Genomic DNA, 53,359 nt, shown 5'->3' on the forward strand with positions numbered 1-53,359 from the left:
TTCCACTGCTCCTTCCAAACAGACCCTGAGCCTTTAGGGGTTGAGATTCCATTTAGTACTGAGTGCTCCACAGTTTCTCTCTTTGTACCCTTTCCAGTTATGGGTCTCCATATTAATTTCTATCGACTACAAGAAAAGCTTCTCTGAGGCGGGTTGATCCAGACACTGATCTATGTATAGGAATAGCAATTTGTTATTAGAATTTTTTTAGGTTTTGTGAGACAAGGTTTCTCTGTGTAGTCCTGGCTGTCCTAGAACTGGCTCTGTAGGCCAAGCTGGCCTCACACTCAGAGGTCCGCCTGCCTCTGACTCCTGTGGGCTGCGATTAAAGATGTGTAACACTGTCCAACTTGGGGGCTCATTTTATTGCTATATTCCTTTAGTAAAATAATAGTGGTCGGTTTGCCCCTAAGCCCATGGCCTATTTAGTCTTAGGTTCTTGGCCACTTTAACAGGATCAGGAATGAGTTCCACCTTATAGAGTGAACCTTAAATCCAATCAGAAAGTGCCTGGCTACTCCATAACATTTGTGCCAATGTAACACCAATATATCCGCAGGCAGGTCACTATTGAAGGTCACAGGGTTAGTAGCTGGTTGATACTGTGATGGCCTTTCTCCCCCAGTAGCATGCAGAGTATATACTAGTATTATGCATGAAAGTCAATAGAGGTACAGCTTCTACCTGGCCATTCAATCGACTTCTCCATGTTTAATGCCAGAACTAAGTGTTGTCTTCAGTTAGAGAGCCTTACCATCAAGTTGTAGAGAACAACCAATAGATTTGGCAATAGGCTGTGATGTTTGGGGGTGTCTCAATTAGGGTTTCCGTGACCTCTGTTCTCTTGCATTGGCCTAACTCTCCTATTGTGATATTCCAGCTGTGGTCTTATTTGTTGTTTGTTTGTTTTCCAAGACATGAATTTTCTATGTAGCCCTAGCTGTGCTAGAACTTGCTCTGTATACCAGGCTGCCCTCAAACTCAGAGATCCCCCTGCCTCTGCCTTCTGAGTGCTGGGCATGGGACAAAAAATATGCTGTCTTTTGCATTTCTTTTTAAGATTATTTATTTGTTATATATGAGTACACTGTCTTCACACACACCAGAAGAGGGCATCAGATCTCATTACAGATGGTTGTAAGCCATCAATGTGGTTGTTGGGATTTGAACTCAGTACCTCTGGAAGAGCAGCCAGTGCTCTCAACCGCTGAGCCATCTCTCCAGCCCTGTCTTTTGCATTTCTTTTTTTTTTTATTTTATTTATTTATTATATATTATGATTACACTGTCGCTATCTTCAGACACACCAGAAGAGGGCATCAGACTCGTTTCAGATGGTTGTGAGCCACCATGTGGTTGCTGGGATTTGAACTCAGGACCTTGGGAAGAGCAGTCGGTGCTCTTAACCACTGAGCCATCTCTCCAGCCCTGTCTTTTGCATTTCTAAGCCACGTTAAATATAATGATGTGGGTCATAGAATCTGGTTTCCTGGGTAGATGCCAAAAAATGCAGAAGATGTCAGCTGCCCAGTGTACCCTGCCTCTGGCTCGAAAGTTCTATCTCTTACAAGCCCCACAGCCTCCCAAGATAGCAACTACCTGCTTGGAAGCACACAATGGACAAAGCTGTGAGATAGTTCGGAATGGACCACAACCGCCAATCCTGCCATTTCTAGCAGTGACATGTATACTTAGCGAATCCCCTAAGGTTGCTTAGTGTTGCCCTAATTTGAATCCTTCATCTGCTCAAAGACGGACACCAGACCCCTCCTCTCTAACTGAGGGTCCCATGGGTCCCACATAACTAACACAGCCCCCCAGCAGCTGGAGCAATGGCCCCATGAGCAAGGTTCCTGCTACACAGCATGTGGGCCTGAGTTGGGAGCCTCGGGATGCACATACAAACTGGGCACACATCTGCAAGCCTGGTGCCGGATTCACAGGAGATAGGTGACTCCCAGAGGGTTAACTGTCCTGCCAGTCTAGCTGAAATTATGAGCTCAAGTCTTAATGAAACACCCTGCCTCAAAAAAATAAGATGGAGAATGGTCAGGGAAGCCACTGGCCTCAACCTCTAGCTTCCTTGTTACATACGTAGGCGAGCGTGCCTGCGGTATAACACATATGTTGAACAAGCACAGACACATATACATATATACACAAAAGTTCTTCCAGAGGTCTAACCCACATCCTTCCTGTTGCAGCTCTGCCCCATTCTCCTCATGTATCTCCTCAAAGCAAAATTCTGAGTATGAATCTCTGAGAAGCCTTATAACGCTTTTAGAGAGGGGACAAAGGTCAGATAGCAAGAACATCTCATACCTAACCCACCCCTACCCAGGGGCCTGCCTTCCAGAAACAAGACGGTAGCCCGACTGCACTTTCCATGACGTGGGTCCTTTCAGAGACAAAGGCAGTGGGTAAAGTGACATTTCCTGCCCCTGGGGGAAAAAGTGGGAGGAGAGATGAGCTGCTGCCGAGTGTGCACCTCTTTTGAGAGCACACACACCTGCTTCTATGGAGTTCTGCTTGGCCCAGACATGTCCCCAAGGTACGTGGAAAGTTCTATCCCTCCTGCCTCCCTGAGCCTGAGCTCCCACTTCTCGGTTAAGCAATTGACCCAAGCCAGAGCTGCCATGGTGCCCACAGCTTTCGGTCCATCTCCGGGGCTCTGCATCTCTGCATCCCTGAGGGCAGAGGATGGGATCCCAAGAGGTTGTTAAGGGACTGGAACAAGAGGGTGGAAGGAGATGGCAGGTGGAAGAGTCTCAATCAAGGGAAGGCCTGGCCTAAGGGACCTACCTCTCTACAGGCCTCCAGGGCTCAGAGATCTAGCCTAATCCCCAGGGTTCTTGTTTTACTGATGACCCTTCTGTTGTCACAGCCCCTTTGAAATGCCTTGACTCCTTTTTCCTATTCCTGGGGTCCCTACCCACTACCCCCTGGTACACACTTGCACTTCTGTCCTCATGGCAGTCCCTGTCGGGAAAGCCATTTGGAGCTGTTTAAGAGCCTGAAATCTAGAAGGGAGGGAGAGGTGGTCTGCCTCGGGGAAACCTCAGCAATCTCCCTTGTGCCAACAGGGAATCATGAAGCCACCTCCCCAACCTTCAGCACCTTCCAGCCCATGAACCTGACCCAGGGGAGATGCCAGGACTTGGGTTGTGGGGGCAAGCCCAGCATGCAGGCTCTGAGGGAACAGGAGGTTCAGCTCAGCCCCAGGGTCACCCACACGGTGGTGAGTAGAAACTTGGGTGGGTACAGCTGCCTCCTCCACTGACATCCTCTCAAGGATGAGGGCATTCACCGGAGCCCATGTCAATATGAGAGCCCACAGGAATAAATGGTTAGCTGAGGACCGGAAGCAGGAAGTGGGGAGTGCCTTCCTCCCATGCATAGCAACCCACTTGCCCTCAGTTTCCTTGGCCCTGAAAATCTCAGACCCAGTCATCAGGGGACCAGGACACAGCACACTGGCACCAAATGCAGTTGTCTGCATACTGTGTCAGCACCTCCATTTGCCCGGAGCATTCCAGATCTTTTTTTTTTCAGTTCCTTTTCCTCTCACCAACCAGCTCAGTTTCCTTTACTAGAGAGGAAGCCACCCTCCCTCCCCTGGCCTGAGGTGACTGCCTGTACCATCTCCTGCCCTCTAGGGCCACTATGGAAGATACAGAAGGAATTTAAGTCAGTGGCCTTGGAAAGGACTTTCTGGGCAATCTCACCCTAAAATAGATTAGGGGAGGAGCTAGAATGAGGATAAAAAGGAGGCAGCATGGGGTCAGAAGAAGTCCTATAATCATGGCTGCTTCTGTCCCTGACTTCTCATGCCCAGGCCTCTGCCTCAGCCCCAGGAGCTGCCTGGGTCCTAGAGAGTGTCAACAGGGAGGAAGAGGAACCTGGGAAAGGTGAACTGTCATTGCAAGCTGAGACCAGAGCATGGGTTCAGAAGACCCAGGCCCACTGGCTCTTGCTCAGGACTGCCCCGCTTTGGTTCCATGGCTTCATTACCAGAAGGTGAGTCACAGAGGAAGAAACCTCCACAGGGTCCTGAGTCAGTCAGGGAAATCCTGACATCTAGGGCTCTAACTTCCAGGTCTCCGTCTCTCTCGGCTCTCTTCTCTCCTCCCGTTTCTCGATCTTTTTCACACCAGAAGAGGGCATCAGATCCCATTACAGATGGTTGTGAGCCACCATGTGGTTGCTGGGAATTGAACTCAGGACCTCTGGAAGAGCAGTCAGTGCTCTTAACCGCTGAGCCATCTCTCCAGCCAGATCCCCCATTTCCCAATCCTACTTCTCTTTCATTATCTCCAGCTTTCGACTTCTAAACTTTATTACTGTAACTACCATGTCTGTTGCTGCTGCAGCTCCCGCTCCCTGCTGCTGCAGCTCCCGCTCCCTGCTGCTGCAGCTCCCGCTCCCTGCTACCCTGCAGATGGAGCAGGAACTCAGTCCCCTCTCCCTCTCATCTCCACTTAGTCTTGGTATGCTTGTTTGGGGTGGAGGTGAGAGGTCTCTTAAGGGAGGAGACAGAAATGAGGTCGCAAGTCAAGAACTGACTCCACACTTCTCTCCAGGGAAGCTGAGAGGCTACTGCAGTCCCAACCTCTAGGATGCTATCTGGTGCGCTTCAGCGAGAGCGCTGTGACCTTCGTGCTGTCCTACAGGTGAGGGGCGGTCCTCATGGACCAGCTGGAGGCGGGGCTTCGTGCTAACTAAGGGGCAAGCCCCTGTGCTGACCGCTCTCTCCAAAGAGAGCTCAAGATGCTTCCCTCAGCCTGGTGGGGGAAGAAATGCCAAGTCTGACTCAAAGTAACTCTCCAGGAGCCGAACCTGCTGCCGTCACTTCCTCCTTGCTCAGCTAGGGGATGGGCGCCACGTGGTGCTGGGTGAAGACAGTGCCCACTCGCAGCTTCAGGACCTGCTTCAACACTACACAGAGTGCCCCCTCAGCCCCTACGGGGAGATGCTCACCCAACCCCTTGCTCGCCAGGTGAGCCTTTACCCAAATTCCATAACTGAATGTCATCGTCGCCGCCACCCCTACCAAGTCCAGGTTACTGACCTCTCTGTCTTTCTCATCCCAATCCACGATCGGCCACACTGACTTACCCACACCTCTTCCAGAAAGGTGTCCTTTCACGACCAGACCAGCCACAAAGAACAGGGTACGGAGAGGCAGAGAGGCAGTCAAGTTAAATTAAGCAAAGTTTACTTAGTCTCCAGAGCAGGGCTGAGAGGGAGAGATTCTGTCAATAAACCTGTGGCCAAGACAGATGGGCATCTCGCTCACAAACCTTACTACAGTAGCAACGACAGACAGTGGCTACGATAGACCCTACTTAGCTTGACAGACGTCAGGGACCTTCAAAAAGTGCAGGCGCTTCAGACCACTGTGTATTGAGAGAAATAGGTTAAACACGGAGGAAATAAACAGTCGCGATTTATATCTATCTCCTGGCCTTCACAAGGCATCTATTCTAAGATAAGGCAGATGCCGTAAGTGACACAGAGAACACGTTGATAACAGGAAGGGTGAGTGCTAGGAAGAAAGCCAAGCAGAGATGGAGAACAACAGGATAGGAGAACAACAGACACAGCAGAGAAGCTAAGGGACATCTGAGCAGAGCCCTGAATGGTGTCAGAGGGAGCTGTGCAGACAGCTGGAGAAAAAGCACTTGGCGTGGAAGTGACAGCAGGGGCAAAGGCCCTGATGGGGGAGGATGTCTGAGGTGTCTGAGGACTGAGCAGTGAGGAAGCAGCCTCACTGTGAGCAGAAGTGAGGATCAGGATGATGGATGGACAGAGAGGTTGGAAGTGAGGTCAGAAGGGAGACGTAAGGGGGCCCTGTGGCTCTTACAAGGCTCTAAGGTTTTATTCTGAATAAGATTTAATTACATCGATGAGTTAGAAGCAAGGGCCTCACCTGACAAGGTCATGAGGGTCCAACAAGGCTGCAGGAGGTGAAGACTACAATGTTTCAGAGAGCCTCCGCTCTCTGGGGTGTGGGGAGTGGGGTAATGGGGTGTGAAGGGGCGTTAGGGCCAAACAAGGCCACCCGAGATGGAAACTGCGGTTGCGTCAGGGTTTCAGAAGTTGATGGGCCTGGCTAGCACAGGGGAAGTCGAAGGAGTAAGAGAGGGCCTGTGGGCTGTTTAGAGTGTAGGGTTGACAGGGTCTTTGCAGAACAAACAAGGAACTGGGAAGACGTTTAGATGAAGGAGCCTGTCTGAACCAGGTGTGGAAATATTTGTAGTTTGAGTTGTCAAGTAGGAAGCTTCGGGCTCAGAAATAGCTGGAGGGGCTTGTCTAGCTCCAGGCTACAATTTCAGTCACCAGCTCCACAGGAGAAAACAGGAAAAGGCAATGGGAATCTGTAGGACTGAATCCAGTCTGGAAAAAGGGTCAGAACAGGAACTAGGTCCAGCACAATCAAACTTGAAGGTCTGGAACCTTCTTGAGCAGGAAGCCCTGGCATGGGCTAGAGAGACTGGGCAAAGAGACTGCAGAATGGTGAGAGTGGGAACCAGTGGGGATGTGTGTGCACCTGAACGGTGGTGCTGGCTGCATGTGGGCTCAGAGAAGATGTAACCCATTGTCGGGGGACAGAGGACAGCTTGTGTTGGGTTTGATGAAGGAGGAGGGTGAGGTATTGACGCTGACTTCCCTGCTGTTCGGGCATCAGGGTGAGTCTACTGCTTTCTCAAGGAGAGGTGAAATACAGGGTAGACACAGGAGAAAGAATTCTCATCTGGATCTAGGAAGCCAGACGCAGAGGGCATGTGGAGCCCTGCGTGAGGCTAGCCTTAATGCTGTGCTAAAAACATAACTACCACGGAGCAGTTAGAAGGGAAGGTTTGTCTCTCCTGAGTGGTCTCTGCCCCCAAACACGAAGCTTCTATCTTCATACATTAAGCTTCTTGAGCCTGAAGAAGTAAGGGCCAGCAGTTATGGAGGTTGGTTCCCGGAGGCAAAAACTCCCAAAGCCTAAAGCCTCCCAATTTTATGCAACTGTAAGTACAGATGAGACAGTCTTGGCCCTCATTCCAGACGGTTCATTGTTAGACACACCTGTGAACAGAGTTTGCTTCCGTCCACAGTTCCCAGGCCCCCTCAACACCCACCCCCTCTATCACACAGAGAACCCGGCACACACACACACACAAACACACACACACACCATACACACACCACACACACCACACACACACACACACACACACACACCATACACACACACACCACACACACACCACACACACACACCACACACACACCACACACACACACACCACACATACACACACACCACACACACACACACCACACACACACACACACCACACACACACACCACACACACACACCACACACACACCACACATACACACACACCACACACACACCACACATACACACATACCACACACACACACCACACACACACCACACACACACCACACACACACCACACACACACACCACACATACACACACACACTCACACACACCACACACACACACACCACACATACACACACACACCACACACACCACACACACCACACACACACACCACACACACACACACCACACACACACACCACACATACACACACACCACACACACCACACACACACACACACCACACACACATACACACACCACACACACACACACACCACACACACACACACCACACACACATACCACACACACACACACACCACACATACACACACACACCACACACACCACACACACACACGCCACACACACATACACACACCACACACACAACACACACACACACACACACACACACACACACACACACACACACACACACACACTGTCTCCCCCACCCTCTCAGACCTAATTGCTTTTCCTGGATCGCTTGTCGCCAACCGCCCCAACCCTGCATCCTCCTTCTTTTCCTGCAGACAGCTGAGCCTGCCGGTCTTTCCCTAAGGGGTGAATCAGACTCTGGAAGCAGAAGACAGGACCCAGACACCCAGCACAGCCTGTTCATCCAACAGGGGCAGGCCCATGCCCAGGCCCCAGGACATAAAGAGAAAGTGAGGGCCTCCCAACAGAAGAAGGTACTGTATTGATCAAGTCAGCCTGGGGATGGGGGGGGGGGGAGTGTCAGGGCATGGAGAGGGAACACAGGACGGAGGGAGAGGTCAGGAAGGGAAGGCTCTCATGGGTAGAGGCTCAGGCTGTGATAGGCCTGGGCTTAGACCCTGTCTCCACAGTTCTCATTAATTCTCTTCCCTGGCCTTGCCTTTTTCCCTAGACTTCCCAGGCATCCAGACCCAGGCCCCCCATTCCTGCCAAGCCTCAGCTACCTCTTGAAGTCTACACAAGTCCTGCTCCACGACCTCATCAGGCCCTACCCATTAACCCCGTCTACCAGGAGCCTGATGAACCCATAGCCTTCTATGCCATGGGGCGGGGCAGCCCTGGGGATGCTCCTAGTAATATCTATGCTGAGGTGGATGGCCCACGGGAAATGCTACCCATTGGGCACCCCACCCTCCATAAGTGCTGGTCCAGGCCTATCTCAGGAGGCCAGGGAAAGGGGGTACAGGGAAAGAAAAGCTCAAGAAGGCCAGCAGGAAGAGGGAGCCCCTCCTGAACGGCAGGCAAGGCGAAGGAAGAAGCAGGCTGAACCAAAATGGAATGGACCATGCTACTGAAAACCTTTGCCCAGCCCCAGGCCTGAGGTTGTTCCTGGACATGCACATGGACTCAGCTTTGTCAAGCTCTACCTGCCCCTACTCCTGAGAACATTAAAGGTGATGGGTTTCCTTCAACCTTTCTCCATCCCAGGCTGCCTCTTGTCAGTCAGGCCTTCCTCAGATACATGTGGCACTGATCCAGTTCCTCGGAGAAGAGCGCTTAGGAGCCCATGCATTGCCACCAGTGGGCTCAGAGGAGGAGGCCACCCATTGTGTGCTTGCCCTCACAGTTTCCCCCACAGATAGTTTCATGTCTGAATGTGGTATTAATATTAAATGAGTTGGACTCTTGCCCCTGTACCTGCCTCAGGTTCTTCCTCAGCCTTCCTTTCTGCTGCCACCAAAGACCCCTGCTGGGCCTTCGCCAGCTCAGTTCACCTGTGCCATGCCAGCTCCTGCCCTCTTAACCCTGGGTTCATCCAGGCTTTGCCAGGGTTCCAAAGCCACTCGAACATTGATTCAGCCAATCTCACTCCCACCCTACACACACACACACACACACACACACACACACACACACACACACACACACACCACACTGTCCACCTGTGTCCCATACCCTGACTGATTAGCTCCCAGCACCCAGCTATCCAGCCAGAAATGTAAGGTCCCTAAACATCTCCATCCTCTTTACTTCAATCTCTGTAGGTCAATAACGTCTGCCTTCTCCCCCGACCCATTCTAGTCCCTGCCATCTTCTCATCAAGACTTTTCTAAGAACAATGGGTTTTTTTGGTTGTTGTTGTCATTTTTGAGACTTGGCCTCACTGTGCAGCCGTAGTCTCCTAGAAGTCACTGTGGTATAGACAAGGGTGACTTAGCCTTTGTAGGTATCTGCTTGATTCAGCCTCCCAAAGAATGCTGGGGTGCTCAACACACCTGGCAAGGTCTCTTGCAGCCCAGGCTGGCTCCCACCTTACTGTGAAGCTGCTGAGGACCTTGAACTTCTGACCCTTTTGCCTCTTCCTCCTGAGTTCTGGGATTACAGCTGTGTACCACCAGGCAGCCCATACAGCGTGTGCGATCAAGACTGGGGCTTGGTACATGCTAGGCAAGCACTTTATTGTCTGAGCCACACCCCAATTTCTCTAAGAGTGGCTTAACTGCTCTCCTAGCACCAGGCTTGTCAGTTCTGACCCATTCTTCCCTGAGAAAGCAAAAATGGGCTTTCTGAGGCAGCCCTCCAGCTCTTCCTGACACCCCGGCGGGCCACTGGCCCATTATTCTTTATTTCTTCTCTCTCCCCTTCCTACTGAGCATGATGTCCTGGACACAGGCCTGGGGATACTCAGCTATGTCCAAAGTACTGGCCCAAATGCTTGACATGAAGCTGCCACAGGAAGGGAGGGGGAGGAGAAGAGGAGAGACGGAGGAATGGATGGAAACCTAAACCCCCACTGGAGGCCAAAGGGTTAAGACCTTCTAGAGACCATAGACCTGGCCCATGAACAGACCCAGGGAGGACAGACTGTCCAGAGCTGCATTCTGAGGAGCGTGTGGCAGAGCATGGTGGCCCTCTCCTTCCTCATCCCCTAGAGGCATGCACTTCTAGATAGGCGCTTCAGGACAGAGAGCATGCATGGCTCCCCTCAGGCCTCCGTAGGTGGTAAGTCTGATCCGGGAGGGTAACTTGGGGCGTTTTGTGTCCTAAGACCTTCACAGAGCCCTGGGTCCTTTCTTAGGGAAGGCAGGTGGAATAGACTCCAGGTGAGCAAAGCTCCTTCATCTGCAACAAGGAGGTGTCATCCCGAATGCCAACTCCAATCCATTGGTCTCGGCTGCCTAGCGTGCGGCACTGGAAGGATATTAAGGTCAGATCTAAGCTCAGCAGAAAAGAGCAGGGTGACGGATGAGTGGCGTGCGTCTGCTGTGCATGCGGGAAGGAAGGACGAGCAGCATTTCTTTCTCCTCTATTAATTAAGTCCAGTTCTCTCATTATGCAAATAATGAAACAAGCCAGAGAAGGAGAATGTCTGGGCCAAGGTCATGAATTAAAACCCCTGTTCAGTGTTCCCTATCCATACTCTGAATCCTCTCTTTTCCACAAGGGATGGAGAGAGTTTCTCAGCTAAGAAGCTGGTTGCTTTCCAGAGCTCTGCACTGGGACTTCCCTGCACCCCAGCTTTCCCTGTCCCTCTAACAAGTCTGCCTTCCTTACTCCAAAGCAGCCTGGAGCTCAGAGGAACAAAATGTGGGATCTGTGCTTCCTCATAGCAACACACACACATACACACACGCACACACCACACCACACCACACCACACCACACCACACCACACCACACACAAACACACACACACATGAATACACACACACACACACACACCATTCCACACACAAACACACACACATAAATATACACACACATGTAAAAGGAACAAATGTGGGATCTGTGCTTCCTCATAGCAACACACACACACACCACACACCACACACATACATCACACACACACACACACACACACACACACACACACACACACACACACACACCACTGTTTCCTCTGAGAGTCGCCAGGAACAAGGCAAGGAACTGTATGTACTAGGGAAGCCATCCTGCCTCCTGTGCCCTGGTTTTTTCTCCTGAAGAGACTGGACCTTAGGAGCCTTTGCATCTGGGCCCTGGTCCAATTGCTGCTGTTGTCTGAGGAATGGTTTGGTGAGAACAGATGTTAGAATTTGTTTGCTGGTTCTTGTCTGGCTAATAAGTCATCAGCCACAAACTCACTCCTCAGGAATCTTAGTCCTTCCAGCTCCTCTCCAACCCTTTTCTCTCTCCCACTGTGGTTCATAGGGGTCTAGAGGTTCAAAGACTCTTAGGCAAAGTTATTGATCTTTTGGCTGAAAGTTGAAAATCTTGAGGACCAGGACACGGGCTCCCTTTGCCAAGTGCTTCTCCCTTAGCTGGGGTAGGCTGGATGGGCAGCCAGGGGCACAGGAGTGGATGCCTATAGAAACAGGCGATTCAGAACTGGGGAGAAGGGTGCCCTCAGAGTCTGTGAGCCCTTGGAGGATGCACACTCCTGGATCGGCTCCAAGTCTCTCCTGGGACTTCCTGACCTCCTGGGTTTAAGCCCTTGTCTCACTCAGGGACCCATCCCCCTCCCTGCCCCACCCTATGGGATTTTCTCCCTTCTCTGCCCAGACTCACTTCAGGACTGGCTTCCTGCCCTAGAACAAAACTCCTCTGGAGACTCTGGAGTCCTGACCAGGGAGGAATCTGCCCTAGGTCCCACTTTCATCTCACACTGGGGGTTTCTGGGGCTGGTCATGCAGTAGGCTGGCCTGTGGCTCCAGAGTCACCTGAGGAGTCTCTGGAGGTAGCCTTTGCCACTGCTCCCCACCCACCTGTTACCCTAATTCTGCTAAGGCTCGGTTAAGGTAACGTGTGCTCTTTGGATCCTGCTTTCTTCCCAGGCTGAGGCACAGCAGTCTGACAGGCTCTTCCCTTCAGTTTTCTTGCAGACAGCAGCCACAACTGCCCCTCCCCCAGCCTGGCACCCGCACCAGCACCAGTGACTAGCCAGTTCTTTCTTCCCCACTCCAGTGCTAATCAGCTGGAGACTCACCGGTTGTGAATCAGCAGTTCCATGACTGCTGGAGATCTAGAGCCTCCTAATCATGGGAGAGATGGGAGCGAGGGGTGCACGACAACCGACAACCGATAACCACTCTCCCCAGGAATCAGAGGAGAGAGGCTGAAAACACAAGAAAGGTATCCTGAGAAACGTGGGTAGTCCTCAGGGTAGGTTCCGGGCAGGCAAGAAGAGGGGATGAAAGCAGGGAGTCAGAAAGCAAAGGATTTCCCTAGACTTCCTGGCAGAGCACAGTGGGCACCTACGCCTCTTTAGGGCACTCTACTGTTGAATGCTGCAGACTTTAGGCTTAGGCCAAAGTAGGCCCCAAAGACAAAGTGGGACTGGGGCCTCCCCTGCAGAGATGTGTTTTGCTCGGGCAGCTTTGACTAGTATGACAACTAGGGCCAGCAGGCAGGGGCTTTGGAGATCCCTGTGACACCTAAAGAGAGTGCAGGGTCAGAAAGGGAGGTGACAGAAAGCTCCAGACAGTGAGACAGAGCCCTGACCTTTTCATCCTAACCAAGTCCTGATACTAAGAGACTCCCAGAGGGATAAGGTCCCTGACCTGCCAAAGCTTGAAAAGGTAGCCCAGCCCTGAAGCTGAGCACTTGCCTATGTAAGGCCCAGAGCTCAGTCCCCAGAGCATATGGAAATAAGGTCATGACCCGCCCCGCCCCGCCCCACCCCGCCCTACCGGGCAGTACTACAGACCTCAGGCCTACAACTACAGTGAGGCCCTCAGGTGTGAAATTGATCATCTGAAGAAGGAAAGGGAGCTGACTCCTTGGCTTTCCAGACAGCCTCCTCACATGGGAGGTGGGACCAACTCAGCCTTTTCCAGCCATTCCGTCTGTGACAGCTGATGTTGTCAACTGGAAGAGATCTAAAACCACCCAAGAGGCAAGCCTCCTAGCACATCTGTGCTGTGGCAGCAGTATCTAGACCAAGACTAGCTTCTGAGAATGCTGGTGAGGGACTACTGTTAATTAATGTGGGAAAAATGCTCCTTAATTATGGATGGAACCACTTTTTGGGGCAGGGGATCCTGGACTATAGAAGTGGAGAGTGGGTTGGGGATTTAGCTCAGTGGTAGAGCGCTTGCCTAGCAAGCGCAAGGCCCTGGGTTCGGTCCCCAGCTCTGAAAAAAAGAAGAAAAAAAAAATAAGTGGAGAGCGGAAGCTAAGCAGCTTCATTCATTCACTACTGTTTCCTGGAAACACGGAAGCAATCAGCTGCTTCAAGTTCCTTGTGATGGTTGGTATATGCTAGGCCCAGGGAGTGGCACTGTTAGGAAGTGTGGCCTTCGTGGAGTGTGGACTTTAAGACCCTCAACCTGGGGCTAGAGAGATGGCTCAGCAGTTAAGAGCACTGGCTGCTCTTCAAGAGATCCTGAGTTCAATTCTCAGCAAAGGGTGGCTCACAACCATCTGTAATGTGTCTGTGTCTGTAATCTGGTGCGTCTGAAGACAGCTACAGTACTCATATACATAAAATAAACAAATCTTTAGGACCATCCTGTCTGGAAGTCAGTATTCTGCTAACAGCTTTCAGATGAAGATGTAGAACTCTCAGCTCCTCCTGTACCAGGCCTGCCTGGATGCTGCCATGTTCCCACCATTGATGATAATGGACTGACCCTCTGAACCTGTAAGCCAGCCTCAATAAATTGTTGTCCTTATGGAGTTGCCTTGGTCATGGTGTCTATTCACAGCAGTAAAACCCTAACTAAGGCACTCCTGTTGCCTTGACTTCCCTGCCGTGACATGCTTAAAGTATGAGCCAGGAAGAAAAACAAAACAAACTTTTTCCCACCAGATACTTTTGTCAGAATATTTTATCCTATCAACAGAAAAAGAAACTAAGACAGCAACCCTCCTGCCCGGTCCAGGCACTTTGGCCCAGCCTGCTCTCATGTCTGCCCACAGTCAGGCACAGTTGCCACTGCAGATCAACTGTCCTTCAGACCCAGCCTTTCGCCAGTGACTGATCCTTGTGACTGCCATTTCCCTGCTCCTTCATCAAAGATAGTAGAAAGTTTCAGAAATGCCACTTGTGGCTGTCTCGAGAATGAGACTGGAAAGCAGTGACCCCTGCACAGATGCACTCAAAAGGGCTGGTTATCCTTAGCGGTAGCTAAGGTACCATAAGATAAGACTATAGAGAACTATCCTCTATAGTCCTCCCTGAGTGCCAGCTAAAACCAAAATCCAACCACTTTCCTGAGCCCGGAGCCATGCCAGCCAACAGCAGGGAACGGCACTGGGTGGATGGAAGTCCTCACAGCAAGTTCTCCATCTTTCTGCAGTTTGAGTCAGATCTTCAAAAACCTCAGTCCTCTCCACTCGTTTCCTGGCCAGTGTGACTGTACATCTGTTTCTTCAAGGATAATGATTTGTTTTGAGGCAGGGTCTCACTCTGAGCCATCTCTCAGTCTGACACATTTTTAAAATTGTTTTTCTAGGGGCTGGGGATTTAGCTCAGTGGTAGAACGCTTACCTAGGAAGCGCAAGGCCCTGGGTTCGGTCCCCAGCTCCGAAAAAAAGAACCAAAAAAAAAAAAATTTGTTTTTCTAGAATAGGGGCATAGTGGTGCACACCTATAATCCCAGCTCTTAGGATACAAGACTAAAGTTTGGTCAGCCTCAGCTACATAGTGAATTTCAGACCAACCCAATTGCTGTAGTGACCGCCTCAAAACACATTTTTTAAAAGATAAATAGAGAACCCTTGAGAACCGGAGGTGAAAGGCCCATCTCCTGCACCCCAGCAGCGTCGGGCACTTCCTAGCACATCACGGTACAGACTCTGGAGAAGCTACTGAACGCAGAGTGGTAACAGCACAGGTGGTTAGAACTGCACCTAGAGCATGCCAGGCCCAGAGAGCGCCTGGCGCGAAGGGATCTCAAGACCTCCCGGCCCTGCTGAGCCCACTATGAGCCCCAGCTCTGAACCCCAGTGGACAGGGAGTGTAGCCGGAGCCGATGCTCCCTGCTGAGAATGGCTAGATGCACACATCCGAACTGCAGTCCCTGTGGGACTCAGAGCCCTGTCTGGCTCCAACCCCAAGTAGGTCAGATTTCAGATAAGCTGTTAGTTTTCCTGTAAGTGATGAAACCCTACAACATACTTAATGAGAAACAGACGCCTCGACTTACCTCCATACACAGAACCAGAAACTGAGATGTCAGTCTACTGGACCCTAGTTCCACCACAACCTCTTCAAACGTCGGCTGAACACTACTAAACCCTGCCCGGTATTTCCCATCAGCAGTAGGCCGAAGCACGGTGCCCTGCATGGCTCCTCTGCCTGGCACCGACAGGCTGGAGTCTACCACTCTGTTCCTGCAGAGCAGGTAGGGCTCTCTGATCCCTGGCAGCTGACTCATGCATGCTGTACAGTTTGTGATCATCCCTGCTTGAGCCCTGCCTGATCTGAAAGGAAGATACTGCACTGCGTGCTGTTCCTGGTGTGCACATAGCACTCCACAGCTCCTATGCTACATTCCCTTCCATACCCCTTCTTCAAAACACACAGAGGTTTTGAAGTCTCCATGGAGATCTCTCTCTAGCCTCCGACTTCTATGCCTAGCTTGCAAATTAACCTGTGTATATTGTGGTATAGTGGTGAACACGACTTACTCCAAACCAGTCCACGCCCTTGACCTCAGTGTTAATTTGATTTTCTCTGGAAACGGGATGTTTTGCCACAACCTGCTGGGTGTCCCTTTGATTCTACTGCTTCTTTTTCTTTTCTTTCTCTTTTTTTTTTTTTTTTTTTGGTTCTTTTTTTCGGAGCTGGGGACCGAACCCAGGGCCTTGCGCTTTCTTTTTCTTTTAAAGGTAGGGTCTTGGTACTATAACTCAGGCTGGCCTTGAACTCACGATCCTTTGACTTCCGCATCCTGAATGCTGAGATCACAGGCATACTGCACCACACCCACACTGACAAGTCCATTTTGAGTCACCTGAGACCAGCAATACGCTCCACATTTGGGGATCACGCGCCTGATAATCACGCCTGCAGGTGAGACACCAGCAGCTCCCGGGGTGGTCAGTGGATACCATGGGCAAAGGGGAAGCAAAGCACTAAGAAGTCACTCAGGTGCTTAGCAGGGGGTGCTTTGCACAAGCTTAACTCTGAGATCCAGACACAGTGTAGGCAGCATCCGTCACACTCAAATGTTTTTATTTGAACAGACATCCCTGTTTTAAAAAAAAAAAAAAAAAAGAAAGAAAGAAAGAAGGAAAGAAAGAAAGAAATGGTGGGAGAGTTCACCATCTCATCACACCCGACAGGAGCAGAACTCCCAACCAAGGTCATAGATCCTTGGGGCAGCACGCAAGTCTTTCCAGCCCCAGCACAGAGAGCTGGATTTTCTAACTTGTTAAGAAAAATCTATCAAATATGTTCCTTCTCCCGGACATGAGGGCCGAGTCCTCAGGGTAGAGGTCCTGGACACAGAGCAGCTGGGGTCCTGGAGGTGAAGCTGGGGTTGAGCCAACTGTGCCAACGGGAGGTCCTGGGCCATCAGTTCCTGAGCCCTAGAATCCATATTTGGCTTGGGTCTGCCGGCGACTGAGCTTGTTTTCTGACCACGTGTTCTTCAACTCCAGCTCCCGCTCCTTAGCCTAGAACACAAGAGGGGGTAGAGAGTCACAGTGGGCAGACTCACTAGGAATCACACCCACAGCCTTCAGACAAACTAGGCTCACACAGCACCACTGTGCATCCCAGATCCAGCTGCTGCTGCTGCTGCTTCTTCTTTTTTTAAATAAAACAGATAAAGTTTCTATTGAAAAAGCCTTCTGGGGACTACCAAGACTGATGGCTCAGTGAGTAGAGGTGCCAGCCAGCAAGGCTGAGAGCTGACTTCAGCCCCTGGGACCTGTGTGATGAACACAACAACAACGAACAGTGAAATCTGTCCTGACCTCTCTACTCACATTGTGGCACACATCTAAGTAAATACAGACACACAAACGAGAAATAAAATGTACTAATCAACTTTAATAGAGAGGATGAAGCTCAGCTGGTAGAGTTCTTGCAGGAAGCACTCAGTTCTATCCCCAGCACCTTAGAAACCAGAGAGGCACACGCCCACAAATCTCAGCACTGCCAAGGGGCAGACCTGAGGGAACCAGAAGTTCAAAGTCATCCTAGACTATAGCCTGGAATGCTTGAAACCCTGCCTCAAAAGACCCAAAAGAGAGCTGGAGAGATGGCTCAGCGGTTAAGAGCACTGACTGCTCTTCCAGAGATCCTGAGTTCAATTCCCAGCAACCACATGGTGGCTCACAACCATCTACCATGAGATGTGATGCCCTCCTCTGGTGTGCCTGAAGACAGGGGCAGTGTACTCACATACGTGAAATTTTAAAAAACACCCAAAAGAATCCCATAATAAACTTCTTTCTTACATGACATGGTTTCACTAAGCACCTGAGCCAGACTCCTGAACCAGAGGCAAAGGGGAATGATATTAAGAACACAGCCTCCCCCTAGTGGTCACATGGAGAACAAGAGAGCATGTCTAACCAAAGGGTGCCTGGGACCCGACCTCATTAACTCCATCCCCACTGAATGGAATCCTGTGAGCCTTGAGCATCCTCACCTGATGAATTAGATATGTGATCTGGTGTTTCCTCCGCTGCTGGCCAGTTGGTTGCTCACCTTTCTTCTACAAGAAAAAACAAAAACAAAAAGCAGTCCTTAATTCACAAATGGAAAGACAAATTTCTCCTGTGCCTGGGCAGTGTAAGGCTGACGAACTGAGGCATCAGACACACAGCCCAAATCTTCAGGGAGAGCAAGTGAACTTGGAGCTGTTTTTGTGTCTGTATACTTACAAAGTTGACCTTCTATTAGAGCCATTATGAAAAACAAATCTAAAGTGAGAATCCTTGCGAGACGCAGCCTGTTAATCCCCAACAGACTGGCTATTCTTTGAGGTCAGGACAGGAATTCTTTGTCTCTCTCCCGCTAGCCCAAGCTCCAGGCTCTGCCTACAGACATTAGCTTGTCGTAAGTCTAGGACAGATTTTATGCCATGGGCATGTGATCTGCTGACCTCCAGACTTCCTATCCATCTGCCTCTTTTTTTTTTTTTTTCTTTTCTTTTCTTTTTTTCGGAGCTGGGGACCGAACCCAGGGCCTTGCGCTTGCTAGGCAAGCGCTCTACCACTGAGCTAAATCCCCAACCCCTCCATCTGCCTCTTAAACCTTCATTTCTGTCCTATTCTCTCCAGCCTGGCAAGAAGTCTGGTCTGGCTCCTACCTACCACTTACTAAGCCCTCTCATGCATCACCTTTGGCTGAAACTGTCCTGTCCTGTCCTGTCCTGGGACACATCAATCACTTCCCTGGGATGACAGAGTTCACAAGCTCATTCTTCCTCGATCCATCTTCCAACCTCCACCAGTAACTACATTCAACTGCAAACCACACTTTGATGCAAACGATTTACTGTCAAGATCTATACTGGTCTGAGCTTTCACTGTGTGGTTTTTCTGTCCTCTGCCAGAGCTGTCTCGGGCTAGAAGCTTTCTCGCCAGCCCCACCCAACTCTCAAAACTCCTCCCCAGAGTCTCCTCAGCACTTATGTAATCAATTTGCACTGTAATCATTTACACTCAAGTGTCCTTAAATCTCTTCCCAACTCTGCTGTCAACTTCTTGGGGAGAGAGGGGACTCTATCCTTTCTTCTCTTAAAAAGCAAGCTCAACAAAATGAAATAGGACAACACCCCAGGGTTGGGAAAAGACCAGATTCTAGCTTGCTATTCAATGCACTGCAACTGTAATTGTAATGTTACAATGGAAGGTGATGCAGGCAGACTTTCAGTGCCTCCCACAGTGAGCACACCGGCAGCTGCCTGTGAGGATGCCTCTCAAGTCCAAGCTAGCAAAGCCCTTTCTCCTAAGTGGTTTTTCCAGTAAACAGTGATAGATCTATTCTGCTCTAACCACAGTCCTTTACTCTATCCTGTATGACGGCCAACATTCAGTTAAAATAAATGATGGGGGCCTGGAAGGACATCTGTGACCATAGAACAAAGAAAAACCAATCGGTGGTGGTGGTGTTACATAAAACCCTCGACCTTGGTGCTGCTAGCACGCTGCTCGCATCCAGCTACCCCACCCACGGCAAACTCCTGAGTGTCCATACTACTCAGTGCTAAGTGAAGAGACATTGAGCATACTGACTGAAGAAAATGAGCACAGGGAAGGCCCTTAGTGTGGGAAACAAGAACACCCAGAGACAGCAGTTAGCTAAAACAAACTATGGAAACAGTAGCAAAAGAAGAACAACATGCCTGGGACCCAGGGCCTAGAACCTCTGAAGAACTGCTGTGCCCACTCCCCAAAGACAGGCTGAGCCAGCTCCCAGATTAGCAGCATGGAGACTGGCGTGATTAGAGAGCAGCTGTAGAGTCTCATCTGTGGGAAGAGACACACACCAGAGATCTTCCAGCAGCTGGGAAGCCGATCCAATCATTCATTCCCAACAACCAGACCACACCAGCAGCTGGACAGCTGTTAAGATTCTGTAAAGCTCTAAAAAGCAAGAGTTGTTCCCATGAAGCTCGGTGTATATTTCATTCCCATGGACAACAGTATTGGCTAAACATACACAGGTATATTGAGATAACAATGGGTCAGATGAGGTGCAGGTCAAGAACACCTTGTGGCCTTCTAAGTAGGCCACCCAAATGGTCTTTCGCACTTACTTTGCTGAAGGACTTCATGGTTTTCTCTTCTGTCAGTGACTTGGTCATCCACTGCTGAGCCCCACTGAGCTGGTCATCACCTTTGATCTCCACAAAGTTGATTTCCTCTCTCCCTCGGTTCCTCTTGCCCTGTAGCCGCTTAAACTGAAAAAGAAAAGATATAGAAACAGAAGTGCAGGCGTCTGGGAAGTGGGTGAGGAGAGCAGGAGACACTGCTAAGAACCCGCCTCTGGTCTAAAGCAGTGCTGGGCTCTGTGCCCCAGATGCTATGCCCTTGGTTTCTCTCTGATAAAGAGTTTTTTTTTTTCTTTTTCTTTTTTTCGGAGCTGGGGATCGAACCCAGGACCTTGCACTTTCTAGGCAAGCGCTCTACCACTGAGCTAAATCCCCAACCCGGTTTCTCTCTGAAATACTTCCTTTCACCTGATCTCTACCAGCTTCCATGATGCCAGGCAAGAGGGCTGTTTCTCAGGAGGCCTCTTGGAGTCAAGAGCCAGCGTGGCCAGAGGACTTGTGGAGATCCCTAAGTGCAAACCACATAACTGTGCCTGCCTGAAAGGTCTATTACACCTTTCTTCATTTCTGTTTTTGGACACAACCATGATAGCCTCAAATTCAAAATCCTTCTGCCTCAGTCTCCCAAGGACTAGGATTACAACTTTCAAATTAAGAAATGAGGATAGGCCAGGGGACGGTGGTGCAAGCCTTTAACCCACAGAGGCAAATGGATCTCTGTGAGTTTGAGGCCAGCCTGGTCTACAAAGCAAGCTCCAGAACAGCTAGGGCTACACACAGAGAAACTCTGTCTCGAAAACAAAACAAAACTAACTTACTGAGAGGAAGGGGCTGGAGACATGGCTCGGCAGTTACAGAGCACTGTCTGCAGGGTTAATTCCCAGCACCTGAATGATAGCTTAGAATAATCTAACTCCAGTTCCAGGTAACCGATGCCCTCTTCTGGTCTCCATGTATAATTGCATGCATGTGGGACACAGACATACAGGCAAAATACCCAAATACATAAAATAAAAATAAATAAAATCAAAGGTGGGTGTGTGTGGCTTTTTTTTTTTAAAGGAATTGAGGGTAAACTTGAGTCTGACAGCAAACACCTGCAGTCCCAGCAACTTGGGAGGCAGAGACAGAAGTCTTTAAGTTCAGTAGTTTGTTTTCTGGATTTTTGTTGTTGTTGTTGCTTAGTGTACCTTTTCTTTTTTATTGCATTTTATTTGTGTGTGAGAGACAGAGATAGAGACCACACACATTCAGATCAAGGCACATGTGTAGAAATCAGAGAACGGCTTGTGGAGATTGCTTCCCTTTTTTCACAATATCAATAAAACTCAGATCACACGAGGCCTGGCAACAAGAGCCTGTGCCCGCCTCCTAATGAATGAAGCAGCATGAAGAATCAGAGCAAGACCCAAAATACTAAAGGGGAAAAGCTGTAAGATTTCTCCTAAATATCCTTTCAGGACTGGGGCTGTGATTCACTAGAGTACTACATCAAGTGGGTACTAAGCCCTGGTTGTCTCCCCAGTCCTGTAAACCGGCCCTAATGGCACACAGGTGTAATCTCAGCATTCTGGAGGCAGAAAAGGGAGAATCAAGGTGATCCTTGGCTACACAGGGAGTTCGAGGTCACCCTCAAAGATTAAAATCAGGCAACCCATCAGTTCTCTTTCCACCATTTCCTTCTTACTGCATTGGTATCAGTGTCGTCAGATTCCACCCCAAAGAAACAATGAAGAAAGAGAATGTGGGGTGGATAGTAAGGGAGTCTCAAAAGGCCAAGGAATTCTCTATAATACTCCTGTTCTTTTGTCCTCTGGAAGAAGGAAGGAGGAGAAAAGTTAACAAAGATTAGCAAAGGAAAGAAAAAGACAGGATGGGGCAAGAACCATCTGGGCATGGCAGGTACACACCTAGAATACCTGCACTGAGGAGGGCAAGGAAGGAGAACGGCTATGACTCTGAGACCAGAAACCCCATCAGGAGAGTAGGGAAGGAGAGAAAACAGAAGAAAAAAAAGGAGAGGAAAAACCCAGATCACCTGGAACACTGGGCAGCGTGGGTGAGACCCAAGATCTGGTGTGACTGCTGGGACAAGAAACTACCATGGCTGCTGAGTCAATGTTTAGCTGCACTTGCCTCAAAGATACTACTCAATGGAGTGGATGCACAAGCTACCAGTCAGAACAAAGACTAGCAAAGGACAGTCACCTTTCTGGAGAAACTGAACAGAGAATTATTTTCCCTAAGACTAAACTGCAACTTTCTTGCAGACAGGACAGTTTGTTGTATCTTGATCTTGGGTTGAAGGCCACAGGGCATCCTTCAATTTGCCTGTCAATCAAGTTAAACACAGGGATACTGATCACAATTGCTAGGTGTCTCTCAAAATACACTATCCCTTTCTTTGGTGCCAGATTATCATTCAACTAAAAAACTGCTTTATGAGCCTCACTGAAAACAGATCTGGCCATGAGAACAGACTCTTACCTAGTCATAAGGGCAAGTACCCTAGGGAGTTCTAGAAGTCCTCAAAAGAGAAGGGAAATGTCCCTCCTGGCTTTCTCCATCCTGCTGTAGCTCCCATGCAGAAGTAATGGCAAACATTCCAGCTGCTAGCATGAGAATCAAGACTAGAGATAGCAGCACAACTCAGCAGAAACCATTTTGTGGAGCTGTGATACCAGCCCTGGCCTGCCCCAAACTTACTTTCATAAGGAAAAATTTAACTGCCATTACACAAGCTATTGTTGGGGTTTTGTTTGTTAGTTAGTTTTATGTTAACTTAACAAAAGCCAGAGTCATTTGGGAAGTGGAAACCTCAATTGAGAAAACACCCCCACTAGATAGATCTGTGGGCAAGCCTGTGCTACACTTTTTAATTGATGACTGATGTGAGAGGGCCCAGCTCACTGCAGGTGTTGCCTGGGTGGGCCTGGGTGCTACAAGAAGGCAGGCTACATACGCCTTGAGAAGCATGCATGGCCTATGTGTCAGCTCCAGTCTTCAGGTTCCTGCCTTGCCTTCCCTAGATAACAGAGACCACAGCTGGAAAGATGAAATAAACTCTTTCCTTCCCAAGGTGTTTTTGGGTTTTGTTTTGGTTTTGTTCATGATATTTTAATCATTGGCTAAGACAATGTGTCTATACATCTATATGTACAACAAAAAATTAAGATGTAGTAAAATTCTTTTTAATTAAAAATAAACTTCCATCAGGTGTGGTGGTGGTGCACACCTTTAGCCCCAGCACTGAGGAAGCAGAAGCAAGTGGATCACAGAGTTTGAAGCCAGCCTGGTCTACACAGTGAGTTCCAGGATAGCCAAGGCTACACAAAGAAACCTTGTCTCAAATAAATAAATCAGTCAATAAATAAATAAATAAATAGGGGTTGGGGATTTAGCTCAGTGGCCCTGGGTTCGGTCCCCAGCCCCGAAAAAAAAAAAAAAAAAAAAAAAAAAAAGAAGAAGAAGAAAATAAATAAATAAATAACTCCCTATAATCCCAGCAGTCAGAAAACAGAACAGAAAACTTCCAAGTTCAAAACCAGTCTGGCTACACAGTGGCACCCTGTCTCAGACAAACAAACAAAACAAAAGCAAAGCAAAACCTAACCAAGAAAACTTTTCCCTTTAGCTTCAGATTTGAAACCTGGTGTCAAAAATGGTCATTGGTGGGGTTGGGGATTTAGCTCAGTGGTAGAGCGCTTGCCTAGGAAGTGCAAGGCCCTGGGTTCGGTCCCCAGCTCCGAAAAAAAGAACCAAAAAAAAAAAAAAAAAAAAAAAATGGTCATTGGTGGGGCTGGAGAGATTCTCTGTTAAGAATGAGCACTGCTGGGCTGGAGAGATGGCTCAGTGGTTAAGAGCCTGAGGTCCTGAGTTCAATTCCCAGCAACCACGTGGTGGCTTACAACCATCTATAATGGGATCTGATGCCCTCTTTGGTGTGTCTGAAGACAGCAACGGTGTGTACTCACATACATAAAATAAATAAAATCTTAAAAGAAAAAAAAGAATGAGCACTGTTCTTACAGAGGACCTGGATTTAGTTTCCAGCGCCCACAGCAGCTCACAACTACATAGTCCCCAGCTCCAAGAGGCCTGACCCTGCTGGTCTCTGCAGCTACCTACACTTCTGTACATATACATAAAGATACACATACATAAAGATATACATAACTAAAAATAAAATAAATCTTAGATTTAAATAAAGGCCACTTATGAGCTTAGGATAGAGCTCTGTGGTCTACTTCTTGACTAACAAACACAAGGCCTTGTGTTTGATCCCTAGCACAGGAAATAGAAAGTCATTCTGACTTTGTGGTAGTTTAAATAAGACAATTCTCCCCTATTAGGTTCAGGTATTTGAACACAGTCCCTAGCTGGTGGTACTGTTTGGGGAGATGGTCCAGTCTTGCTGGAACACTGGTGGTGGCTGTGAGAGTTTATAGCCTTGTCCCACTTTCTTTGTTCTCTGTTTCCTGTGTGTGAATGGAGAAGTGAGCTCTCAGCTTCCCACCTATCCCTGCTCCCCTGCAAGCTGCTTGACCCCATGCCTTCCCACCCTGATGGTCTCTCGTCCCTTTAGAACTCTAAGACCAAAATACGCCTTCAATAGGTTATTTTTGATCCTGGTATTGTCTCATAGCAACAGAAAAGTAAGTAATATATTTGTTAACTCACTGCTTCATCATCAATGAAGGAGGCATCAGGGGCAATTTCCTGGGAAGGGACCAGAGCCGGGTCCGGTGCAGGGTAGTAGCCACCACTGTAATAATCCTATAGCCAGAACAGAGAACATACAACTGAGGGCATAATGAAGACAAAACAAAGTGCATGGGAAAGGCAGATAGAGGCCCCCACCAAAGCCCCTCAGGCGATCCAAGGACCTCCCTCTGCTCACCAACAGTCCCTACAGCCCCCTCATCGGCATCATCCAGGGAGAGGTGTTGTTTTAGAGAAGGTGACAAAGAATGCACTCTCTCTCCTGCTCTGCCCTGCTCTCCCTTAGCTGCTTCCCAGTATAAGGCCCACCTCACCTCTCCAGTGCCCTTAGCCAGACCTGACCTGTCCCTAAGACACAGCAACCTCTGCCGTGAGCAGGGAAGAAAAGGCAGTGCTATTAGATCAGGAGCCCCATCACCTCACAGACCAGGTCATCCCTCCTTCCTGCCCTCCCCTCCCTTCCCATCCCTACTGTACAGTTTCAGGGGGCTGCCTGGCCATGTGCTATGATCCTGCAGTCAGTCATAAAAGGTAGGCTCTCTCCCTGGAGTCTGCATTTGGGAATCAGAGGCAGCCTGACTATAAACATGTACCATACGGGGTTGGGGATTTAGCTCAGTGGTAGAGCGCTTGCCTAGGAAGCGCAAGGCCCTGGGTTCGGTCCCCAGCTCCGGGGGAAAAAAAAAAAAAAAAAAACATGTACCATGAGCTACTTGTTGCTGGGCGTGGTGGCACACACCTTTAATCCCAGGACTCAGAAGGTAGAGGCAGGTGACTCTCTATGAGTTCAAGGTCACCTGGTCTATGTAGTAAGTTGCAGGACAACTAGAACTACATAGTGAGATGCTGTCTCAAAAATACATACATACATACATACATACACACACACACACACACACACACACACACACACACACACACACACACACACATACATACATATGATGCTTAAAAATTGGGAATGGGGGTTGGGGATTTAGCTCAGTGTTAGAGCGCTTGCCTAGGAAGCGCAAGGCCCTGGGTTCGGTCCCCAGCTCTGAAAAAAAGAACCAAAAAAAAAAAAAAAAATTGGGAATGAACTACACTTGTTAAGAGCTGTGAACTTCGGGGCTGGGGATTTAGCTCAGTGGTAGAGCCCTTACCTAGGAAGCGCAAGGCCCTGGGTTCGGTCCCCAGCTCCGAAAAAAAGAAAAAAGAAAAAAAAAAAAGAGCTGTGCACTTCGTGAATGTAATAGCTCCCCTCAAACATGAATACAGATTCTAGAGGAGACAAGGTAGAAACCAGGCCCCCCTGCCTCGCCAACAGTTTTCTCCTTGCTGCACTGTTTGTCTCTGAGACAGAGTCCTGATATTCCATAGCCCTAAATCCTCCTGCCTCAGCTGCAGTCATCAGTACATTCAAGCTTGTCTGAAAGGCCGCTAAGAACATGCCTCTTAGAAACTAGGTGAGAAACATACTTCATATTCATCACACAAAAAAGCACAACAGAAAATCCCTAAGCAAAGCCGGGTGCAGTGGTAAGCGTCTATAATCTCAGCACCAAGGAGGCTGAGGCCAGAAAACAGAACTCAAATTAGAGGGGATAGGAAAAGAGGGGAGAAAGCAATGAAGAAAATAGAAAGGAAAGGGCTGGAGAGATGGCTCAGTGGTTAAGAGCACTGACTGCTCTTCCAGAGGTCCTGAGTTCAATTCCCAGCAACCACATGGTGGCTCACAACCCTCTGTAATGAGATCTTATGTCCTCTTCTGGTGTGTCTGAAGACAGCCACAGTGTACTCATATACATAAAATAAATCTTAAAAAAAAAAAGGGGGGGGGGCTGGAGAGATGGCTCAGTGGTTAAGAGCACCCGACTGCTCTTCCAGAGGTCATGAGTTCAATTCCCAGCAACCACATGGTGGCTCACAACCATCTGTAAAGAGATCCGATGCCCTCTTCTGGTGTATCTGAAGACAGCTACAGTGTACCTATATATAATAAATAAATAAATCTTAAAAAAAAAAAAAAAAAAAGACAGAGGCTTTCTTAGCACTGTGTGCTGGCTAGCTGAGGGGGTTCTAGGATACTTGCTTTGCCAAAAGAAGTTGTCTTGACAATTGCTTTGACTTTGTTCGTATATTCCCTTATGACACTACCTGCTACCCAGAAGCTTACACCAAACTTCCCCATTCCTCAATATCTATCCACATTCAAGGGACTCAAGACCATTCCTCTCCTATGTTAAATCTCCCACCACCACCCACAATAAATTTCCATTTTCAAAATTCTATATTTGGGTCAGTGTCTCCTGCTGATCCATGTGTTAAAGACTTGGACACCAGCCACTAAAACTATTGGGAGGTGGTGGGACTATTAAAGATGTGGAGTTTACTGGAAGGAAAAAAGGTCATCAGTGGTATAATCCCATAGGATTCTAGACCCTTCTTTTCTCTTAGCTTCCTGCATAAATTGAGTAGCTCCTCTGCTGCACAGTGCCATGATATACTGCCCAGCAGTAATGTAGCAAATGTATGGTCACAGGCCCAAAAGCAAAGCAACCATGAACTAAAGCCTGAGACTCTGAGTCAAAATAAGCCATTATTCTCCAGCAGATTACCTCTAGACTTCTATCACAGTAACAGAAAGCTAACATACAGAATGAAAGGGTTAATGACATGATTTACCCTGTAATACTTGGGCAATTTAGATCTGTTCAGAATAAAAGTACTGTTTTGAGACATAGTGGATATAAGAAAATCACATGACCCATAGGTCATATCCCTGGTTCAATCTCCTTCAGCACCATGTTCCAATTCTCTTGGGCCTGCCCTCTATGTCCTTACCTACCTGATAATAAGCACCAGCAGCATTGGCATCGCCATATGTGGAAAACTGATTGTAGCTGTAGTCGTCCCCAGGCTTCGGCATCCAGGGAGCCCCACTTGACCCTGCTGCCATCTTAAACTCAAGGGGGGCATTGGCTGCATCGTCCTGGAAAGCTGGTTCTGGTTCTGTGCCTGGAGGCAGCTCTTCAGGGACAGTGGGGACAGGGTAAGGGTATGGCTCAACTCCAGGTGGCTCAGCCTTGTCAGGGAGGGAGAAAAAGTTCTCAGGAGCAACTTCCTCATCGCTGTCATCATCCTCCTGTGTAATCTGCTTTGTCACCTGCAGGGCAGCACTCTTGGCAGCAGCCTTGATGGCAGAGGGTGATGGAGTGGTGGTTGTGGTACCCAAAACAGGAGCAAGTGAGGCGGGCTTGGTCTTAGAAGCCAGTCTAGAGGGCTTAGCATCTGAGGAGACATCTGAGGGTTTCCGGGAGAAGGCATGGGGCAGGAGCAACCTGTTAGTCTCTTTCACAGTCAGGTTTTTAGGTTGGGGAAGCAAGGCAGACAAACCAGTCCCCTCGCCGGATCCCTAGCGAGCCCAGGTTTGGAATGAGAGAGAAGAAAGACAGGTGAGACTTCATGTTATGCACTAGCAATAATGACAAACAAGATCATAGCTCTGTGCTTCTCTAAGGCCCTCACAACCCTTGATGCTCTGTTATGTCCATGCACTCAAGCCCTCCTGCTCCAGGACTTACTGTAGATGTTTTCCACAATGACAGGCCATCTTGGCTCGGCTCTGCCCAGCCTAGTTCCATGATTATCTGACACAGATCCTACCTGAACTCCATGTCTTCAGTAAATACAGTACATGACCTCAATCTCACATTAGCTCTTCTTAAAAACCTAAGTCTTGAGTCCAGAGAAATCATTTAGTGATCAAGAGCACTTGTTCATCTTCCAGGCAACCAGGATTTAGTTCTCAGCACATACATTGCAGCCCACAACCTCAGGTAACTACAGCTTCAGGGGATCTAATACCTTTCTTTTTCTGACCTTGGCGGCCATCAGGCACACATGATGCATATATATACACACACACTCATATACAGAAAATAAAAATAAATCTTAAAAACAACTGAATATTTAACTTCTCCCTTCTTTAAAGTGGTAACTAATCAAGCACAAGAGATATCTGTACCTGTTACTAAAAGCTCCTTCTACCAATCTACCCAAGGAATACCCTCTATGTGGCTAATGCCACAGTCAAGCAATTAGCTTATTGGTTTGTATACTAATTGGCCCCGCCCCTCCAGAGCTCTTCTTATTCACATGAACTGCCTAGATACTGCTTTCTGTATGCTAAAGGGCTGGTCTACCCTAAGTGCAGAGAGGTATCAATAGAAAAGGGACAGTGGAGTAAGATTACTGTGTCCTGGAGCATCAGGGTACCTATTCAGCCAAGAAATTCCCACAACGAGTTAAAGAGAACTTCTGAGGCAAGCAGGCCAGGCAGAGGAGAAGTGTTCACTTGGAGGAGGGCCCTTCTCAATGCTCTCTAAGCTTACAGGACCAGGGTGAGGTGCTGGGGGTGGGAGGTCAGGAGCCCTGCTTAGGCCACCTTAGAAGTGTTCAACTTCTTAGCACCATCTGGGATCACCCCACACAGCACTCTGCAGGGCCAGGCTTCCACTCTGCTTTCACAGGTCATCTCCCTGTGCGCAACTTTTTCACCAACTGAAAGACAGCGCTTCATTTGTGGAGTGCCTTTCAAGTAAGTCTACTACCACAGGAAGCCACTGATGAGAGAACCGCTGGGTCACTGGCTTCTCCAATGCCTTTCCTTCAGCTCTCATTATCAACACACATACCACACTACCTTCACCAAGAGTCCTTTTGATGTCCACACGACCCTGTCCTAAGACCTGCCAAAACTAGAAGTGACACCTTAACAAAGTGAAAAGAAGGGACAACTTCAACACTGCGTATGTGAACTCCAAGACAAGCACCATATAAGGCAGGCGCTTTTCCCCCAAGATATAAGAGCAACATGAAATCAGAGAGTGTATAAAACATGAATCAGAGAGTGTATAAAACATGAATCAGAGAGTGTACAGGCAACTGGAAGACACTCAAGAGAACCAGAGTAAAGGTAACCAGCCAATCACAGAGGTCACTCAGCTGAGACTTCTGTTCTTGCTTGCTGAGAAGCAGCCAAGCACAACAGCTGCTTGGATTCCCCAGGACCAGACTTGGACTTCGGAGTCAGAACCCCTGACACAGGTGTAATCCCTGCTCCGCCCGCACCAGTTGTCTGACTTTGGCAAGTCCTCAGCTTCCTCATGTAAACTATGGTCATAACCTAGGATTCAGGCCCTCCAATGAAGAAGGACTCAACTAGACACTGGTAAGGCATTTGAAATGAATGTTACCCAGTACAAAGTAAGTGCTGTCTGAGTATCCATTTCCAGATTAGAAACACAACAGGCAATTTTACAGCACAGATGTTCCCAATCATCATCTGACAAACACACTTACACACCCCACCCCCACCTAAACAATCTTTCTACCTGAAATATAATGGACTGAATTAAGTGACAGTCTCTGCTCCTACCAGGGCCTGTCCTTCCAGAGAGGGCAACTCCATTGTGCTAATGCCAGGAAAGAATGAGAAAAAGCGGGGTGCATCAGACTCAAAACAGCTACACTGAAAACCAAAGTCAGACCAAAACAGTCCTCAATTACCTGCAAATGTGCTAGTTGTCGATTGAAAACCTTTGGGCACTCTAAGTCCTAACTTTCTGGAAACAACCCAGAAGGAGATGGAAAGCTATGGTACCAAGCTTACCTGCAGGACAACTTTCTTCTTTGCGGGTTCATCTTCCTCAGAATCTGACTACGAGAAAAAGAACCAGAGTAAAGCATGAGTGTTGTGGGACAGTAGAAGAAACACACTCATCAAATACTTATAAAAGACTGAACAGCAGAGAGGCCATTACGCCTATGAGCACCTCTGCAGAGCTGCAGTCACACTAGCCCACTGCAGCCGCTCCCGCCTCAGTTTCTGCTGTTGAAATGGGACCATTTCCTCCATTTGATCCTTGGTGCAAAACAATGCCAGACTTAGTCTTATAACTGCATCCACTTAATGATGGAATTTGGCCCACAATCTCACCCAACCTCAGCTTCGCTTTCTTTAAAAAAAAAAAAAAAAAAGATTTATTTATTACATATAAGTACACTGTCACTGTCTTCAGACACACCAGAAGAGGACATCAGATCTCATTACAGATGACTGTGAGCCACCATGTGGTTGCTGGGATTTGAACTCAGGACCTCTGGAAGAGCAGTCAGTGTTCTTAACCACTGAGCCATCTCTCCATCCCTCAGTTTCACTTTAAACCACTTACCCAGACTGCATGACCACACAACTGGGAAGCTTCAGTGGGATTAAGTGGTGTGTTAACTGCTCCTCTATGAGGCATTAAAGGTCAAAACCGTTGGAGAAATCCATTCTCTCTCCAAGTCTGATCTATTGTGTGCCAGACACCATCCTTCCTGGAAAGTCAGGAAAATGATGGCTCAGAGATCCTGACTGAAAAAGGAGGCCACTAGCTAATAGCCTTTGGACTCAACAGGGGCCACACTGAAAAGACCTGCCTGAGTTTTTTTTTTTTTTTTTTTTTTTTTTGACCAAATGCAGTGGCTGCCTTCAGTCGCAGCACAAGAGGCAGGTGAACCTCTGTGAGCTTAAGTTTGTTTTAGGCACACATATTCACACGCACTCACACATATACATAATTAAAAAGAACACTGTTTAAAGCTGTTTTAAATAAGTACTTCCGAGAGCCATGGAGGTGGCTCAGCAGGTAAAGACTTGACATGCAAGCCTGACAATCTAACTGTATCCCCGGAAGCCCATGAAAAGCCAGACACAATAGTGCACACCCGTAACCCCAGCATTCCTGCAGCAAGAGGGGAGACAAAAGAATTGGTCAGAAGTTCCCGGATGGGGTACACTGTGCAACAGCAAAACAAGAGACCCTTCTTCAACAAAGTAGGGTCCCAAAAGTTCTCTGACTCCAATGTGGTCACATGGACACATATATACATAAAATACATATAAATAAAACAAAAGTTTATTTATTATTATTGGGGGAGGGGCACACAGGCCATAGTTAGTGTGTAGAGGTCAGAGAACAACTCTCATCAATTGGTTCTTTCCTTTCATCTTTAGAAGGACTCTAGCTAATGAGCTCAATTCAGATCTGTACAGCAAGCATTTTACCTGCTTTTTTTTTTTCTTTTTTCTTTTCTTTTTTTTCTTTTTTTTCTTTTTCTTTTTTTCGGAGCTGGGGACCGAACCCAGGGCCTTGCGCTTCCTAGGCAAGCGCTCTACCACTGAACTAAATCCCCAACCGAATTTTACCTGCTAAGCCATCTCATCAGCCCCAAAGCAAAATTTAAATTAAGAGCCAGTGAAGTAGTTCAGCCAGTAAATGAGTTTGTTACACAAACCCAGCAACCTAAGCTTGATCCCAAAACCTTATGTAAAGATGGAAAAAAGAGATTCCACAAAGTTGTCCTCTGATTTCCACACACCTACCATGGTGTGTGCACACACATGTGCACTCACACACACACACACAAAGAGTAGGGGCACAATTCAATGGGATAAAATCTGCCTGGCATGTATAAATAAATAGGGGCTGGAGAGATGACTTAGTGGGTAACAGTACCCCCTGCTCTTAAAAGCACCTGAGTTCAGTTCCCTTACATCAGATAGCTCACAAGTGCCTGTAACACTCTCTCCTGGCCTGTAAGGGCACTGTTCTCACTGTTGATATTCCTCCCAACACACACACACACACACACACACACACACACACACACACACACTTAAAAATAAAATGTATCGGGGTTGGGCATTTGGCTCAGTGGTAGAGCGCTTGCCTAGCAAGCGCAAGGCCCTAGGTTCGGTCCCCAGCTCCGAAAAAAAGAAAAGAAAAAAAAAAAAAAAAAAAGAAAAAGAAAAAAATGTATATATCTTAAAATAAATAAATCTTAAAATTAAAAACTTTTTCCTAGTAAATAAGAACACTACCACCACCACCACCACCACCATTAACAACAACAACAGTGACTTCTCACATCTACCTTTCCATGGTCTTGATCTAGGCATCTATAAAGAAAAGGTGATTAGGCTGCCTTGGTGGTACACACCTCTAATCCCAGCACCCAGGAGGCAGAGGGAGGAGAATCTTTGTGAGTTTGAGGCCAGCCTGACACTGTTTTATTTTAAAGGCCTGGGCATCAAGAGTAGTAGACACTAGTCTTCAAAGATACAACCTGGGCCATTTAAACTGGGCAGATGTTCTGTGTGATCTGCTCACAAAGAACTTGGATAAAAGAAAGAAAGAAAGAAAGAAAGAAAGAAAGAAAGAAAGAAAGAAAGAAAGAACGAACTAACTTACTTGACAAATGCCCAAATACCTGTGAAATCAGGTAATAATAATAAATCAGACGTAGTCCAAGCTTCCCTCAGTGAGTATGGCCACTCTGAGTGCAGCACTATGTGTGCATGGAATCTGTGTTTTTTGAGGCAGCCCTGAACTTGTAATGATCTGTGTATTGAAAAAAACATACCCATTTCACTGTTTACAGTAACATCATCCTAACAGTGTCGGAGCCTGAGGACCACACTGAAGTCACACTGGGTCTCATACGGAACAGGACAAATCAGAACACAGGCTTTTGTGGCAGCCATATCACTTACTGGGTGGGAAATGCAGCTACTCCGACTACCCAAGGCTAGCTAGAATAGTACGATCCCTGTCACAGTGACGCAGACTGTATGGGCTACTGTCCAAGAAAATGCATATAAACCAAGGTTCCAGCAGAGCTCAGGGTTATCATGCTCTCCCCCTCACCATAAGAAACACTCAACCAAGAAAAAGGTGTGAACATCCCCATCTGAGCATGTTCAACCCTGTCTCTCTTCGATTCCCATTCCTTCCTACACCTCTCCACATACACTCCCGCCTTCTGCTCCTAGAGAGCTCAGGAAACCCCAACATCTTGTTCCCTTCGTTATCATGGGTCCTGGACACACCTTAACTTAAGTATCTCCCATATGTTTAAGAACAGCTCTGGGGCACCTGAAGACCATCCTTTTTGTTTGTGGAGTTTTCATTTCTTGTGTTTGTTTTTTGGAGACAATGTTTCACTCTGTAGCCAAGCTGGCACTGAACCCTCAGCAATTCTCCTGCTTCAGCTTTCCAAGTGCTGGGATTATTCATCATGCCTTATAATGTCCTCTTTTCTTAGAGCCTGTGAAACACAGGGGCCACTGTCACAGTGGAGACAAACTGTCCTACAGGCTCACAGAAATGAGGGCCAGATCAGCAGTGAGAAGAAAATTCAATTTCTCTTTAAATGTCAGACTGTTTTCAATATAATATTGATAACCTGGTTTGTTGTTTGTTTTTGGTTTTGTGTATTTAAAAGGGATCTATGTACCCCTGGCTGTCCTGGTACTCTCTATGTAGAGCAGGCTGGCCTCAAATTCACAAAGATCTGCTACCTCTGCTTCCGAATGCTGGGATTAAAGGTGTGAACTACTCCCAACTGATGTTTATTATTTAAACACATACATAATATCCCTACCGACTGACCAGGTCAAATATGCCACTACTTCTGATATAACCACTCACATTCATCCTTCTCCAAGTTTCTGCTGAGAAGCCTTTATAAATTATCCTGTGACACGGATCTATGTCAGACTCCCAGACACAACACATCCAGGAAGCAAGCAGGCAAATACATAACTAAACAAACAAACAAACTGCTAAGAGGCCAAGGAGATGCCTCAGTTGGTCAGTGTTGGCTGTGAAAGAGTTCATAACTCCAGAACCATGTACAAAGTCAGGTACAGCTACTGGTGCTTGTAACTTTGTAACCCCAATAAGACAGGGATGAGAGACAGGCCGATCCTGGGAGCTTGTAAACTAACCCAGCTTAGCAGAAAAGCTTGTTATAAATAACAAGGTGGAATGCTGGTGAGATGGTCTAACAGGTAGAACAATCCAAATGCAGGCCTGACCATTCCAGGTCTCAGGAGAGAAGGTTAGAGACAGCATATTCTCAAAGAATGACAAGGGTACCAGTAGATGAGGAAACAATATAGACACACTTCCTGGTCCTTTCACAAACCTTCCCAACCTAACCCCAGGAGTAGCTGGAAACATGGGACTCTACTGTACACTATGCAGAGAAGCTATGGTGCACTCCTGGGCACCAAGGAACTTGACCACAAACTGACGGGAGACAAAGTACATAAAGAAATTATCCCAACAACCCCACCCCCACCCCCACCCCCCCAAAAAAAATAGAAAGAAAAGAAAATCCAGTGAGTGCTGTTGGGGCTGAAGCTCAGTAGCAAAGCACTCACCTAGCATCTCCCTGGGTTCGATTGTGCAAATACAGCCGGGCTTCTTAAACATCTCTCACCATTTTGGCCGGGGAAATTTTTATGTGGTCTCCCAAGTATACAGGTATACAAAAAGCATATCAATAAAATACTTTATAATAAGCTTTGAAGAAATGTATCTTTTGGGGGTTTTAGAGAAGCTTGGGGTTTTTAAGTTGTTTTCTGATAGAATAGAATGTAGGCATCTCTAACTGTAGAACAGCCTACGGTCCGGCAGAACTTTTGTGGGCACTCACCAATGCTCCTTTGACTGTCAATTCTGAGTTGTGAATACTTTTTTCATGATGTATATTTTTATTTTATGTCCATTGTCATTTTGCCTGTGTGTATTATGTCTTTGTAAGGGTATCAGACCCCTGGATCAGAAGTTACAGTTGTGAGCTGCCATGTGGATACTGGGAATTGAACCTGGGTCCTCTGAAAGAACAGTCAGTGCCCTTAGCTACTAAGCCAGCTCTCCTGCCCCAGTTGCGAATACTTATAACCCTAATAAACTCCATGATCTACCCAGGTGGACTTTGGTAGTATATTTCGGTCTGTTGTAGGTCCCCTATTTGGGGTAAGGAGACATTTGTTCACAACTCTCCAGGAATAATGTCACACAGCACTGTTGTGCCTCTCAACCTGAACTACTGAGTAAACTGGGGTGGGGATAGCATTGTTATACTTCTTAGCCTCACAAACCCCTAAACCTCAGTGGCCACCACCATCCTCTCTAGCTGCCAAGAGTGACAATATACACACCCAGAGACTGCTGAGCAAGAGCGGAAGCAGACATGTTCCATTAGGCCAAGGCCAGCGGGATCTCGGCATCTATCAGTGCCCCACTCCCCACGGCCGCCTTCCTCTTATCTTCTCAGGCTCTGGTTCCGAGACTCTCTCCAAAAAGCAATCACCGGTTATCAGGGCCAGGAGCCAAGTAGGAAATCAAGGTTAAGAACAGACACTCCACCTCTCCAGACTCCAAATGAATTATACTATTATCTCATTAGCTGGATTCATCAACTTCTTTAACTCTTTGGTCTCTTATCTGCCCTTGGGTTAGGATTCTGTTTTCACTATTTAGCGTGTTTGTCTTCCTTTCTGATTTGTGCCTGCCCATGGGTCTTCTCCTTATCTTTTCAGTAAGTATCAAGAGTCAAGCACTCATAGGTTCAAATCTAACCTCTGCCTCCATTTCAAAACTATATGGCTTGAGGAAACTTGTCAGTGTTCTCTAAACCCATTTCCTTCTTGGTAAAGTAAAGAGCCTAGCACTAACAGAAGTGGAGGCCAGATACTACAGGGCTCCACCTGCTTTTACATCCTGAGTGTTGAGAATTAAAAGTGTGGGGGTTGGGGATTTAGCTCAGTGGTAGAGCGCTTGCCTAGCAAGCGCAAGGCCCTGGGTTCGGTCCCCAGCTCTGAAAAAAAAAGAAAAAAAAAAAAAAAAAAAGGTGTGTGCTCCCACATTCAACAAGGAACCAACCCTAAAACTATTTGTGTCACAATATATTATGAAAATTCTCACAAAGACTTGCTATCCTAAGTCTGACTTTTTTAGTATCTTCATCCTGTTGGCCTAGAAAAACCAACCAATGATTTCGGTAAAGTTTCAGTAAGAACAAGAAGAGCAGGGGCTGGAGATGGCTCAGCGGTTAAGAGCACTGACTGCTCTTCCAGAGGTCCTGAGTTCAATTCCCAGCAACCACATGGTGGCTCACAATCACCTGTAATGGGGATCTGATGCCCTCTTCTGGCATGGAGGTATACATGCAGATACTTATACATTAAATAAATTTTTAAAAAAAGTCATTGCCAGATGCTATGGTCTCTTTAAAAACAAAACAAACCCCAAGAAGAACAATAAAGGGGAAAGAAAAAAAAAAAAATCGCCCACTCCATGGATCATACTCCGTTAAATCAGAAGCCAAGCTGAGTGAAGCCCGGCTTGTGGCACATGCCTATAATCCCAGCACCAGGAAAGTTGAGGCAAAGGATCTGAATCCATGTGCATGCACACAAGCACTCACGATGGAAAAAGGGGAAGAAATGACGATCCTCAAGGAAGAGGAAAGATGTCTGAGGTTGATTTGGACGCCTCTGCCCATGAACAACAGATCACTGGGTAACCGGGCCTAGGTCAAATCAAGGGTTGGACTACAGTTTGCTGCACTGATGAATGAAAGGAAACTTAGAAAACAAACAAATACCCAAGATGGTGGTTTTCCCTTTTTCCCCTGAAACAAACCTAAGAAGTACTAAAATTCTAAAAACGAAACAACAAAAAACACTTTCTTTAAGGCAATGAGCTTATCCATGTGTATCGGCTTGAAAGAAACTGCACCCCCTCACCCCATAGGCTCACAGGGAGTAGCACTCTTAGATCTGAATAGGCAATATCTTTGTTGGAGGCGTGTCTCTGGAGGTGGGATTTGAGGTCCCAGAAGCTAAGCCTCTTCCTCCTGCTGATGGGTCCAGAAGTAGAACTCTCAGCTACCCTTCTAGCACAGGTCTGCCACATGTTTCCAATGTTTTTCTTTATAAGAGCTGCTGTGGTCGTGGTGTCTCTGCACAGCAAGAGAAAAACCTAAATCATTCAGCAGACATGCAGAGAGGGCCCTCGATATGCACGACATGCTCAGAACCAGAGCTATTAGAACCAGAAGGGACATAGCTCTTTAAGGACCAAGTCACAGGGTTGGAAAGATGGCTCAGCAATTAAGGAACTGGCTGCTCTTCCAGAGGATATAGGTTCAACATCCAGTATCCACATGAACACAATTAGCTCTACGTCCAGTTCTGGGAATTATACGCCCTCTTCTGGCTTCCATGGACACTACATGCATGAGGTGTACAGACACACTCAAACATCCACATAAAACACACCGACCGACAGCCGAGCATTTAATCCCAGCACTCAGGAGGCAGAGGCAGGTCATCTCTGAGATTAAGAAACCTTGTCTTGTTTTGTTTTTTGTTTTTCAAGACAGAGTTTCTCTGTGTAGCTCTGGCTGTACTGGAACTCACTCTGTAGAAGAGGCTGGCCTAAAACTCAAAGAAATCTTGCCTGAGTGCTGAATTGAGAAGCCCTGTCTAGAAAATTCAAAAAACACACCTGAGAACCTTCACTATTCTTAGGCTGCCTCTCCCTAAGAGTTATGTTTAAAGAGCAAAACTACCAATTTGAACATAACTGGGAAACAAACAGCTAGGGTGTGGCATTGAGTGGACTACAATTCCTTCACACTTCAGAACCTCAGTGGGTCAAATAAAAAAAGCTTTCTGTTTTCTGCCACTTTTACAACTACAACCTCCACACCACAAATCTTTTTTTCTTTTTTTGGATATTTGAGACAAGGTCTTGCTCTGTAATCCTGTTGGCTATGAAAATTCAGGGGGTGCCAAACTCAAGGCATTCCTCCTGCCTCAGCCTCTCAAGAGCTGGATTACAAATGTATCCCAGCAAGTTGTTGTGATGCTACCTTTGTGCAAGAGATGAGCCTTTCCACAGCTGTCACTGTGAGAGAAGAATTCCCCACATATAGCAAATATAATAAACAATTAATTCCAGGGGGAGAGGAGAGGAGAGGAAAGAAGCAGCAGGCAGATTACCTTTCTGGTCCATTCATGGATGGGCTTTCTTTGGCCACAGTTAAATCAAGATCAAGGTTAGTTTCAATGGGGGAAACAGAAGGCATTTGTAAAATCTTAGACCAAGAAATGACAAACTCAGGCAAGAATAAAGGACAGGTGATATGAAAGGAAGTTTTGAAGCAGACTGGAGACTCCAGGATCTCCTTCCAGAAAGAATCTGGGTTTATTCATTCAGAAAAAAATTCAGAGTGCCCCCCCAATCATGAAGGATATTTTCTCTTCGCAACAGATGGAGACCCACATTGAAAACCACAGCAACAAATCAACATGCAGAGTTGAGATGCCCAGTCCCAATGGGCCGATACATCTACCAACAACTCCTACAGCCACAGCTGAGGTAACATTAGGGAAGAGGGGGGCAGTCAGGTGATCTGCAGTTTGCTATGACATTGTGTCTCCTAGTAACATCAGAAACTACACCCACCGAGTTTCCCCAACATGACTGCCTTGACATGAGCTGACAAGGACAACAGCCTCAACCCTACATAAAAAACTACAGGCAACTAACAAATGCCTAGAGTAGAGAAACGTCTTCCCCACATGGTTGTTCAATACCGAATGACCATCCCTGAAAACATACAGAACAACATATGGTCTGAGCAGGTTATATATGTACAAATACATCTATACATACAAAACACACACACCCATGCATGTTAACATAAATTTAAAAGAAAACGAAAGGAAGTATAAAAGGAAAATGATGTAATTATATCATAATTATAATTTCAAAAGTAAGTAAAAAAAAAATGTAGGGTCCTAAGTAACTTCTGCCTTCATGGAGTTTCTATACCAGAAAAGGGAGAAAAGCTAAATATATAATATAAGGTAATAAGGTGGTTGGTTAAACTACAGAGAAAAAGCAAGGCCAGGTATGGTGGCTAACACCTTTGATCCAGCACTCACAATGCAGCGGCAGGAGGATCTCCATGAGTTTAAGGCCAAACCTGGTCTATGTAGCAAGTTCTAGGCCAGATAGGGCTGCACAGTAAGACCCTGTCTCCAAAGGACAGTGTAACCAGGCAGGCCGGGGTGCTGAGAACGCTCCTGTCAAGACTTGACAGAGCGTGATGAAAAGAACAAGACAGCTACTGAGGGAAACTGAGAGACTCGAAGATAAAGATGGCCTTGTTAGCTTGGGAAAACTAAAGAAGAGCAGAGTTAGCAAAGGAGCCCAGGATGGACCAATTCATTTACTAAAAGACAGAAAGCAGAGAACTGTCACATGTTGCCTCCTTTATCCCAGAAGTCCTCATGGAAGAGATCTTGGCCTTTCTTGCTTAAACATCTAGCTGAAAACAACGTAAGTCAGGCATGGTGGCACAAATCTTTAATCCCAGAACCCAAGAGGCAGAGGCTAGAGGATCTCTGAGTTCAAGGCCAGCCTGGTCTATAGAGCAAGTTGTAGGGCATCTAGGACTACATAGAGACCATCAAATAAACAAACAAATAAACAAGAAAGCAATATAATCTTAGCTGCCTCTTCTAGAAATTATATCCTAATGCTCACATAGCCTTGACAATATCTAGGTGGTGAAACTAAGATTTACACAGATCCCGTTGTCAATCTCTAATAAGATCTTGCATACTGGAATCCAGTTCATATCTGTAAATAGTATGTTAGGGCTGAGGATATCGCTCATTTGAGAAGAATGTTTGCCTAGCATGCACAAAGCCCTAGACATGAAGGTAAACTACATAAAGCAGGCATGGTGTTTCAGCTGTAATCCCAGTTCTCAGGAAAGTAGATGAAGGGGGGGATATGGAGTTTAAGGCCAATCTTAGCTACTAAATTTCAAGCCAGCCTGGGCTACCAAGCCTTGGCTGTGTAGGTTATAATCCCAGTTACAGAGGAGACTGAAGCAGAACAAGCTAAAATTCAAGTCAGCCTAGACAATCTAGAAAAGCTGTTTCTCAAACAAAGGAAATGGGGCTGGGTTTTGTAGCCCAGTGGAAGAGCATTTGTCTACCTAGTATGTGTGAGGCTATATACTTTTTAATCCAGCACTAGGATTCTCTTGAGGCAAGAGGATCACAACGTGAAGCACAAGCTGAGCTACACAGTGATTCAAGGATAGCTTGGGCTACAATACTAGGGCCATCTCAAAAGAAATAAATATTCCATTTCTTCTAACACCACTCATGTCCTTTACCTTTCAGGCCTGCTTAGTTTAGAGAGGGGGCAAGGATAAGGTGGTCCTGGATGTTCAACGGGAGTATTAGTCCTATCAGCTGTCAGTCACATCAGGTGCCGCTAAGAGCACCTGACCTCAATGTGCGAAGAGAAGCCAACCAAGCCAACCGAGTTGAAGATGCTAAAAGGAAAAGGAGTGTCTCTAGGCACGCGTCTTAGTCTGTCAGTACCGAGGATACCATGCATCCCTTTCTGCAAGCAAGCCCCAGGTTCCAGAATGCCTCATGGCCAATTCCCTAACTCCCCATAGCAGACAAGTTCAGCTGAATTTAACCGCCTTCTAAGAGGATTCTAGCGGCCCTGAGTCAACGGATGAGTTTGTTGAGCTCCATTATGGCTACAAGTCCCTCCTACCCCTAAACTCAAACCCAATGGGACTTGAGGTGCCCCCCCTCCCCAGATACTCACATCGCCCTTATGCAGCTCCGGCGCCGCTATCCTAACCGGCTCGGTTCTCTTCTTTGGCTTGGGAAGCCCCAAGGGGGGTCCGACACTGCCCACAGCTGGGGGCAGGCTGAGACCAGGGCCTTGAGGCGATGGCAGCCCCAGCCCCTCCCCAACTCCTGCAGCTTCGGCAGGGCTCACTCCTGCAGGTGGCGGGAAGCCGCCCAGGCCAAAGGGCAAAGGTGGAGGCGGCTGCAGCCTGGGGTCTCCGGTGGGCGGGGGCAACAAAAGCGGCGGGGGAAAGGCTGGGGCCAGCATCTGGGGGGGCGGGTGCAGCAAGGCCGGACCTTTGGGTGCGGGAAGAGAAGCGAACAGGCCTCCTAAAGTGGGCCCGGACATAGGAGCCGCCACATCCTCTTCCTCCGGCTCCGGCTCCGGCTCATCCGGCTCACTATCGTCGCTGCTGGCATAAGCAACCAGAGACATGGCGCCTCCCGCCTTTGGGACGCCCTTGCTGGCAGACTAGGCCTACTTGAGACCCGGGATGCCCCGGCAGCCTAGTAGGCCCTACCAGCGGGCAAGGCGGGGAACCGAAAAGCGCTCCTTGCTCCGTGCTCTAGAACTATCCCTGGCAGGAACCCATGGCCAGGGTTGATTTCCACCGAATAAGAATTCCCGCTACACTTAAGCTCCTAGCACCAAGCAACTACACACAGCTAATGGCCGCCGAGTCACTCCGCCTACTAGTAGCCTCACAGACTTAAGAACTACAATTCCCAGAGAACACTTTAGCAACAACCCTATTCTCTACCTCAGGGAACTCAGTGCAAAGCATTGCGGGAATTGAAGTCTGAAGGTGGAGTAAAGGGTGCGCAGAAAGACTGAGAAATCTTCCTCTGACGCAGGGATTCCTGGGATTCGTAGTTTGTTTGTTGTTGCGGCCTTTCAAGTCCTCTGTTACTACAAGCCCCATGGATCAGCGCGGTAGCACGGAAGCATTTAGAGCATTTCGGTACTAGAATTTCCTCAGAGCACCTAAGGTTTATGGGAGCTGTGGTACACTTAGAAACTGCAAGTGTTGTCGGGAAAGTGATGATGTCTGGGAAAGTGGACGAGTAAATAGCTTAAAGGGAAAGTTATCTAAATAAAATGGTGATAACTTTCAAGTCGACCTGGGAGTTAGAACAAAGCACCCCAAGAAAAGCCAAGGCTCCAGAGGATATGTATGAAAAATATTGCAAAACCTGAAAGAAAACGAGGCCACAGGCACCTAAGAGCAGGGCAATGGTGGTAACCACTGAGTACACCAGTATACATCTAGGACCAGTACACACCTCCCATGAAACCTACCTCCAATGGAGTGTGAAACTTGGACTCCTTCCGCAGCAACTAGTGAGAAGCGCGGGAAACTAGGGAGACATATCCGAGATTCATCACTTTACCTCAGTAAAGAGATAGACTATGGCCTAGTAGTACACTTTAAAGTTCCGAGGAGGGGCTGGAGAGATGGTTCAGGGGTTAAGAGTACTGACTGCTCTTCCAGAGGTCCTGAGTTCAAATCCCAGCAACCACATGGTGGCTCATAACCATCTGTAATGAGATCTGATGCCATTTTCTGGTGTGTCTAAGACAGCTACAGTGTACTCATATACATTAAATAAATTTAAAAAAAAAATAAAAAGCAAAGTTCCGAAGAACCACCTGTGCCTGCCCTACTGTGTGTATCTTTGGCATTCATTTAATGGTTGGGTATGCTGTCTGCTTTGCCTTTGTATCCGACCCTCATATCCACCACTTTTACAGTAGGCTTTTTCACATACTGTCTATGGTGATGTGTTTTGCACCTGCTCTTCCCTGTTTCCCTGTATTCTGGATCACTTTCTGTCATCCTGTAACTGAGTGCCCTCTACTTGCCTGTCCTTTATATGCAAATCCATCTCTCTCTGGGTACTACCTCCCTGTTCCTAAGAGCAGAAAACCTGTGAGGTTAGCCAACAATGAAAAAGTTGTTCAAGTTTGGCAAGGAGGCTGAAGAACATGGAGAGGTGCTTTGAGAGAAAAGTGAGAACAGTAAAGACAGAGGGAAAGGATGTGGCTCTTCCTCACCACCATCCTCACCATATGTCTAAACATTTGGCTTTAAGGACAAATTTATACCACCTTCTTTAGACATCTGCTTAGATCCCCCAGAATAACTTTTGTGTACACCTGTGTTTAAACTATACTGAGTTTAGGCAGCTCAATATTAAGTGCTTACCTAGCATGCATGTGGTCCAGAATTTGATACCCCAATGGTACCTGTCCCAAAACAACAACAAAAAAAATTTTTTAAAGACTTATTTATTACGGGATTGGGGATTTAGCTCAGTGGTAGAGCACTTGCCTAGCAAGCGCAAGGCCCTGGGTTTGGTCCTCAGCTTCGAAAAAAAGAAAAAAGAAAAAAAAAAGACTTATTTATTTTATGTGAGTACACTGCAGCTATCTTCAGACTCAACAGAAGCAGGCATCAGACCCCATTACAGACAATTGTGAGCCACCATGTGGCTGCTGGGAATTGAACTCAAGACCTCTGGAAGAGCAGTCAGTGCTCTTACTCACTGAGCTATCTCTCCAGCCCCCAAAAACAAATTTTAATGTGTATAAGGACAAAAATTCAGAAAACCCTAGGAAAATTTCAGAAAACTAAAAATCATTGCTGGGCATAGTGGCACATGCCTCTAATACCAACATTTTGGGAGGATGTGGTAAGATCAGGATCAGGAGTTGTCTACAAGGCCAATTTGAAGCAATCCTGACCTAAATGAGACCTGTCTCATAAACAAACAGGAGCTGGAGAGACAACCCAGTCACTAGAGAGCTTGCTGCTCAAGCATGAAGACCTAAATTCAATCCCCAGCACCTACACAAAAAGACCAAGCAAAGTGCTTGTAATCCCAGCACAAGGGAGTGGAGAAGAGACCTCTCATGTGGAGACCCCAGTGGTTTAATTGCCAAGCAGCCTAGCCTGGGTGAGGACCAGGCTACAGTGAGAGACTCTGTTTCAAAAAGCAAGGTAGAGGGTGGGAAAGATGGCTCAGTTAGTTGTTTAAGAGCACTTGCTGCTATTCCAGAGGTCCTGGTTCAGTTCCTTACAACCATTTGTAATTCTAATCGCCGGGACTTCAAAACCCCCTTTCTGACCTCTTGGGCAACAGGCACATGTGGTCATGTGGTCTCTCTCTCTCTCTCTCTCTCTCTCACACACACACACACACACACACACACACACACACACACACACACACACAGAGCTGATTATGGTGGCTCCTACTAAAGGGTTCTTTTTATCCCATTTTGTCCACTCAGAAACTAGGCCATAAACCATTTGCTACCCATCCTAAGTGTAAGGTATTTTGCCTCTGAAGCGGATCTGCCTAACTGGGTTGCTCTGAGATGAGAAGCTGCAGCTTGGGTTTAGCACCTCATAGGGAAACAGAGGGAGGTTAGGTAAAGTTGCCTTTGTTCTATCTTGGCAGGAATTGCACAGCTCTAAATTGAAGTCTTGGGAAGCATCAATTCTGCCAGTGGAAGGGTCCTTTTTTTTTTTTTTTTTTTTTCTTTTTTTCTTTTTCCGGAGCTGGGGACTGAACCCAGGGCCTTGCGCTTCCTAGGTAAGCGCTCTACCACTGAGCTAAATCCCCAGCCCCATGAAGGGTCCTTTTTTTAATCCCATTTTTGTGTCCCCTCAGAAACTAGGCCGTAAACTGTTTGCTACCCATCCTAAGTCTAAGGTTCTTTGCTTCTACAGCTGATCTGTCTGTCTGGGTTGCTCTGAGGTGAGAAGTAAAACATAGTAAAACATAGTAAAACAGTGTGAGGCTAGATAAAGTGGCTTCTGTTCCATCTCTGCAGGACTTGCAAGGCTCTAAGGAAGAAAAGGGGAGAAAGGCCTGTCTTTACTCTTTGTTCTCAGCACTGGTAAGACTTTCAGAGTGTGTAAAAAGTTAACTACAAGTTTGAGCATAAATTCAGGTCATAAGTTGAATAAGAGATTTATAACAGAGAACGTCTATATGCATATCCACTAGGAATAATTATCTGGCTAAACAGTCATCATTTGTTACTAGCTTACAGGTTCATGGAGAGTTAAACATAACTAAGTTGCCCTTGAAGTTTTATATAGATAAACACAGTCAATCTTGTATCTCTTGTCCCTGCACCTGTAGTGTATCTCCTTAGCTCCTTCTTTAGGACCTTCAATTAATGGTTTTTATAACCCCATGGAATGTGCTCTAGGTTTTAGAAGTCTGTTGTTAGCTCAGGAGTAATTAAGCAGTTCCGTTATAAGAGGGACTTGAATGTCTGTCTGGCTCACCATTTTAAAGCAGTGGTAACCCTGGCACGCTGGTTGTTTCTGCAGAATAAGAGATCTGTGTTCTTGCATACTATTTGAGTCTGGGATCTTTCTTCAGCGATTTTTGGGCCCTAACAATGTTTGTAACGTCAGCACTGGGGAGGCCAAATAAGAGGATCATTCATGAGTTAGTGACTAGCCTGGGCTACATACTAGGTTTTGGGACTATGGAGTGAGACACTGGCAAGAAAAGGGGGGAAGGGGGGAAAGAAAAGGATTGGGCTGACAAGGTGAATCAGTGGGTAAAGGCACTTGTTGAGGGTCCTTATGACTTGAGTTCCATAGCTAGGCACCACAGAGTGAAAGGAAAGACTAACTTATTTTCTGAGACTCACACTTGTGCCATGGCACAGGCATATCCAGAGAAAATAAGTAAATACTTTTTTAAAAAGTAAATACTTGTATTCTGGCCTAAGAGGTGAGAGGTGGGGTGGATCCCAAAAGTCTGTCTCTTTACGAAATCCCTCAGTATTCAAAGCAGGCACACAGGAAATTATACTGAGAAACTAGACCATCGAGTCCTGCCTCTCAACTGATGAGGATTGCACAATGCTGATTTCTAAGACCTGCTTTGGAATCCAGGCTCTTCAGTCTGCTCCCTGGGGACCTGGGCTGAGGCCTCACCTCTCAGTCTCCCTTTCTTCCTTTTGTTTTGTTTTGTTGGTTTTTGTCTGTTTCTTTGTTTCAAACAGAGTCTCTGTGGGCAGTGGGACCAATCCCTTTAATCTCAGCACTCTGGAAGCAGAGGCAGTCAATGCTACTCAGAGAAACCCTGTCTCAAAAATCCAGAGGACAAAAGAAAAGAAACAGGGTCTCACTATGTAGCCTAGGCTAACTTTAAACTTTCAATGATTCTCCTCCACTTCCAAGTGCTGGAATTACAGGCACATACTAGATATTGAATCCAGAGCTTCATACATGTCAGACAACCACTGTACCAGGTGAATCAGTAAGAATATGTTTTTAAGGGGTTGGGGATTTAGCTCAGTGGTAGAGCGCTTCGGTCCCCAGCTCCGGAAAAAAAGAAAAGAAAAGAAAAAAAATGTTTTTAAAAAGGAAAATCAGGGGCTGGAGAGATGGCTCAGAGGTTAAGGGCATTGACTGCTCTTCCAGAGGTCCTGAGTTCAATTCCCAGCAACCACATGGTGGCTCACAACCATCTGCAGTGGGATCCGAGGCCCTCTTCTGGTGTGTCTGAAGACAGCTACAATGTACTTATATATAAAAAACAAATAAATAAAATCTTTTAAAAAAAAAGGGAAATCAGTTTTTTGGAGTGTTCGCTTTTGTTTGTTTGTGGGTGTTTTTATTTTGTTTTGAGATGCTCGCTTGCGTGCTCTCTCTCTCTCTCTCTCTCTCTCTCTCTCTCTCTCTCTCTCTCTCTCTCTCTCTCTGTAGCCGAATCCCAGAACTCACTATGTAGACTAGGCTGGCCTTGAACTCACAGAGCTCTTCCTCCCTTTTCTCCTAAGTGTTGGGATTAAAGGCATGTGTCACCATATCTGCTTCAACTTTTTAAAAGTGTGTGTGTGTGTGTGTGTGTGTGTGTGTGTGTGTGTGTGTGTGTGTGTGTGTGTGTACAAAAGGGTCACCTTGAGCTGGAGTTGTAGAACTAGAGTTTCATAAGGTTGCTCATTGTCAGAGTCCAGATGTGCAGGGCGGGACGTGCCTGAGCGAGAGCCAGAGATAGGACTTGCCAAACCAGCTATCAGCCCCAAGGACACTGACCATCCCTCCTTCCCCAAGGACACCCTCCTCTTCCTTCACCCCCCTGAGTGAGATGAGCCACCCTACCTGCCTGCCGAGCTGCTAGATAACACATACTCCTTGCTGATGTCATTTCGCGCCGAAAGTAACCGTGCACCTTTTGAATTGACCAATCATGTGTAACCGCGCGAATGCCCCTTACCTCCCCTATAAAAACCCCCGAGTTTGGAAGCTCGGGGTCGATTCCTCTGTCTCCTGTGTGAGATACGTGTCGACCCGGGATCCCGCTAAGACCCGGGATCTCGTTAATAAAGCTACCTCTTGCTGTTACATCAAGAATGGCTCCTCGTGATTCCTGGGGGCACCCCACCCTGCGATCGGAGCGAGAGACGCGGCTCCCCGTTTTGGGGTACGCTCTTTCAGAGTTACAGCCAATTTCCAGCTGCCTAATGTAGGTTCTGAGACTTGAACTTAGTCCTCTGCAAAAATATGTCCTCTTAAATACTGAGACATCTCTCCAGCACTTAAAATAGTTTTGGAAAGATTTAAACCTGCAAAGAGGCTCTAAGAAGAGGAGACATTATGAAAAGCAGACACCGAAACATCAGGCTGAGTTGGGAGTTGACTGAGTGGAATATAACGAGAAAGCTATGCCGGTTTCAGGGAATGCACTTGGGACAACACTGCAGTATTGAGGGGCTTTTCGGAAAACCCACTCAAGATTTAATAATAGAGAGGCAGAGACATTTGTATAGTGTAAGGCTGCTGGCCTTTTGCTGGGCAGACTCTCAGTTACAGTGTAACTTAACCTGACTTCCCAGACATTGCAACCCTAACATGTTGCTTCCCCTCCAATCTAATGTCTCCTCTAGTCCTCTAGTTGGTTGATCTGTATCACCCCTGCCCCCAGCTTAATCTCCAGACCTTTATTCTCCAAAGAGCCACATTCCAGTTTGAACCAATCAGAAGCAGGACAACGCCCAATCTCCTTGAGTGGCCCTTGGCCTAGCTGAGGGCTATGTGACCTCCTTCAGGTCAGTTTGCTTTTTTTTTTTTTTCTAAAGATTTATTTATTTTATATGAGTACACTGTAGCTGTCTTCTGACACACCAGAAGAGGGCATCAGATCTCATTACAGATGGTTGTGAGCTACCATGTGCTTTTTGGGATTTGAACTCGGGACCTCTGGAAGAGAAGTCAGTGCTGAGCCATCTCTCCATCCTGCCCCCCACCTTTTAATGTGATGATTTCAGAGAATCATCTTTTGTGTAGGTGATGAAGGACATTTACATATAGAAAGCTAGTAATGGACAATACCAGATATTCTGCAAACATTTAGCTCCCTGCCAGACACAGCCAGCGATTAAAAATTGTATAAAATACAGGAACATACCTACAAGCCATTTGATACAATGTGTGGAGAAAGATCACCTCAACACTGTAGAAACATTCAGATGCTCAGGATGGGAGCATCCAGTGGCTCTAAAAGGAAATCAGAGGGAAACAAAAGTGTTGGTTGAAAACTGAGAGAGAAGCTGGGTGGTGGTGCTGCTGCAGACCTTAATCTCAGCACTCAGCAGGCAAAGGCAGGAGGATCTCTATGAATCTGAGGCCAGCCTGGTCTGCAGAGTGAGTTCCGGGGCAGCCAGGGCTACACAGAGAAACCCTATCATGGAAACAAAGGTCTCTCCAGCCCCGGAAGATCTTTTAAGATGGGGTTGGGGATTTAGCTCAGTGGTAGAGCGCTTGCCTAGCAGGAGCAAGGCCCTAGCAAGGCCCTGGGTTCGGTCCCCACCTCCGAAAAAAAAAAGAAAAAGAAAAAAAAAAAAAAGATCTTTTAAGATGTGATTAGTTTGTGCTGAAGAGATGGCTCAGTGGTTATGAGCAGTGACTGCTCTTCCAGAGGTCCTGAGTTCAATTCCCAGCAACCACATGGTGGCTCACAACCATCTGTAATGGGATCTGATGCCCTCTTCTGGTGTGTCTGAAGACAGACAGTGTACTTGTATGTACAAAATACATAATTGGTAGGTGGAGACCTATAGCCGGGGTTGGGGATTTAGCTCAGCGGTAGAGCACTTGCCTAGGAAGCGCAAGGCCCTGGGTTCGGTCCCCAGCTCCGAAAAAAAAAAAAAAAAATCCCTATAGCCAACCAGCCTAGTAGAAATACTAAATTTCAGGTTCAGTGTAAACCCCTGTCTTTTTTTTTTTTTTCTTTTTTCTTTTTTTCAAAGCTGGGGACCGAACTCAGGGCCTTGCGCTTGCTAGGCAAGCACTCTACCACTGAGCTAAATCCCCAACCCCGTAAACCCCTGTCTTAAGGTGGAGAGTTGAAGACAAGGCTCAACAGAAAAAAAAAAAAAAAAAAAAAAAAAGGGCTGGGGATTTAGCTCAGTGGTAGAGCGCTTACTTAGGAAGCGCAAGGCCCTGGGTTCGGTCCCCAACTCCGGGAAAAAAAGAACCAAAAAAAAAAAAAAAAAAAAAGCACTGCTTTTCCAGAGGTTCTGTGTCACCATGTCACATTTCACATGTCACAACTGTCTCTAAACCTGTTTCCCAAGGCAAAACAATAAACACTAAATAAAATAAAATAATCAAACATTCAAAAACCAAGCAGGTGGTGGTACACACCTTTAATCCCAGCACTTGGGAGGCAGAGAAAGGTGGATCTCTGTGAGTTCAAGGCCAGCCTGATCTACATAATGAGTTCCAGGACAGCCGAGGCTACCCACAGGAACCCTATCGACCAGCAAGCAAAGGTGCAGGAGGCTGGGATGATTCATGAGGCACAGGAGGATTCAGGCTACGTTCCCATCGTCCACCCAGTGGTTCACAGCCTCACCTGGCGGTTTCAAGGGATCCAGTAGCCTCTTCAGAACTTCATGGGCACCAAACATGTGGATGCTGCACCTGGCAACACCTTCACATACCTAATAAAATAAATAAACTTAATAATAAAAACAAACAACTAAGTATGGAGCTATAGAGAAAGTCACCAAATGTACGCACACACACACACACACACACACACACACACACACACGCACACGCACACGCACACGCACACTGTTTTAGAGCCGACTCTTGAATACTTTTTTTTTAGGTAGGATGACCTGCTTTATCTTGAGATTCTTTGGAATCACCAGGATGAAGGCCTGCACCAGCTCATGCCCCTTGACATTTAAGACTTAAGACCATGAGCTGAAAACCTTAATTCTTTATAAAGTACCCCGCCTGAAGTATTCTGTTATAGCAACAGAAACTAGATAAAGGGAGAGCCAAGGATCTGATAGCCCTGAGGATAAAACAGAAATCTCTAGACCTGTGAGTTCCTTCAAACCCTTATAATGCTATGCATCCTTTTTTTTTCTCTTTCAGACTGTGTCTCATGTAGCCCAGGCTGGCCTCAAACTTGCTATATAGTTGAGGATGATCTTGAAGTTTCTTTTATATTAATTTATTTTTACTTTATGTTTTCTTTTCCTTCCTGCATGGCACCATGCCCATGCTGGGTGGCTGCAGAGACCCAAAGAAGGTATTAGATCCCTTGGAGTTACAAATGGTTGTAAGCTGCCATGTGGGCACTGGGAACCGAACTCGGGTCCTCTGCAAGAACAGGGAGTGTTCTTCACCGTTGAGCCATTTTTTCCAGCACCAACTGTAAATGTCTGATCCTCCTGATCCCACCTCCTAAGAGCAGAATTTCAGGTGGACACAAGAACATGCAGTTATGTAGTGCTGGGTTATGGCTCCAAGGCCTCCTGTACCCTGAGCCACTCCCAGCTTTTCACTTGTGTGTGTGTGTGTGTGTGTGTGTGTGTGTGTGTGTGTGTCTGTGTGTCTGTGTGTCTCTGTGTGTGTATTTGTGTGTGTGTGTCTGTGCGTGTATATGTGTGTGTATGTGTGTCAGTGTGTGTGTCTGTGTGTGTCTGTGTGTGCATGTGTGTGCATGTGTGTATATGTGTGTCTGTGTGTCTGTGTGTCTGTGTGTCTGTGTGTGTGTCTGCATGTGCATCATACGCTTGGAGAGCTCAAGGAGAAGACCAGAAGAGGGCATCAGATCCTCTGGAAGTGGAGTTTTGTATGCTTGTAAACTATCCAGTGTGAGTTCTGAGAACCAAGTCTCAGTCCTGTTCAGGAGCAGCTATCCTCTTAACCAGGAAGCCCTTTTTCCAGCCTCGGGGTTGGGGATTTAGCTCAGTGGTAGAGCGCTTGCCTAGGAAGCGCAAGGCCCTGGGTTCGGTCCCCAGCTCCGAAAAAAAAAAGAAAAAAAAGAACCTTTTTCCAGCCTCTAAGCATTGTTGTTTGTTTGTTTGATAATTGGAGACAAGTACTCACTATATGGTCGTGGTTGTCATGGAACTCAATGACGTGGGAATCACCCAGCTCTGCCTGTCTTGGCCTCCCAAGAGCTGGGATTAAAGGCATGATGCCCAGGGCTCAGCATCATTTTTTAAAGAAACAATGGATGTATATATAATAAATAAATCTTTAAAAGAAAAAAAAAAAGGAGGGGGGCTGGAGAGATGGCTCAGTGGTTAAAAGCACTGACTGCTCTTCCAGAGGTCCTGAGGTCAAATCCCAGCAAGCACATGGTGGCTCACAACCATCTGTAATAAGATCTGATGCCCTCTTCTGGTGTGTCTGAAGACAGCTACAGTGTATTTATATAGAATAAATAAATAAATCTTTTTAAAAAAAGGAAGCAATGGATGTACTTAGAAAAGAACTAAGTTCCAGGATGGGATGGCATTTAGCATCAGATCCAGTGTCCAATTTATGGGAGATCCTAGGATGTAGCCCAGTAGCGGTAAATATTACAAAAAGAATCTACCATCCCATGCTAGTGCCAGCTCCAGCGGGCCACATGGCATCTTCAGGGGCTTCTCATCTTAATCAGCAGAGCATCTCAACCCAACTCACCAAGTTCCCAATCTCCATCCCACACTGCCACTGGCGACTCTCTGAGCAACTCTCTGAGCCCAGCAACAACCGGCCTCTTGTGACTGACTCTCTTGCTAAGAACTTTGCTCACGTTCCCCCCTGTGGTTATAGTCACAACTCCCAGTAACCCATTAAAATCAAAATTCAATAGCTTGTAATTAGTCAATCAGATTTATATCAGTAAATTCTCACCCCACAAAACGTCCACACAATAAACTCACAACCAATTAATATAATCTGACCACCTAGATAAGACAAATTGTCCTATAAAAATCCATCCCTTGGTTGGGGATTTAGCTCAGTGGTAGAGCGCTTACCTAGCAAGCACAAGGCCCTGGGTTCAGTCCCCAGCTCCGGGAAAAAAACAAAAAATAAAACAAACAAAAAAAAATCCATCCCTTATGAAATATTTATAACTACCTGTGGCCCTTTAAGGTCACATAGATCTTGGTTATTCGTCTCCATCTTGGTTCTTTTCCTCTTTCTCCTCTTTCCCTCTCTCCAAAACTCTGTGCCCACCTTACTTTTTCACTGTCTGATCAAAGGCCTTGCCTTATCTTGTGCCTGCTCTCACCTCCATATAGACACTGAAAAAGAAAAAAAAGGGTTGAACCATGAAAGAGAAAAATTTAGGATTTAGAAAATACAGTAGTAGCATACAACTTTAATCCCAATATTGGGCTGGAGAGATGGCTCAGTGGTTAAGAGCACTGACTGACCTAGAGGTCCTGAGTTCAAATCGCAGCAACCAAATGGTGGCTTACAACCATCTGTAATGAGGTCTGATGCCCTCTTCTGATGTGTCTGAGGACAGCAACAGTGTATTATAGGTCAATCAATCAATTAATCTTTAAAAAGAAGATGGCACCATTTTAATCCCAGTACTCATGAAGAAGAGGCAGGTGGATCACTGAGTTAGGGGCCAGCCTGGTTTATAGAGCAAATTCTAAGACAGCCAAGGTTACACAGAGGAACCCTACCTTGAAGAAAAGAAAAGGAAGAAAGAAAGAGGCAAGGG

General features: G+C 47.0%; 2 protein-coding genes across 2 annotated transcripts; one reads left to right on the forward strand and one right to left on the reverse strand.

The window, feature by feature from the left end:
* Window positions 1–2,487: 2,487 nt before the first annotated feature.
* Sh2d2a (SH2 domain containing 2A) lies at window positions 2,488–9,046 on the forward strand. The gene is made up of 7 exons (NM_207605.3): window positions 2,488–2,551; window positions 3,084–3,238; window positions 3,836–4,017; window positions 4,581–4,670; window positions 4,828–4,996; window positions 7,948–8,106; window positions 8,304–9,046. Exons 1-7 carry the CDS (start codon window positions 2,518–2,520, stop codon window positions 8,643–8,645), a joined length of 1,131 nt encoding a protein of 376 aa, NP_997488.2. The 5' UTR covers window positions 2,488–2,517; the 3' UTR covers window positions 8,646–9,046.
* Window positions 9,047–16,494: 7,448 nt separating this feature from the next.
* Window positions 16,495–42,025, reverse strand: Prcc (proline rich mitotic checkpoint control factor). The gene is made up of 7 exons (NM_001107700.2): window positions 41,322–42,025; window positions 30,443–30,490; window positions 27,617–28,183; window positions 24,748–24,843; window positions 20,053–20,196; window positions 17,938–18,003; window positions 16,495–16,954 (listed from the first exon to the last, which is right to left on the reverse strand). The coding sequence occupies exons 1-7, from the start codon at window positions 41,781–41,783 to the stop codon at window positions 16,868–16,870; spliced, it is 1,470 nt and encodes a 489-aa protein (NP_001101170.1). The 5' UTR covers window positions 41,784–42,025; the 3' UTR covers window positions 16,495–16,867.
* Window positions 42,026–53,359: the final 11,334 nt, after the last annotated feature.

Source organism: Rattus norvegicus, chromosome 2, assembly GCF_036323735.1.
Source record: "Rattus norvegicus strain BN/NHsdMcwi chromosome 2, GRCr8, whole genome shotgun sequence".
Classification (NCBI taxonomy): Eukaryota; Metazoa; Chordata; class Mammalia; order Rodentia; family Muridae; genus Rattus; species Rattus norvegicus.

What these genes read in the sequence shown, in the direction of transcription:
- Sh2d2a (NM_207605.3), top strand. Translation starts at nt 2,518, where the DNA reads ATGGAGTTCTGCTTGGCCCAGACATGTCCCCAAG. An exon ending in CCAGGGTCACCCACACGGTG is followed by an intron (nt 3,239 to 3,835) that starts GTGAGTAGAAAC and finishes TCTCATGCCCAG; the next exon opens with GCCTCTGCCTCAGCCCCAGG. An exon ending in GGGCCTCCCAACAGAAGAAG is followed by an intron (nt 8,107 to 8,303) that starts GTACTGTATTGA and finishes CTTTTTCCCTAG; the next exon opens with ACTTCCCAGGCATCCAGACC.
- Prcc (NM_001107700.2), bottom strand. Translation starts at nt 41,783, where the DNA reads ATGTCTCTGGTTGCTTATGCCAGCAGCGACGATAGTGAGCCGGATGAG. An exon ending in CTGCTGGTGCTTATTATCAG is followed by an intron (nt 24,844 to 27,616) that starts GTAGGTAAGGAC and finishes TTCTGGCTATAG; the next exon opens with GATTATTACAGTGGTGGCTA. An exon ending in CCATGAAGTCCTTCAGCAAA is followed by an intron (nt 18,004 to 20,052) that starts GTAAGTGCGAAA and finishes TTTTTCTTGTAG; the next exon opens with AAGAAAGGTGAGCAACCAAC.